The following is a 72,089-nucleotide window of genomic DNA, read 5'->3' as shown; positions in this document are numbered from 1 at the left end:
GATGCCTTGTGTGGGGAAAGACTTTTCCGATGACTAGGGCTACGGTGAACAAGAGAAGCACTGAAACAAAGAAGGTATCGTTACACAGCTGAAGCAAAAAAGATTTTGAAAATAGAGGAAATTAGTTTCTAAAATGTGAGCGAAATACAAATATAAACCTCATTGTTCTACTTCCACTGTCGATCATCATCATCTCGCCCTATTGTTCGACCTTTAGAATAGTCATGACTTGCGCTGCGGCTCCTGCTTCTACGCTGATAGTCTCTATTTCTCTCATGATATCGATCACGTTCAAACCGGTCATAACTTCTACTATGACTTCTTCACTTATAATCCATGTCTCTGAAATAATCATACTGGTGCCTGAAGATAATGAATATCAGATGATTAGAGTTAGACCATAAAGAAATATATAATTAATCCCTATGTAAGTTGGTTATTAAAACAAGCTTAAAAGCATCACATGTACAAACCAAGTGGGCTTCCCCTCTTTAACTCAAATAGGATAAAAGTTAATTTAGAAATGTCAAGATGTAAACTAGGAAAAAAACAGTTTTTATTTTTCCAGACATCCAATTCAGGAACAAGCAAATAAACATTGATTTTTTAATTTAGTAATTTAGAGCAATCAACACCCAGCACCATCATGTTCATACTATCGTAATCAAGACTCCACTAGTTGATAAGGAAAATGAATAACATTAAAAACCCTCATGATTATCCTTTCATCAATGTCTCCCATGATTTACAAAAAGGTGGGGACAAGATAGAAGAGAAAATGCAATTACGATACAAAAATATCAAAAGTTCTTTGATCTCAGTATCAAAAAGGTGGGGACAAGATAAAGTGTTTTTATCTTGTAACATAGACATTTACCAAAGGTTCACCTCAAAATCTAACTGATGATCTCAGTATCAAGTTCCTTATTATCTTTTACCACAATTTGAAATACATTTTTGACATAATCTTAGGAGCAGATAAGTAGATATTGTCAATAATGAAATCTGACCCCCCAAAATTTATAACTTTAGAATCTAATGATGCCATTAAGAAATAATAACACAACCATAGCTCTCTAAGATAGTACATTACCTTCAAACAATATATCAGGTCCTCATGTCATCTGATGACAATGCAAGGTTTTCTAGAAAAAGAGTGATGAAATACATGATTTTCTGCATGATGCACAAAAAGCCTAATCAGGAACTAATATACATCAATAGATAGAACAAATTAGTGATAATTAACTATGTTAGGATTCCCCGCCCATTTTAATGGTGGTTCCATTATAATTTCCTTCTCATCAGTGACATAGACTTTCATTCCTGGCATATGATAAAATCAACAATGAGTATAACTCTATCAAATTTGTGTTGGAATTACGCATGGGGTGGTGGTAGTTGAAACAAACGAATAAAACACAATGCGTGCAAATAAGCTAAAAACTCATAACCACCACATGCTTGCGAGTATCTTAAATTAAATTTTCTCAAATGGGCTACTTTCCAATACTTTTCTTGAATAATTTCACAACATAATTATATGCCTCAAGGCTATTTTTTCTAATTGGTTTGCTAGTCTAAAGCATAACCAAGACACCTAGCATGCACTCTTTTCAGTACAATCTAGTTTCACAATAATAAAAATAGATTTTTTTAGAATTACAATGCCTTGTATCATGAATGCGGTGGTACTCGGATTCTTCTTGGAATACAAAAAAGAATATAGATCAATCAATGATGCAATGTGAACACATTTCATATCATGAGCAGCTGTGATATGTGTAAAATGTATTTCAGAAAGAGAAGTCAACCTTGGAATGTCAGTGGTAGGGTTCCTAAAGCGTTTCAATTCAACTGACTGAATTTTATATTTGGAATTTGCTCGGCAATGATAGGCTTTGCTATATTCTTGACAGTTGCACAAATTGCCTTGAAAAACGAGTATTAAGTGTTCAATAAAACATGGCCAAACAAATATATAAGAGTTCATAATAGGTCAAAGATCACTGCAATTACACATACATTGTCTAAATAAGGCCACATTTCTCGATAATTTGTTAAAGCCAATCAACCTTGAGAGAAACATGCAATTATTACCTTGGTACTAACTTAGGACCAGACATACAGAAATGACATAGCATAGAAGAACATACACGGTCGAAATCCGAATTCTTGACCCACAAGGGGATCTCTGGAAGCATCCACTGCAAAGTTTTCAAGTCTTCCTAAACCAAAGGACGGATTTTAGGATCTTAAACACATGGAATGTTAATAAGGAAAAGAAACAACATGACCAACTTATCAATGGTTCAAAGGATGAATTAAGACAATGGAGACAATTTGTGTTGTTCAGCCATTTACAGACATCAAAACAATCCAAATTGTTTGGTAAATGCCTCTACTACAATAAGCAAAATCCCAGAAAAATAGGGGTGGGACAGGAGCAACAAGAACATAAATAACTCTAGTGAATGTTATAAAAATTTCTCAATCCTAAAGCTTAAAACTTTCTTTGAAAAACATAATCTATCAATTTGATCACTTCAAAACCATGGATATACGTATTTCAAAACAAGAACACTACAAAATACAAATCTTAGCACACTAAAATTCGAACTGTATTTAGAAGACAAATTGAGTTAACCATAAATACGAGTAAAAATGAAATATTTGATCAACTTAGAGTAAAGTTATCATTTTTATAATACATATTCATTCTTTAAACTAATAAATCTGCTTGCGAAAGTTAAAAAAGAAAAAAAAACAAAACATAAGGAAAATTCAACAGAGAGAGAAACAAACCTTAACATCAGTGGGAAGGAAGTAGATGAACAAGTAATAACCAATGACGATCCCAACAGAAGTTTCAATTCCGAAGCAAAAAACATCCAATATAGAGCTCAATACACCTATCCTTCTACTTGGAAGATATTTCAGGAAGTTAAATCGAAGATGCATAAAAAATATTTTTTCTGTTCAATTCAAGGAGAAGAAAAAAAGCCCAGAAATTGAATCTGAATAAAGATTATTGTCTGAAGCAAAATTGAAAAAAATAAAGAAAGAAATACAAAGAGATATTAGAGTTCCAAAAATAACGAACCAAAACGAGATAAAGAATCAAAAATCATTATCAGTCAAAGCCACAGAAACATTCGTCTACGATCTGCTCCTCCATTTTTTATTGGACTCCTCGACAACTAGCATTATTAATTATAATTAACTAAAAGTACCATTTGTTTCGCGTTGCTTAAAGTGATATCGGCGAAGAAATATCAAATTCAGCTAAGAGAAAGTGAGATCGGGGAAGAAGCTGCATATGGGTTTGGGTAAACGGGGGAATGAAAAAATAGGTGAAGGGAAAAAATGAGAAAAGGTTAAAGGGGCAGGACTTAGAAAATGTAAACTTGCAGCATTTGTAAATAAAAAACGCCACTAATGTACGAGTATTTAGCAGTGTTTTTGCTTAAAACGCCACTAAAGTACAAGTATTTAGCGCCGTTTGTCAAAAAATGCCACTAAAGAACTAGGTTTTAGCGGTGTTTGTCTAAAAACGCCTCTAAAGTATAAGTATTTAGCGGCATTCATCAAAAAAGCAATTAAAGTACTAGGTTTAAGCGGCGTTTGTCTAAAAATGCCACTAAAGTACGAGTATTTAGCGGCATTTTTGCTTAAAACGCCACTAAACTACTAGGTTTTAGCGGCGTTTATCTAAAAATACCACTATATATGTACCCTATTACGGCGTTTATTTAAAAAAATCACTAAAGAACGATTCTATGGCGGCATTCCTTTACAAACGCCACTAAAGTATTTATCTTTAGTGGTGTTTGTCAAATAAACGCCACTAAAGTACTTATCTTTAGTGGTGTTTGTTGAAAAACATCGTTAATGCTACCATTTACTGGCGTTTTGGATATAAACGTCGCAATATGTACAAATTTAGTGGTGTTTGCTTTGAAAATGCCGCGATAAACACCTCTGAGCCAAAAGAGTAAGGGTCAACTCAATGACATGCCAATGTTTACATTCTACTACACCATTCTATTCAGAGGTGTGATGACAAGTAAGGCGATGCTCAATGCCCACCTGATGCAACGCCGAGAAAAAACTCTTGTACTCGCCTCTGCAATCAATTTGGACTACCTTAATGGATGCTCCAAATTGAGTCAAGACCAGCTGTTAGAACAACTGAAACACATACACAGTGTAGAAACTCATTTTCGCCCAAATATTTTATTAATATTAATTATTATTACTATTATTATTATTTAACTATATTATTTTTATTTTTACAAGCCATTACAACAAGCCCAAATTGGGCCTAGTTACAAAGAGGCCACCCGGAGCCCAACTGCAAACCCAACAAAACCCTAGCCCCATTACAAGCCCAAGATGCTTTCAGGTTATTGGAAACCTTAGACAACAACCCATCCGCTGCCATCGTTGCCATCAATAGAGGGCCCACACTACTACAACTATTCCAATCACCCATTCCCGTCATCCGACAGTTGCAGCTTCAACTACTCACCATCATCATCTCTGCAAATACTGAAAAAATGGAAATCATCAACAGTAAAAAAATCCAACAACCCATTTAAAAATTTATCAAAATCCTGAAAAGTCGGGAAGGTTTAATGATCGGATATAGGGGAAATCATTCCCTACCATCTGCCAGTAGCTTCACCAAACGCGCAAAGGAGGGAGATTTAAGAAGGGGTTTTAGTTCGAAAAAAGGGGAGGAGAGGAGTTTTAGTTCAAAAAAAAAAGAGGAGAGGGCGGTTCAAAAGAAAAAAAAAGAAAAAAAGAAAGGAAAAGATAGAGACCCGAAAAAAAAAGAAACAAGAAAAGGAATGAGAAATGAATCACTTGAGTTTTCTTGGTGGCCTCATCGTTGGCGGTTCGTCGGAAAGCTTCCATCGCCTGAGACCAAGTTACTGAAGGTAACATTGTAGATCTACGCGTTTTGGTGGGTTTTGAGAGTTGATGGGTCTTAGTTTTGGTTTAAGGGAGAAGAGAAGAATGTTTTGCGAAGGTTAAAAAAATTTTGGCCACAGCAGAAGGTGGCGGCCGGAGGCTTGGTCCTCCACCTCTACGGCCGAGAGATGGCAATGGAAGAGAAAGTAGAGAGAGAGAAAATTCTCTCTCTAAAGAAATTTGAAGAAGTGAAAAATGAGGGAAGGGCTATTTTTTGGCATGATTTTAGGGTTACATACCTTGTGTTAAATGATGTCGTTTAAGGGGAAAGTTGTGTGTTTTAGAACCTTGGGTAAACCCTCTCCACACCCATCCGTATCTTGTACACTTTCATTTTAGTCACTAAATGCAAGTTTCGATTATCTATGTTTTGAGTTCTAAGTTTTTCGTTGTTTATATGTTAGCCCCTGTTCGAGAGTTTAGATCTTTTATTTTGCATTTATTTATTTTAGTCTCATTCATGCTTATGGTATTATTGTGATTTTGGTTCCTGGAATATATGATGTTTGTGCTTTATGTTCTATGTTTGGTTGACTTGTTGTTGTGACACTAAAATTTTCATTTTTATTATTTAGCCCTATATTTGCATAATACGAATAGTACGTGTTTTGAATATTATCCATGTATAAAATATATATTGGTATCATTAAATATAAATATTTGGGTAATTTGTTTCATATAGGTTTAGGATTTAATTTGAATTAATTTGCATGGTATCCTCATAAGCATCACACGATTCATTCAAATAATTGGATTAAGAGTAATACATTTTCATTTTATGATTATTGTGAAGTGATTGTCTTAACGTATAAGAAGATTACTTCCGATGATTTTAAAATGAAAGTGTAACTCATTAAGTGAAACTTTAAAAATTGACTACACGTAAAATGTGAGAACGAGAGAAAAAGAAATTTTCTTCTATTTAAATATATCGAGAAAATGTCGTTAGAACTTATAAAAGTCTGATTTAGGTGTCTTTAAATAATCAAACATCCTTATTCTTTCTAAAAGGATTGATAATTCGTATTTAATTAATTTTTATTTTTATCATCATTTATGCATTCGAATTAATAATGAATTTTAGAAGGAAATAGTAATATTTTTTTTAATTTCGATTGAAGTAAGAAATGATTGTTGTAAGGCATGAGAAGTTTTTTCTTCTTGATAGAAAATAATTAAATATTACCATTTTCTGTACTAAAATTCAAGGAATGTGTAAAAAGAAGCCTTAAATTTAATTTAATTTAATTTAATTTATTTTATTGTTATTTATGTATTTTAAGTTGGGAATTAATAATAAACTTTAGAATGAAATTGTAATATTTTTATCGAATTGAATAGGAATTGACTGCTTTAAGGCCTGAGAGGTTGATTCTTCTCGATAGGAAATAATTAAATATTATTGTGTTTTGTTCTAAAATTCAAAGAACATTATTGGTAGGGATCTTAAATTAAATTAAACTTGAATTCGTAAATTTTATTAGAAAGACAACTAATAAATCAAATATTAGTGGTGACTCTTCGAACCATATTTAATTTAAAAGAAAACACCAAATTATTCAAAACGATATTTTTTAAATCACTAAAAACTACTTTTTTTAAATCGTTTCTCGTTTCGACACAGAGCTTGGGACTTATCTTTCAGAAAGTAATTCCAAGTATGCCTAGTATGAGCATCAATGAAAGAAACATAACATTTAAATCCATTTTAAACTGTATGTGAAGATCCCCACAAGTCTGAAAAAACCAATTGAAAAGGAACAGAATGCACAAACTGAGATTCACTAAAAGGTAGTTTATGGCTCTTGCCCATGCAACAAGCCTCACAAATTCCATTCCATTTCTTCAAACCAGTTACATTGAGAGTTTTACACACATCCACAATAGTGTTATATGTAGCATGGCCTAATCACTTATGCCATAAGCTATACGCATTTGAACCATTAGCATTTACAGAATTCATTTGAGCATTATTACAAACAGTTGGTGACCTAGCACCCGATAACAGATAAAGATATCTTCAACTTCTCCTTGAAGAAGAACCTCACCCGTTTCTCCATCACGAACATAGCAGTCTTGAGCATGAAACTAAAAAAAAAAAACCTTTTCCCCTAGCAAACTTTGATACAGACAACAAATTCTTTGGTATGCTTGGTACATACAATAAGTCATTAAGTAACGACATGTGAGAAGAAGAAGGAAACACACAACGACCAATCATGTCAACATGTATGCAAAGATACTCTATTACTAACTGTAAGTTTCACTGGAGTAAAACAGGTTTTTAGCGGCAATTTTGCAGTCATATAACGGCGATTTTCAGTCATTTACTTGGTCCACTGTGATCTACAGATCGATCAACATTGCCTTCATCAGGTGTCACATGATGTGTGCTATCTGAATCTACAACCCATTGAGCTCTACTGGAACCAGAAGCCATATTCACCTGAGAGACATTACCATTCTGTGAGTATCCATGAGAGTTGTTAACACAAGCACAAGATGTACCATCATATGAGTTGCAATGAACATTGACCGACTCTTCTTTTGAACGCAATTGTCTATCATCATCAGTAAACCCAACAAAAGATTGATCAAACCTGTGGTAGCACCTCCCCACCATATGGCCAGGTTTTCCACATAATTAACACTAAACGCGAGACTTACCTCGACTACGACCACCATTTCTTCCAGCTTGATATGAACCTTGACGATGGTTCTTATTATTGTACTCAAAAATAGAAGAACCACAACTCACAGTGCCTTGAGCAACATGAGCACTAGCACCTAGGGTTTTTTCATGAGCGGCAAACCTAGCCAATTGTGTTTCAGCATCCACCAGCATTGTATAGAACTTATCCAAAGAAAAAGAGTCACTACTGGTAGTTATAACAACCATAAAAGATTGGTATTCCCTCTACAAACCCTTCAAGATAATAACGATACGTTCAACAGTCGGAACCAAACTTCCACATGAAGCCAATACATCACAGGTTTCCTTTACTCTAGTAAGGTAAGTACGAATGCTTTCTTCACCTTTATTCAGTGACTGTAACTTGTAATGTAGGTTTATGATAATCATCGTCGATCTATTAGCAAAGAAACAAAGCACCGTACTCCTCACCGAAGCTATTGTCTCGGCACCCACAAACTGGGGTAACAAATGCACATTAATTGTTGATAACAACCATGACGCCAAGGTGCTATCTTGAGCAACAAAATCTTCATATGCTCGTTGACCACCACCGAGCCATTCAAATCTGTATCTTCCTCAGGCGGAGGCTGCATCGCACCAGTCAACAAACGCTCCAACTGATGATTGCGAACGATAAGCAACACTTGTTTCTTCCATAGCAAGAAGTTCGTTTCATCAAGGATGGCATTCACCTTTTTGTTTGTGAACATCCTATCGTTTCTTGAAGACAACCCATTGGAAAACTATCAACGGAAACCTCAGTAGGACTAAAAGAAGAAGAAGAAATCCCAATAGAGTTACGCAGGACACACAGTCACAAAACCACCAGGACCTTCAAGATACTAACGATATGTTCAACAGTCGAAACCGAACTTCTATATGAAGCCAATACATCACAGGTTTCCTTTACTCTAGTAAGGTAAGTACGAATGCTTTCTTCACCTTTCTTCAGCAACTGTATCTTGTATGTAGGTTTATGACAATCATCGTCGATATATTAGCAACGAAACAAAGCACCGTATTCCACACCGTAACTGCTGTCTCAGCAGCCACAAACTAGGGTAACAAATGCACACTAATTGTTGATAACAATCATGATGCCAAGGCACTCTTGACCAACAAAATCTTCGTATGCCTCGTTAACCACCACTGAGCCATTCGAATCTGTAACTTCCTCAAGCAAAGGCTGCATCGCAGCAGTCAACAAACGCTCCTGTCAATGACTGCGAACGGTAAGCAACACTTGTTGCTTATATAGCAAGAAGTTTGTTTCATCAAGGACGACATTCACCTTTTTGTTTGTGAACATCCTATTGTTTCTTGAAAACGAACCCACTGGAAAACTGTCAAAAACAACCTCAGTCGGACTTGAAGAAGACGGAGAAATCCCAACAGAGTTACTCAGCACACGCAGTCACAAAACCAACAGGACCTTTTGCGAATGATACCATGTTGAGAGTTCAAAGAAAACACTTATTGAAGAAATATGAGCAAAAGGAATTTACTTTATTAAAGCTTTTCAAGCAGTATATAGATGACATTGGATTCTTTAAACTGAACCATAACCACCTGTAACTACTTAAAACCAGTTATAACAAAGTTAACTACTTTAACTTCCTACAACAGCTCATCCTTCAATATCTTCAACAGGTTGGAGGTTATGTTTCAGACTTGAACTGTTAGGAATCTATCTTATGTAGGAAGGTTCTTGTTCTGGTTGTTATATTTAGTACTTAAAATTATTGGAGCAGAAAACGGGCCATCCCTAAAGTTGTTCTGAAGAATGGACTATATTTAGACTGTGTGAGCTGCAGAGAAATGCGTTTAATTGATGGACAAGTCTTTGATCATTGTTATTTGGTTTAAAATTCCTTAATCTATTCCATTTGGAGGGAGAGAAATCTTACAGTGTTTCAAGGGAAGCATACTCAGAGGCAGGCAGGATCTGTTCGCATAGTATCAAGGATGTTGTCAAATGTAGATTGTTGAGTAAACCTATGAATAGATAAATAGATACATTGCAATTTCTATGTTTGAACATGAGACTTTAAGAATAATAATGATTACTTTAATCATTGAGGTTGTTTATTTCATGCATACACTTACATTTATTTATTTTTGAAATACATTCATTTACAACACTTGTGCTTTAAGCCTAATAAAATTCATACAAGAAATTATAGGTTTGAGTGAAGTCCAAGTCAAAGAAGTTTTGGCATATATATCGCTTTTCAGTACACTACAACAAAATTGTAATTAAATTAATTTTATTTTAGGATCTCTATCACAAAGCTCATAATTAATGGCCAATGAACTGCTAATGAATTAAAGAAGATAAATTGTATTGGTACTCTTGTCCTACTAATTATCCTACAATACTGGGAAGCTTTATGTCCCTTCCTGCTCTTGCATATATGCTGAAAATGGGTCCAACGGTTAGGATCATGAAAGCCAACTGTCACGTCGCACAACACAACATTACAGGACAGAAGTTAAATTTTAAATTAGAAGTGAAATGCACAAACTTATAAAATTTTAAAAATTAATAAAAAAATATTTAATAAAAAATATTTAAATTATTTAAAATATATAATCATTTTAAATTTTAAATTAATCCTGAAAAATTCCCAATAAAAAAAAGATTATAACTCCCAAGATGCAAACTCAAAACTCAACATTTTCTCATGTATAAATTCCCTTGTGCAAATTAGTTTAACCATCTAAACTCAACCTCAAAATCCCACACCCTGCTAAAACTATGTCCATTGCCACAGCCGCTTAACTTGTTCAAGATCTTTTAGGAGAATTCCACTACTCTAGAAGGTTGCTGATGTATACCCCAGATGTTCAAATGCAACCAAACCCTGAAACTCACCGCAATTCTTCAGACATTTACACCACTGCCTACAACAACGGCTTCAATGTAATCGGAAACATCGTTTTCACGGTTCTATCGATCCTCTTCTTTTCCGTAATTTGCTCACTCGGACTTATTTCCATCACCAGGTTCGTATCGAGGTTTCCGAGTTTATTGGTGTCGGAACACAGGTTATCAAACACAGGGGTCAAGCGAAAAGCATTGAAGACCTTTCCAAAAGTGAACTACTCGACCGAGTTGAAGCTGCCGGGGTTTGACTCTGAGTGTGTAAAATGTCTTTCGGATTTCAGACCAATGACTGCCTGCGGCTGCTGCCCAAGTGTAACCACGGGTTTCATGTTCGATGCATCGACAAGTGGCTGAGCTCACATTCATCTTGTCCTAAATGCAGGCACTGCCTCATCGAGACATGCGAAAAGGTTGTTGGGTGTAGCCGGGCAAGGGCAAGCTTGTCGGAACCGACTCCACTTCCACAAACCATTTTGAACTTACAGATATTAGCTCCTGAAGGTTTAATAAACAGCTATAGGTAAATTAGGTCGTCCAAAATATTTTAGTAGACGAGTTTATCATAAATTAACTTTTTTTTTCAATAATAATAATTGAATTTCATTAATATAATAAAGAATGGATCAAAAAGTACCATCCATCCAAGTATAGAGAAAAAAAATTAGAATAATAATAACCAAAAAACTCATAAAAAATAAAAAACAAATATTAAATTTAAAGATAAAAAAAACTCCCTTGAATGAAGAGTAATATTAAAACAGCCTAGTAACTTTTACGAAAACTTATTATCTCTTTCGAATGAGACTTTACGAAATGATAAAGAAGTGGTGAGTGAACCAAACTATCAGACTACTTCGTTACACAATTCTGATTATATCGGCAAATAACCTTTTACCGCAAAGGAGATCTAACAAAATTTTATCACCGACAAATCAATCAAAAAAATTAAATGTCATGAGTCTTTGGAACCAAACTATAAAAAAAGTATCGTTAACAATTTATTATATGCATATTTTTGTTAAATATCAGAACAATTATCGTAACAAAAAAAATTAAATGTCATGAGTCTTTGTGCAAGTACCAAAACGACCACAAAAATATAAAAAAATGTATCAAAAGATATAATTAACAATTTGTAATTATTAGTTATTTGCATTATTTTTGTTATAATATCAGAACAATTATCGGTAAACAAAATAAATCTGATCGAAAAAAATCAAAGAACACCAAGATTTTACGTGAAAAATTCAAAAGGGAAAAATCACGAGCAAATGAGAAGAATTTCTAATATGAAGAAAGGAAATACAAGATGATTTTGGTGAAATAAAAACTTAATATTTATCTATTTACTCGTAGTATCTATTTATAGGAATAGATACCTTATTACAAAAGAAAACTAAATAAAGTAGAAATTTACTTTAATAAAGTTATCTACTTTTAATCAAACTAGGATTATTACTATTTTTCAAATTTAAATATTAATTTTGTGTCACTTTGAATTTGAGTTAAACTTTAACAAATATCCACCTTTACGCGAATTATGAAAGTGCAAATGTTTCGAGATAAAACATTAATTCAATGAGACACCCAAACTCAACAAATAACAATTCTTCATTTCAACGAACATGTTTTCCACCTCTTCCACAACACCTCTCAAATTGGTAATCTTCAGTAATGGATACAAACCAAATCCAAGCATTTTCCATCACATGGTTATTATAAGTGTCAACTCACCAATGTATCATAGCGATCAATAATATGCACAACACAATCTTGATCATCAATGATAATTATATCTTTAAATTCATTATGTCTACAAAATTGAACTCTTTTCTGCTTCACATAACCATTATATTCAAGATTATCATGTTCACGAATTTGTTAAATGGAATTTTAAATGAACAATTATTGAGTTTTAGAAAAATATCATTCTCATTTCTCAAATTAAGAAAAACGACAACAAAATTTTGTTTTCATCATTTATCTAGTATGAGTAATATGAAAAACTAATTAGGGTGAGTGCCGACTGTTCACATGGAATAAATGCTCATGACTTTGTTATTTATTTTCTTCACATTATCTGTCATGTGTAGGCGTATTGCGACAGTCAAACACTAATTAGAATATAATAATATAACCAACATGATATATGTAATTTCAATAATTTTATTTAATTAATTTTAGTGTTTACAAGATGATATATTTTTAAAGTATTTTAGGTTAATTGATAATGAATATATAAATATATATTCTATTATTGTAACTATTTAAATTTGAAATTTCTAAAAAAACAATATTTTTTATTATTATTAAATTTATTTCACAAAAAAAAAATTGTGATTGTCGAGGGAATTTTTAATGAAATTTTTTACGGGTATTCCGAGGAAAAAGATGAGTCAATAAAATACTAGTCGAAACCAACATTTTCGAAGAGATAAAGTAATTCATCAAAAATTTACTGACGGAAATTTGTCAATAAATTCATCATAAAATTATATACATAAAATAATATATTTTATTTTCCGACAAAATATATCTTTTTTTGGATATTAAAAAACATAAAAAGAAATCTGAATTTTTTAATTCTCGATGGATTACATTTATTCCGTTGAAAAAGTTAAATCTTATTTTTTTTAAAGGGAAAAATTCTGGGGATTCTACCCAAAAAATTGCATTCCCTCTAAAATATTATAAATCTGATGGAGAGTTGGTCGAAATGGGCACTAAATATTTTGCGAGAGATCTCCAAATCACTGGTATGGCTATCGAAATCGTGAGCATCGGCATGTAGGTTCCAGATCCATGTGGTAGTATCAGCTCCCTTAGCTATTGTTCTTGAGAAATGACCCGGCCTAGCCCATTCCTCGAAAGAAGTTTTTACGGGATCCCTATCTACCAAAATTTTGACTTCTGGTTCCGGCAAACGAATAATCATTGAGTCATCCTCTTTCCGGACAACACATACAAAGAGACCCGACAACAGTCAAGTAATTAGTGAACCTATGAGAGACGCTTATAATTAGTTTCTTTCTCTTCTATCTCTCATCTATCTATCTATCTGTGGCTCCAAAGGAGTTCAATCTCTTTGCTTCATCCCGGAAGAAGAAAAGTCGTATGTAATTGCCAGTACTACTGCTACCTATAGGTCCATAACATCACATGCGGGCGGAGTGAAATGCATCGGAATATGTCTTTCGTCACCAACTAATTCAAATTTAGGGTGGACATAGATGAGGAATAATGGTCAATCTTAGGTGTGTATCCGCCATATAGAAGAAAAGTCAGTTGCGCGGTAGTAGCGAGACCAAAGACTGAATTAAGTCAGAAGGTAGTTGATCGACGAGTTTCATGATCACCAGCATAGTCCGCATCGCAATAACCAACTATCAACCACTATTCTTACCTCAACATTCGTGGCGTGGAACTGCTTCCAAGTGAGGTTTCTTTGGATTCTGCATGAATCGACTAACCAATATGCGATGTCGGGCCTTGTCAGCATTAGGTAGATCAAACTCCCAACTAATTGTCTATATATAGTCGTATCTTCCAAATCTTTTCCTTCTGCTGCACATAATTTGGCATGTTCCTCCATTGGGGTTGAGATAGGCTTGCACTCCAACATCCCATACTTCTGTATGGAGTCTTTCGCATACTTTTGCTGGAACAAGAACAAGCCTAACTTTTTATTTAATTAATTAATGTTCCAAACACTTAATAAGAAAACAATAACATATTGTTAAAAAGATTCACCATATTAGCCAAGACTAAATATGAATTTACTACAATATGAATATTTGGTTGTACACTATATGTAAAAAAATAATATAATATTCAACAATAAAAGGAAAAATATAAAGTTTGCATACTGAAAAATTATTATCATTTAAAAAATTTTAAGTAACCTACAAAATATAATTACAGATGTTAGTGATTAATTAAAAATAGTTTAATAAATAAAGTAAATATTAAAAAGTACATTAAACAGAAATTAAAACTTACATCAACATTGATAAATGATAATAAAAAGAAGATGAAATTAAGAGATGAACTTTTGGGGAAAAAATAAGTTAATAAAAAAAGATGAAATGAGAAAAAAGAAATGAGATAAAATTGAGTTTAGAAAGATTTAAATAGGAAAAACTTTTGGTTAAAAATGGGTAGGTTTGAAATTTTATGTTTCAATAGTGGAAAATTAGAGGAAATGATAGAAAAATTAAGAAAAACTCTAAAATTAGTGGTGAAGCATGTGAACCCGTCATAAATTTGTGACGGAATACATGGATATGTCATAAATTTATGACGGGTTATATCCATCATAAATTTAAAATACTTTTAAAAATATTTAAAAAAAAATTATCACATAAAATAAAATATAATAATAATCAATCTATATTTGATAGTTAAATTGTGCATAATTTTAAAGAAAACTAAAATTATAAATTTTATTTTATTTTTTTTAAATAAATAAGGCAGTCTCTAAAAATCTCCCTCTAAATCCTAAAGGAGGAAAAGCGCACAAATCTTGTTGTCTTTTCATTGATAGGCAAATAAAAGTATTGAAGCGTTAAAATACAATAAAACATAAGATAATATTCAAAAACTTAAAGTAAAATTGAAAATATTTCTCTATTGCATTGTTCTGATGATGGAAAAATCAGATAATAAGATTCTTCTTTATTGTTGTGTGGTTGGACAAAAGGTACCAAAGGTGTGCTACCTCTCGATGGATATGTCGATTGTAGGTGAAAAGGCATGTTACCTAAGCATGTGAAAGTTAGACGCATAAGAGGTTGCATGTCATTAAATCTTGGATAAAGTGCAGGATGATGCATCGAAGGATAGAAACCTAAAAAGAAATCATTAGTTGAAAATGAACTCGGAGGAAATAATTATAATGATACATAATATTTAATTGAAAGAGCATTTTATGACCTTATTACCTATTATAGTTTGCTTCGAAAAGCATATGAAAAGATCCTTGTTGCGATTGTTGTTGTGGTTGTTATTAGCATTGATATTATTGTTGTTGTTGTGACATTACTAAAACCATTAGCACATCTTAGCATTCTTGGACTTGCCTCAGCTGCTCCTTTAATGTATCGATCTCTTCTTATTGCTTTGGATTTTGTGGTATGAACTTTTTGAAGAACTACAAGTCTGAGACATGTTAGAGTATATAGGAGTTGTGGATCCAACATCAAACACTCGACCCTTTAAGCTTACTTCACCAACAAGCTCCAAAAATATCTTATATGAGTCAACTGCAAGTTAATGGAAAGCTTTTGATTAGAATTTTAAGAATAATATATTGCGAATTCTTTATGATTTTCATTGACCAACCATCATCTTTATCGTCTTTATTTGTATGAGTAAGTCTGAAAAGAGGAAATGCACCTACTGTCTCCCTAGTATGATATTTCTTAAACAAATTTATTTACATAAGTGAATTAAATATATTGATAGTGTATTAATATTATGAAGAGTGTATATAACAAGAAACATACGAGTCGTTCCTTTTATTCTATTGTAGAAATGAAACCTCTTGTATGAGAGCCTAATGATTTTGTTTCTGTTTCACCACGACCATTTTCATTATTATTATTATTTTTTGCTTACTCACTTCTTTTAAACTCTAAAGAATTTCAATGATCTATATATGATTGTTAAGTCTCTTTTGACATACACTGAGGCCTTGTAATGGTATTACAACACCAATAATGTAATGTCTCAGTGTGTGAAACTCCAACTGCCTTATTCCAACATTTGATCACATATGGCTGTTTATCAGGCTCCCACCAAAATAAATGTTTTACAAAATTCAATCAAAATAAATTGTTAGTATATATTAATAGTAGTAGTAATAATAATTCGTACAATTAAATTGACTAGTTTTACACTTACCTTGAACTCTTCAAAGTAAATATGTTTCGTCTATTTCAGAACAGCTCGTCAATTAAAGTCATTTGGATGAAAATTTTGTTTTATAGCCACTTCAGTTGGTTTTCTGTAATAACTACGTCTTGGAATTAATATTTTTCATTGTATAAGGCCAACATTCATTTTTCAATTTAAAATATATATACTTATATGATCATGAATTATTAAATAAAGTTAGTAAGAGAAAAATACTTACTTAGCCAAAGGACATGCAACAAAACGGCAAAAAGTGCCCAGATAACGTTATAGGGAGTGTTTAATTCCCAAACTAATGTGTTCATCCGATTAATTCCCTAAATGGATATTTTCTACAGTAGATTTTGGATCTCTCAACGTCTTCAAGGTTGAACCAGATTTTTTTGGGTCTTGCTTGGGATCTCCCGACGTCTTATTTGGGATTTCCGGTGTCTTGAGGATGTTGGGTTGTTTATGGGGAACTCTATGCGTCTTTGAGTAAAATCAAGAAAAAAATTTGGCTTTTTTACACAAATATCACCTTAACATAAAGTAATTACTTGTTAGGCACTGTTTAAGAATATTTTACGGATCTAACAAAATTTTAAGAATATCATTTTAAATAATATGAAAAGTTTTGATATTTTATAAATTTATTTAATTATAAAATATTTTAAAAATATTATTTTAAAATATAACACAATACATACACATATTTTAGGATAGACTTATAAACTTCGATCTTACAACGTACGAGATTCATGATAAAAGATACTTTCATTTTCATTAAATTTGTGTAAAATACACTTCTCGATATATTATATGTAAATATATATTAACTATTTTTTATTTAATTTTAATTTAAGTTGTATAAAATTTTGAGATATTTTTTCTTTTTTCTTAGACACCCCTAAAATAATAGCACAACAATAACGATTTAATGATTTATAAATATTAAATTAAATTGAAATTTAATATTAAGTTGTACAAAACTAAAAACTTATATATTTTATCATACATTATACTAAAGTTCCGGTATATTTTTGACCGATACTTTTTGGAGTTAAAATATTATTGTAAAAAGAAGAGATAATGGGCTACAATAGAAACATCATTAAGTGGTGTGTCACTAATATTTTAGGTAAATTATATACCGAGTAAACTTATATAAAATTTATAAAAATTTTATAGAAAGTATTTAAAAATTTGCTAGATCCGTAAAAAAATATTCTTAAACAGTGTCTAACAAGTAATTAATTTATGTTAAGGTGATATTTGTGTAAGAAGGCCAAATTTTTTCCTTGATAACTTAAAGACGCCTAGAGATCACCATAAACAATCCAACACCCTCAAGACGTCAGGAGATTCCAAACAAGACGCCAAAAAAATCTGGTTCAACCCTGAAGACAGCGAGAGATCCCAAATTTACTTTAGAAAACACCCCATTTGAAGAATTAATCGGATGAATACGTTAGTTTGGAAATTAAACACTCCCTATAACGTTATCTGGGCACTTTTGCCGCAACAAAACTTACTCTTCCATGAGAATCCAATGTCGCATTGGGCGATAGTACACTAGAGTTAGCTATTGGCGCAGTAGAACCAACATGAGAAGTGATATGAATTATCCACAAAGTAGAGCCATCATATGTTTTATTATACATCCAAGATTGATCTATGCTGGATACCAAAGTATGTTTTATTATATTATTAAATTAAAATAGGCTTAAATGTGCTATTGCCTTCTAAATTATACAATTTCTATCGAGTTGTCCAAAATATTTTTCGAAACGCTTTGTCCCTAAATTTCAAATAATTTCCCTATTTCCATTACCCCGCTCAACATCCTCCATGAAAAGTAACGCAGTTTTATCAATTAAAACCAATATACAAGTAAAAAAAAAAAAAGCCTTTCCTCTTCATGTTCTTCACCAAAACCCAACTTTCCTCTCTTTTCTACTCACCAAAACCCCAAAAACTCCTTCAAAGCACTGCCTCCCTCAAAACCCGATTTTTCCTCTCCTTCCCTCTATGTAGTGCTACTAACTCCCCTCTATCACTAAACAAGAAAATGAATCAAAATTTGTTGCAGTTTGTTATTTGAGTATGGAAATAGAACTCAAATTTGTTCTGAAATCTGTTTGCTGATCAGGGTATTATGATATAAAGTATAATGGGTATTGGTTAAACCTTTTAAATTGAATCAAAATTTTGCAGTGAGGTAAGGAAAACTTTATTAAAGGTAACACCATTTCCAGTGAATAAACAAGTGGAACAGCAATGGAATTGAAGGGTTTTTTTTTAATGAATATTTGCATATTTACTTATTAATGTTGATTCTTTATGTTAGCAGATTGTGATTCTTGATGGAAGTGATTCCTAACTAGGCACTAGCAGTAGAAAACTGTTTCTTACCATTTCATTCATTGGAGAGTTTGAGAAAGAAATCAAAGAGAATCATCAGTTTGGATCCCTTTTCTCTAACATAGTTTCAAGAACAATAGACTTTGGGTTCTATCAGCTACCTTCAAACTTTCCTCCAGGAAGGTGATGTGCGAAGTCTGAAGATACGAAGAAATAGTGACGAAAACGGAAGAAATCAATGATTCATCGATTTGGGTATCGATGATTCGATTGTGCGAAGCTCTATTAATGGAGGAAGATGAATTGGGTGGCGGGTCGGACTTGATGACGAGGACTTTCTGGTCGATAAAGAAGTCTTCAATGAAGTTAAAGAGGGAGAAGCCATCGGCGTTGTTGCTGTATGGTCGCCTTCTTCATTGGAGAAGAACTCGAAAGTCTTGGTCTTGAAAGACAATGCGAATCTTTGAGGAAAGAGGCCGAACCACTCAGTGTTTTGATTTGGCTGCTTTTAACTTAAATTTAGTGACTATATGTATAATTTACCCATGTATTTTTTAACTTTGAGAATAATTGGATGACCAAAATGAAATAATAAGAATAATTGAGTAATTAATTATGTAATTTGTCCACGTGTGTTTTAACAAAGTCAACGTTTTGAAATAAGTGGGGTCCTAAAAAATATTTTAGGGTGTAACTCCGTACAAATATTATAGTTAAGGAGACAATGAGACATTTAAGTCATTAAAATATTTAAATTAGTAAATTTTTAAATAATAAATTTTAACTACTATTTATCAAATTTTCTAAAAATATAAGAATGATAACTTATGATATTATTATTGAAAAATACATATAAAAATATTTTATTTATTCTTAAGAAAATACTATATTTAATTTTTATTTATCTCTAAATAATTCAAGAAGTATAACTTAGGCATTATTAAACTACGTTACATACAAAAACAAATATTCATTATTCTTGATATACTTTCACTTTTTAGTGAGAAGGTTAATACTAATAAATTGATAGCATTATATTTTAAAAAGAAAATTAAAATTTACCTCAACTAATAAATCCGTTAAAAATTTAGAATTATGTAAAAAAAATAAAAAATGAATAAACTACAAGAAAAGGAAGCAGTTTGCACTATATTATCATTGAGCATACAAAGCAATAACCTTTGTAGAGGAAAAATCTTATTTTTTATAAGTAATAAATTTTAATTAATATAGTAAAAAACCACAACTAATTAATAATACGAAGATAGTAAAATTATAGCATACTTAAATTGATAATTAATAGATAAATAAATAATAGTAAAGCTCCTCATAGTATAACAGTCTAAAATATAAAATTAACGTTGGATAAACTTTACAGAATAACGTGGGCACAAACACTCCTAAAATAAAATAAAAAACATATTGATAAAACGAATAGTTGATTGGGTATGCTATATATAAGCCATGAAAGTAAATAATTAAATCATTTAGACAAACGATAGTTTTTAGTCTAAAATTATAATATAACAATCAACAAAAAATGCATATAAATCAGTAAAAAATAAACACATATAAATCAGTACATTTTAATTTCATGTAGGCATAAAACAAAAATTAAATGTAAAAAAATATTTTATAAAAATGTATAATAAAAATGTAAAAATGTAGGCTTAATATATAATAAAAATTAAAAATACTTACATGAATCAATTTACACCCGAAAAATGCATTCACCGTAAAATATTAAAATTCTGAAAAAATGTAAAAAAATATTTTATAAAAATATATAATAAAAAAAAGATGTGAAAGAAATACTAACATATAATCTCAAGGGGTCTCAAAAGATGCACATCTTCAAACAAAACTTATGTTCCAGTGAATGTCCTAGCTCCGAACCGAGCAACAATATGGGATGTGGGGTATAGATGGCAAAGTGAAAGTAGTATTGGGGTGGGAAATGACAAACAAGAATAGAAATGGATGGATTGAAAAAAAATTTGTTAAATTGATTATTGTTATTGTTGGTTTTAGGGGTTGAGATAATTAATGAGAATTTAATTATATATATTTAATATTTGTATGTGGGGTTGAAAAAAGATGGGTATTTATAGATTAGATGTGTTGTGAAGTTGTTAGTTTTTTTTCTTACGGAATGATTGTTCTATCATAAATTATATTAGTATATTTTTTTATTAAAATTAACAAAAATTTTGATAGAATTATTGTTATGTCGTAAATTAAATTGGTATTTTTGTTGAAATGAATGAAATTTTCGACATAATTATTATTATGACATAAATTAAATTGGTATTTTTAATTGAAATGAACAAAATTCCTCACGGACAAAATAATTTATTTGAAAACTATAATCATATTACAATTTTATGACAGAATATTTTATTTTCATTAATAAATTATGATAGATTTTAAATTATCATATATTTTAGATAGTTTCTTTTGCATTTAGCGTTAATAATCTATTTATGCCTATAGAATTTTAAAAGTAAGTTCATCTTATCCTAAATTATAGAAATCCATCCCCAGCCTAAGATCATATGTCCATCCCTAAGTATAGGTAAAAGATGTTGGAAAAGCATATAAATTGTTATATATTATAATATTGATAAAAAATTATAGCATCATTATATAATATTTTGATTTTTATTTATTTTAAAGGCTTCAAATAACTATTTAATTATAAATAAAAGTCACACTATTCTCTCTGTTGGTAAATAAAAATGGCTCGTTATTCGTCACTCATCGGACAATGAACTTGACTTCCTGTAATGCATGAATTGTGTCATGTAATCCTTTAAAATTGGCATATCAAGAATAATAAAGAAAATTAGAGATCAAATATACGACTATATCATGGATCCCCCAAAGCTAATCACTTGATGTTCATCCTTCAATCAACTTTGCGTATGGCATATGCAATCTCACATCTTCATAAATTAGAAGTTGTTGTCATTTAAAAAAAATGCATGAATTCATGGTGAACCAAAGATTTTTTTTATCTTGAAGATAAAATGGATTCGTTTAAATACCAATAACATCAAGAAGAACATCATTTTTAATATAATCATCCAGATTCGTCATAAAAAAACCTAATTAGTATTGGACCAAAGATAAATTCTAACGGGAGCGGAGGAAGTTGAAGGTCATGGTTGGTAACTGTCAACACACCTTTTCGTCCTACTAGGATTTAAACTCCTAAAGATATGATCGACAAATACTATTAATAGCCATTGTAACTCACTATTGTGACACACGATTTACATACAAAATACAGAGGAAAGCACGGAAAATACAAAGGCAAACCTATTGTAAACGATTCGAAAAGAAAATAAAAGGTAACATCTTTTTTACTTTTGATTCAGTCTCTTATATTTACGTTTTAATTATTATTATTTTATTTATTTAACTTTATTTATACGCATATTTCCCTTGTTACTCATTTTATTTAATTTTTTTTGTTTTTTTTCATGTATATTTTTTACATTTTATGCATTTTCTTTTTACTTTAGTATATATTTTATTTTTTAGATTATATATATATTATTTTTATTATCAGTTTTATTAATTTATATATATATATATATATATATTTACTATTATTTATTTATTATATATATATATATTATTTTTACTTTTTTATTATTATTTTATTTACTTGTTTTATTTTTTATATGTTTTCCTTCTTTTTCATTATTTTTCTTTATATTTATTTTACTTACTATTTTATCTTTGCTTTCTTTATCTTATCTTTTATTTAATTTGTTTTTTCTTCGTTTTAATTCAATTAATTAATTTATTTCTAACCTTTTTATCTAACATAGTTTTTTAACCTTCTTAAGGTCACACCTTGAAAACTATCTAAGGTAAGTAATTGTGATCGTATTTTTACCTTTAAATTTTAAATTACAATTTTCTTAATTTAAGACAACCGGCAAATTAATTGGTACCAAAAGGGCGGTTCAAGGGTGCTAATCCTTCCTTGACCGTAACCGACTCCCAAGCCCGACATATTTCTGGTAATACGCAGATCATGTAAGAAATAGGGTATCCGATCAACCCATTTGTTTTAAATAAATGATCGGTGGCGACTCCAATCCACAATTTTCAAGTCGAAACCCAATTCCGGGGCCCAACCGAAAGACGGTTACGACAGCTTGGCGACTCCACTGGGAACACAGGTAAGTGAGTCATGCTAAGGTAATTTCCAGTTGTCTTTTTAACGAAAAGGGTAAGTTTAAATTTTAAGGTAACATTTCGATCCTTATTTCTTACTTTTGATTATATTTTTTCGAGTAAATAGTTGAACTGATCGTTTTCTCAATGATTTCAGCCTTCCAAACTTTTTCATCTAAAGGCTCTTTACCCGAGCTCCTAACCCGTTTTAAGTGGGGGTGAAAGCGACGCCTTCGTGTGAATTTATTCTCCGTATGGGCATAAGGGAATGTATCCTCCCGAGTTTAACTTAGTCCACACAAGCTTGTAATGGGCTTATGACTAAGGGTCTGGTAAGCCCAAGGGGGCACCAACAAGGAGAACTCGGGTACCGTTTTTTTAGAACCTAAACCGGGAGACTATGGAGAAATAGATCCTACCCCAAAACCTCATTTCAAACCCTAGGATGCCAGAATTATTTCATGCTTTACTTTCTGTTCAAAGCATGCGAACTAGACAAATATGCGGTTAGGATTTGTTTGAAATTAGCATACGAGATAGAGATCATGTCCCGAGTAGGAATACTAAGCATGTTTGGGTAGATATCATGTGGGGTAGGATTTTTCATTTTATTATTTTGATTTACCTTACTAACTCTTTTCATTTTTTTTTCTTTTATTTTATTTACATCATATGCATCATTTAAAAGAGGTGTTGATCCACCAAAAACGTGTTTGTTAAACATGAATAATCTGCATTAATGGACAAAGGGGTAGTAATACAAGAGATGAAAATACAGAGGACAGTCTACAGGGCGACTATGTGTCACATTCAATCCAGAAGACGTGGTACCTGCAATCGAAGAATATGTCACTTTGCTACATTGTAAAGGACTCCGAATGGACCAGAATTTACACCGAGCACACTAAAGTCAAATTTTTGAGAGGCAAAGGTTGCAGGGGCAAGACGAGGAAAAGGTTACTGACCCGAAGATTCCTTTCAAAAACTACGAGAACAAGATGAATTCCAGAAACAAGTCGATAAGCTTCGGATTGAGGACTTCAATGACACTTTCGTTAGAAACAAGCTCGACAGAGAGTGAAAGTCGGAGATGCAGTCATTCGAGACCTTTTTTTGGGGCAAACAGCTTGTCACTTGCACATTTTGGCCAAAGGAGCCTGAACGGTTCGACAGGGTATTCAACCGATGACAAACGAAGGCAGAAGACTAGTCAACATGTCAGAAGCTGTCACAATATTTTTTGTCTCATAAAAGATAAAACACTTTTGTCCCCAATAAGGATTATTCATAATAACAGACATGTTTTTGGATCAATGCCTCGAACATTTCGTGCATTTTGCATTTTGCATCTGCATTTCATTTTTAAGCATTTTCATGAAATTAAGTAATGAAGGATTCGATGAAGTGGATTTAACCACATGGAAACAAGATTGTAACCTTAAATAAAAAAATGAAAACAATACAGTGAGAGCCTGATCAGCTGATTGTAGGACAAAGCCTGCGAGGATGATCTAAGAAAAGAATCCCCATATCCTAAGGGCTACGATGTTAAAGCTGTTAGATGTTACCACATAAGAAGCCCCAAAATTCATCTGAAAACTGTAAGGCGCTTGTCGAAGAAGGGGGCATGGCATATACCATTTGCACTTAGAGGATTGTTTTGTTTGAACACGTCTTCGATATTTCATGTTTGCTTAGTCTTTTAAAAGGATTGAATTTATGCTACTTTCTATGGTGGAGCAATTGAACAAATCTTAATCTTTAGTTCTTCGAATATTAAATGAATTAAGGATCCTTTTAATTCTTCAAGAATTATAGATTTTTGACATATGGCAAGATTAGACCTTTCTTATCCTGTCTCAAACCCCAAGATAAAATACCTCAATTCTTTACCCAAAATAACTCATAGTCATTACTAAAAAAACCAAATTTTGACATTACCTCTCTTTGAAATTCTTGAACATTGCCTTTATCTTTTTGATACACCCATACATCTCTTTGAGTCAAATAAAGTCACACCATTGTCTTTTTAGACTCAAAATTGACATTTTAATACCATTAAAACCCAAGGCATTGAGTTGTTCATTTGAACATGAGCATTCTTCTAACTTGGAGCATTTCGCAGATAGCCTGAACATTGAGACATCTGGGGAGCAAAAAAAATCATTCGAAATAATTCTATCATGTATTAACTAGATTATTTTCATGCGAATAGAATTAATCCTGAAAATCTATCCCCTAGGGATACCTCTTCTGTGAAGACTTACATGTATGAAATGATGAACGGCTTTTTTTCTTTATCCCTTCACAACAGGAGAAAATATATATTCCTTGTGTCCCCTTTTGAGCCTATAGTATTTTTCTTCTGATTCAACCCTAACCAAGGATCACCCTCCACACTGGGGGGCAAGGTGGAAGAAATCTGCTCACATGAGTGAAGGCATCAATCCAAAGGAGATACCAAAAGGTGGACCAAGTGGCAAGTGCGAAGATCCAATCAAGAACAAAAAAGCAAAGAAGCAAAAGGCAAATAAAAAAGAGAATCAAGAACAAAAGAAAAGAAGCAAAAATCAAAAGAAAAAAGGACAAAAAGCACATGCAAAGATTCCCTAAAGACAAATGGCACACCAAGCTTCAAACTATGAGATTGATCAAGCACAAACATTCCCGAATCACTGAATCACTTCACTCGAAGATCATAGAGCATAAAGAGAGAGACATTTTGAGCAAGACATGATTGAAGGCATCAGAATGAATTTATCCTTGGTTCAACACCCTGAAACACTTGTTTGGGCCTATTTATCCTTTTCTTTCATAACCATGAACCCTGGCCTACATTACGTGCCTTAAAAGTCACTTCTAATCATACATGGATTTCTAAACAGAAGAGATTATCTTCAGATTTCATCCCGCCCATCAGGATTAATCTTTGTTTGCAAAAAACAATGTAATTAATGCATGGTAGAGAAAAATAACAAAGGGGGGGTTCAAGACATAAATCCTAAATAACGTCTTGAAACCAAAGGAGGGTTCGAGTTGAAAACCTGAAAAGGCGGCTCGAATATAAAAATTGTGCAACTGAGGCGATCACACAAATTCCTTGATACGGCATCACACAACCCGAGTGTGACCACGAAGGTTGGGAGTCAGAGAACACTTCTAGTAGAGGAGCATGCAAGCTACCCCATCAAACCGTTGAGCATCAAATGCCAAACCTATGAGCATCAAATGCCAAACCTTTGAGCATCAAATGCCAAACCTTTGACCAAACATAATAACCTGAGATTTTTTTTATCATTTCCTTACTTAACCACTTCCCAAAAATAGCTTTGATCTTGGCACTTGTCAAATAGCTATAATTCATTGAAGGATTAACATTATAATTAATTCTTTGATATCCGATGAACTCTAGTTTATGATTCGTCTCAATTGTAAAACCGTGAAAGTGACAATATTTTCAAAACTTTGGATCAAACATTTTTCAAAACTCTTTTAATTGATATTTTCATAACTTTGAAAATAAAAGAGAAAAAAACATTTTTTTCAAACAAGACAGTCTCTCTAGAGTGGATCTTGGTAAATGACATGTGACTTTTAGACACAAAACTCATGCTCAGAATCAATGCTGAAGCAAGAAATGAGGAACATTTGGGGCATCTTTGAAGATTCAACATCAAATATTAGGGCATTTTTGGATATTGGGGCATTATTTGGGGATTTAACATCCTAATGTAAATTATCAGACATTTTTCAGGAGATAAAATATAACCAATTCATGTTACATGCATCTTATGCATACTTTTTAGAGCATCATATTTATCATTTTCCACATACATAATTTTTTGCAGCTTTTAGAGTCAAGTTTCGACTTCAAGACGAAGGATACTCGATTCAAAAGCACCTTTAAAGATTTATGTTGGTTGCTTAACTCAGCAGCAAGAAGCTACACTTCGACCAACTCGACAAATTGAAAGTTTCTCTCGAACTCACAATTTGCTCGAGAGTAGAGTTCAACTTCACGACGAAGGGACCGCTGGTTGTTAATAAACAACTTCCCAATTTCAGAGCCAATTTCAACTTCACAGCGAAGGATATTGGACTCCAGACAAGCAAGTTCAACTTCACAACGAAGGGACCAGTGGTTGTCAACAAACAACTTCTCAATTTCAGAGCCAATTTCAACTTCATAACGAAGGATATTGGACTCCAGACAACGCAAGTTCAACTTCACGACGAAGGGACTGCTGGTTGTCAATAAACAATTTCCCAATTTCAGAGCCAATTTCAACTTCACAGCGAAGGATATTGGACTAAAGACAACGCAAGTTCAACTTCACGACGAAGGGACCGCTGGTTGTCAATAAACAACTTCCCAATTTCAGAGCCAATTTCAACTTCACAGCGAAGGATATTGGACTCCAGACAACGCAAGTTCAACTTCACGACGAAGGGACCGCTGGTTGTCAACAAACAACTTCTCAATTTCAGAGCCAATTTCAACTTTACAACGAAAGATATTGGACTCCAGACAACGCAAGTTCAACTTCACGACGAAGGGACCGCTGGTTGTCAATAAACAATTTCCCAATTTCAGAGCCAATTTCAACTTCACAGCGTAGGATATTGGACTCAAGACAACGCAAGTTCAAATTCACGACGAAGGGACCGTTGGTTGTCAATAAACAACTTCCCAATTTCAGAGCCAATTTCAACTTCACAGCGAAGGATATTGGACTCCAGACAATGCAAGTTCAACTTCACGACGAAGGGACCGCTGGTTGTCAATAAACAACTTCTCAATTTCAGAGTCAATTTCAACTTCACAACGAAGGATATTGGACTCCAGACCACGCAAGTTCAACTTCACGACGAAGGGACCGCTGGTTGTCAACAAACAATTTCCCAATTTCAAAGCCAATTTCAACTTCACAGCGAAGGATATTGGACTCAAGACAACGCAACTTCAACTTCACGACGAAGGGACCACTAGTTGTCAATAAACAACTTCCCAATTTCAGAGCCAATTTCAACTTCACAGTGAAGGATATTGGACTCCAGACAACGCAAGTTCAACTTCACGACGAAGGGACCGCTGGTTGTCAACAAATAACTTCTCAATTTTAGAGCCAATTTCAACTTCACAACGAATGATATTGGACTCCAGACAACGCAAGTTCAACTTCACGTCGAAGGGACCGCTGGTTGTCAATAAACAACTTCCCAATTTCAGAGCCAATTTCAACTTCTCAGCGAAGGATCTTGGACCCAAGACAACACAAGCTCAACTTCACGATGAAGGGGCGGCTGATTGTCAACAAAATTTCATTCAGAGTCAATTTCAACTTCACAACAAAGGATATTGTACTCGAGACAACACAAGTTCAACTTCACAACGAAGGGACGACTGGTTGTCAACAAACAATTTCCCGGTTCCAGAGTCAATTTCAACTTCACGACGGAGGATATTGGACTCGGAACAATGCTACTTATTTGGATTTCAACTTCACGACGAAGGATATCCAATTTCAGGCTCAACTTCACGATGAAGGGGCCACTCGCGGTTTCAACTTCACGACGAAGGGAATCGTGCACACAAGCATCATCCATCTTTACATTGGATTTCAACTTCACGACGAATGATATCCAACTCAAAGAAGGAGTATCTGTCAACAAAGACCTTCGAGTTCGACTACCCTAAGCTCCAAGGCACATCATTTACAGCATAACTCAAGGCTAGAAGAGTTATCTGCCATCAAAATTGTCGAGTTTGATTCCATTCAGCTCGATGACACATTAATCGCACTACTTCCCGGTTACAGTCGACGTTTTCAAGTCGAGAAGAGGACCTGGGTTAACCGTGCTTTAGTGAAAAGCAACCATTTTCAAGCAAAAGCTATCTGTCAATGAAGATTTTTTAGTTCGATTCCGATCCAAGGTCTTTAAATCGAGAAGAAGACCGAAGGGCAACGAGAAGCCACGTGCTGATTCAAATTCCGAACTACGGCTTCAATTTCATATCATTTCAAGATGAACTCGGCTTCACGACGGAGGAGTCATCCGTAACTCAATTTGACAGGGAGTTATTGAAACATCAGAGTCAATTTTCAACTCTACCGAGCGAAAAATGTGTCTTTTAATCTTTGCCCTATCCCCGTTACACGACTATAGGCAAAGAGGGGCAGCTGTCAACACACCTTTTCGTCCTACTAGGATTTAAACTCCTAAAGATAGGATCCACAAGCACTATAAATAGCCATTGTAACTCACTATTGTGACACACAATTTATATACAAAATACAGAGGAAAGCACGGAAAATACAAAGGCAAACCTATTGTAAACGATTCGAAAAGGAAATAAAAGGTAACATCTTTTTTACTTTTGATTCGGTCTCTTATATTTACGTTTTAATTATTATTATTTTATTTATTTAACTTTATTTATACGCCCATTTCCCTTGTTACTCATTTTATTTAATTTTTTTGTTATTATTTTTTTTCATGTAATATTTCTTTTACATTTTATGCATTTTCTTTTTTACTTTAGTATATATTTATATTTTTTTAGATTATAGATATATATATTATTTTTATTATCAGTTTTATTAATTTATATATATATATATATTTACTATTATTTATTATATATATATATATATATATATATTATTTTTACTTTTTTATTTTTATTTTATTTACTTGTTTTATTTTTTTATGTTTTCCTTCTTTTTCTTTATTTTTTTATATTTATTTTACTTACTATTTTATCTTTGCTTTCTTTATCTTATCTTTTATTTAATTTGTTTTTTCTTCGTTTTAATTTAATTAATTAATTTATTTCTTACCTTTAAATTTTAAATTACAATTTTCTTAATTTTAGACAACCGACAAATTAATTGGTACCGAAAGGGCGGTTCAAGGGTGCTAATCCTTTCTTGACCGTAACCGACTCCCGAGCCCGACATATTTCTGGTAAGACACAGATCATGTAAGAAATAGGGTATCCGATCAACCCATTTGTTTTAAATAAATGATCAGTGGCGACTCCAATCCACATTTTTCAAGTCGAAACCTAATTCCGGGGCCCAACCGAAAGACGGTTACGACAGTAACAAACATTACTTATTATACCATCAGTCCCTTGGCACATTATTTCCAAATTTGCGTTAAAGCCAACACAACTTTAACTTCAAGCAGTCTCCTTTCTTTGCAAAAATTATTTTCCCAAAATACACCCATTTGCATTAAAATGGAAGTGAGCAGGTAATGTCTAATGGTTTCTTCTCTCCACGAAAAGGGTTTTTCTCAGATTATCATAACTTGAAAAAATAAAAAGAAATGAAATGAAAAAAAATCTTTGGTCAATGATTTATTTCCTAATGTAACATTTTGCATGAAAAAGGAAAGGATCTGAAGGGGCTCCTTTTACCTTCTCTCTGACAATTTTGCCACATTACCACAAATAGAAAACAAAATTAGGGTTTTTTAGGGAACATTAATTTTAATTAGGGATCTACAACATTTATTACAGTACGCGAGGAACTAATCACCTCGAGACGACGAGTTTCATGGGATATTATTTTCTAATACGTGCATATTATTTTAATTTTTTTAAGAAACTCGACACCTCAAAGTGTCAAGTTCCTTTAAAATATTATTATAATTTTTTTACAGTAATATACTTAAAATTAGAATTGAAAAAAATCATTGAAACTCGTATTAGTTTTTTCAAGTTTTTTTTCTTGGTTCTTTTTTTTTGTTTATTATTATATTTAAATAAGAAAGTTGTAATGCTAAGGTTATATGATTTGAGTGGTCATATTAAGTTGCTTTTATTTTATCTTCTTAATGCAAGGAATTCGAACGGTCATACTGATATATGGAGAAAGAAACAACAAACCATGAGAAATGCACATTTAAAAGTAATATTACAACACAATTAATAATGACCTTAAGGACGTAAATAAGACAAACCTTACACACACTAAACAGTAAATGAAATCATAAATTCATAAACGTCTGTTGCATTATTCATTATGATATTATACTCTTCGTAATCAGTAGACTCGTCAATAGTAATCTTAAGTTCTTCAATTCTCCATGTTTTTCTTGTTGTCGTTCACGTATGTAGACACTTATTTTCGTCCAGGGTTTTTTTAGCATAGTATACATAATAATTTAATTTTTAAAAAAATATATAATATATAGTTTTTGAAAAATCAGTTTCGAAAACATATAATATATAGTTTTAAAAAAAAACAAATTTTGAAAACATATATTAGATAGTTTTGAAAAGAAATTTTGAAAACATATATATTATATAGTTTTGAAAACACATTTTTTTAAACGCATAATATATAGTTTCAATAAACAATTTTTGAAATATATTATATAGTTTTGAAAAACGATTTTAGAAAACATATTTTTGAAAATATAGTATTATATAGTTTTTATTATTATATTTATTTATTATATATTAGTATTATTATTTAAATATTAGATTTATTTATTATTTATTATTATTTCTTTTCAGGTCCAAAAAAGGAGTCCAAAGGTCCAAGAATAGAGCCCAACCGGGTAGCCTGACCTAGCAAGCCCAATAAAGCAAACCCGGTTAGAGGGGCCTGACCCAATCCAAATCGAATTAGGGTTACACACAATTAGAAAAGGCACCGCATGGGAAGAGAAAATGACGCATGAGGCCAAGAATCACGGGCCGGTTTCTGAGGCCAGTCGGCTGGAATCCTCGGAACGAAACAGAGGTAAAATATGGGAAAACTTCCCCTGATTTTCTCGACATATATGGTAGCAAAGTCCAACCAAAACACAGCATGCAAAATTCCCCAAATATCGGGACTGCACCATCTCGTTGGGAGAGAAAACAACCATCGGTGGTGGGGGTATAAATACCCCTACCAAAGCTGTCGAACAAAGGAAGAAAAATCTCAGAAAAAACCGAAGAGAACAACAACCACAACAAAAAGAAGAAGCATTATCATCATAACAACCAGAAACCACCAAACACAAGCAACAATCGGCCAAAACTGAAAGTAACCAAGCCAAAAACATAAAAAAGGCGACAAACGTTCGAAACTAAAACAAAAAGGCAAAGCTTTGCCTCATCAAAGGTCGGCAGGAACACGTGAGAGCCTCTTCGAAGAAGAAGAAGCCGTCAAAGTTAGAAAGTTTGCCAGGAAAGGTAAAAACCGAAAGACTTTTTTTTATAGATCTATGCTATTTAGGGCTTATTTTGGGGATTTGGGGCTCGGGTTTAGTTTTAGGGTGTCAAGGAGAGTATTTTGGGGTATAATTTTAGTCTTCCTCCACTGGAGATGACGGCCGGTGGGGCGGAGCAGCAGCGGTTGGCGGTGGTGTTCTAGGCCGGCAGGTGGCCGGCTAGGGGAGAGTTGAGATAGTTTTGTAAAGGGGGAGAGTTTTTTTTAAGGAATGGGTGAAATATGAGATAATTTTGGGTTTTAGGGATTATATATAAGGAAGACTAAAGTGCAAATATCAAAATTTTAAATTATTTTCGCAGTCCCTGGAAGTTTGAAGTGTAATTCATTTTGGTCACCTATGGTGAATTTACCATTGAATTTTGAATTGTTTCAATTTAATCGTTGTTCATATTTTTATGTTTATACAATTAAGCCTTCTAACTTCTCATTTTTTTCTTGCAGCCCATAATTAATGCCAATTTAGTCTTTGATGTTTAGTTCCTTTCAATTTAATCCTTTAATTTGAATTTTATTTTAATTTTTTATTCACTTATTTATTTATTTTATTTTATTTCATTTTACATTATTAATTCACACTAATTTGATTTATCTTTTCAATTTATCCTATTTTAACCCTAGTATTAATTCTTTTCGATTTCATTTTATTTTATTATCTTTTTTTTAAAAAAAATTCTTATTTTTATTTATTTTATTATTTAACATTAATTTATCTTTTTAGGGACAATTTCAATCGGTCAAAGGTAATTAATTCGGATCGAACCTTTAAATTTTAATTTTAATTTTTGTAATTAAGATAACGGAAAAATTAAAATTGGTACCGAAAGAGCAGTGCAAGGATGCTAATCCTTCATTGACTGTAACCGACTCTCGAATCCAACACATTTCTGGTAAAATGTAAATTAGGTAAGATGATAAAGTGAGGTGTTTGATCAACCTAATTTTAAAAAATAAATGATCGGTGGCGGCTCTAGCATGTTTTATTTAAGTCGAAGCCTAATTTCGGGCACACCTGAAGGTCAATTACGATAGCTTGGCGACTCCGCTGGGAACCGGTAAGTGAGTCAAGCTAAAATTAATTTCCGGTTATCTTCTTAAGCAAAAATTGTAAGCTTAAAATTTAATTTAACTTTTTGATCCTTATTATTTAACTTTGATTATTATTTTTTTGAAATAAATAGTCGTACTGATGTTTTCTAATGATTTCAACTTTTAAAAATTTATCTCAGGCTCAATACCCAAGCTTCAAACCCTTTCGTAAGTGGAGGTGAAAGTGACGCCTTCGTGGGAATTTATTCACCGTATAGGCCTAGCAAGTAACATTCGAGATTCATATACCTTATGTTTTCGTTTGAATTTATTCTCCGTACAGACATAAGAGAATGTGTCCTCTCGAGTTTAACTCAGTTCACACAAGCTTGTAATGGGCTTAGGATTGAGGGTCTGACAAGTCCAAGGGCACCAGTAAGGAGAACTCGGGTACCCTTTTTGGAACCTAAACCAATAGACTACAAGACATTAGAGCCCACCCCAAAACTCCATTTCAAACCTAGGATGCTTGAGTTATTTCCCGTTTTACTTTCTGTTCAAAGCATGCGAACTAGAAAAATATACGGTTGGGATTTGCTCAAAAATTAACATGCGGGATAAAAATCATATCCGGGTAAGAATAAAAACATGTGGGATAGATATCATGTGGGGTAGGAATTTTTACTTTCATTAATATTTTGATTATCATTTTTTATCTTAGTAACTTGTTTCCCTTTTATTTTTTTGTTTTCCATTATTTTATCATTTGCATCATTTGATCCACAAAAAGTGTTCTTTATACATAAATAATTTGCATTAATGGACAAAGGGGTTGTAATGCAAGAGGTGAAAATGAAGAGGTCCGACTATAGTCAGAAAAGACTCAGAAGGAAAAGGGAGACAGTCTGCAAGGCAACTATGTGTCAGATCTGGTTAGTTATGCTTCTGTCAGCCTTAAGCAGAACGATTTTCAAGAATTGCGGAGCATTTGGGACAGCTAGAAAAATGACCAGAAACAGAAATTCTGCTAGCGGTATGGTGATATCGCGCTTCTACTACATGTCAAGATAGATGAACCACTAATTTGATCTTTAGTACAATTCTAGAATCTGGGGTACAACTATTTTACATTTAATCAAGAAGACATGATTCCTACAATCGAAGAATATACTACTTTATTACATTGTGAAAGAATCAAAATGGATCAAGTCTACACCAATTACATCAAAAGTCAACCTTTCAGGAATGGGTTGACAAAGGTTGCCAGGGTAGATGAGAAATGGGTAACTGACTGGATTCAACACAAGGGTAAAGGAGAGTGAATTGCTCCCATATCAAGCAACTAATAAAGAATCATCCAGATGAATGGAAGGTGATAAACCTTTTCGCACTAGGTCTCTACGGCTTGGTTATCTTCCCAAAAACTTTGGGATACATCGAGGAGGCTATGGTGGAACTGTTCTAAGAACTACCGAGTGAACCCTGCACCAATAATATTAGTTGAAACTTTTCGTTCACTCAACCATTACAGAAAGATTGGGGGAGGAAGATTTATAGGGTGCACACAGATTCTTCAGGTCTGGATCCATAGTCACTTCTGGAAGACTGACGGGATTTCTTATCGCCGATTAAGTACCACTTACTCTCCTTTAGGGGAATTCCTTACACTAAAGTGGCAAGAAGGCATCCCAAAAGAAAAATGGGTAAACGTATTCAGGCACTTTCAAGATAAGGACATTGTCTAGAGAGCCCCTTTGGTTAACCTATTGTGATATCCTTTATCGATGTGGGGACTCAGAAATCATAATGTTACTTGGATTATGGGGAGGGTCGGATATTATCCACTTATGGCATTTCGACGGTATAGGGCATGCCAATTTGTCCCAATTACACATAGAATATTTGGATCAGAATTTACATACCATGAGGAAAACTACAAGAAAAAGGTCAAAGATGTAGCTGAGTCATGGAAAAAGATATTCCGTATGGATGTCGTGGTTGCTAAAGACATGCTTACTCTAGATTATTTGGAATTGCAGAAGTTAAGAAAAAATGACACCATTCCCGTGCCAGATCATGAAGATACTTGGACCATGAAAGAGCATCTACAACCAGTTCCCTCCGAATTTAAGATAATTAAGAAAGAATTTGAAGCTAAAAAGGATGAGATGAAAAAAATGCTAAGGGAGCTCGAGGATGAAAGATTCCAGTGGAAGTTAGATATCGATACATAGAAGGATTGGGCATACAAGTTAGAAAAAGAATATAATAAAGTCTGCTTTGAGATGGAAGATTTGAGAAAGGGGTATCAGGAGCAAGTCCATAATAATACCAGTCTGAAAAGATCTTCCGAATACTAGAAAAGTTAAGCTAGCAACCTGAAAAGGAAGTTTGAAGGTCAAGATGAAAAAGAGATGCTGAAAGAACAACTAAAGACTTCCCAAATACGTTTGTTACAAAGCCAACACCAGAACAAACGGTTGAAGAATAAGGTATTGATCTGGAGAGGTATTTTCAAATACAACAAGAACAAGATGGTAAAAACATAGCTGAGTTGGAGGCCATTGTAGAAAAGTTTAAGAGACAAGCAAGTGAGCTTTATATAGTTCCCTTTGATAGAGGATTTCAATGGCGTTTTTGTTGGGAGCAAGCTCAACAAAGGGCGAAAGCTAGAGATATGGTTATTTGAGACTTCTTAGAACAAGTAAAAAAAGTGGCACATCACTTGAATGGTTTGGCAAAAGAAGCTGGAGTGGTCCAACAAGGTATTCAGCGGGTGACAGATGAAGGAAGAAGACTTGTCAATCTGTTAGAAGCCGTTCGAGGTCTAGAGGACTTAGTTAGAATGTACCTTCGAGATTTTTTTAGCCTCTTAATAAATAACACTTGTCTCAATAAAAATTGTTTATAATAAAAGAAGCATTTTTGGATCAGTGCCTTGAAAATTTCATACATCATGCATTTTTACATACTTTGCACTTGTTATTTTTCCTTCATTTCTTTATATTCATATTAACTAATAGAAAATGTCTCATCAAAAAAAGGAACAAACACTGCATGTACCACCCCAAGCATTGGACACTCCTAATCTTCATAATACTCGTTCAAAGAATAAGAAAATGGAAGCAAAGATTGCTCAACTCGAATAGAACATTCTGAGGTTACAAAGAGAGCTGAAACAAAAAAAGTCAGAATAATCAAAGCACTCTGGAATTGATCATTATAAGTCAAGAGTCTTTGGTTGATTAAATCGTCGCAAGGCTATCTGGTTTGAATCAGACAAGTACTCCTAGGGAAAGGGGATCTAAAGGAGTAACAGTGCCACCTACCCCACAGGTGATTATCTCACCGAACCGTAACTTCAAGGATACTCATCCGCTGCAAAAGCACAAGCCTCGTCTGCTTTGAAAGTACAAACTGTTGTATCTAATCCTCAAAATAATCCGGATAACTACCATATACCAGATTTTGATGAAGATGACAAGGCAAAGAAAACAGAGGAAAAAATCAAGCTCTTGGAAGATCAGATGAAAATAGTTAAAGGGAACATCGACTATTATAGAGTTGATGCCTTGGAGTTAAGCCTAGTCCCAGATTTGATTCTTCCTTAAAAATTTAAAGTATTAGATTTTGAAAAGTTCGATGGGAACAGTTTCCCGTCAGCTCACACTATCATGTTCTGTCGAAAGATGACATGATACGTAGGAAATGACAAACTCCTGATTCATTGCTTCTAGGAGAGTCTATCAGGTTCAGCCATCCGGTGGTACAACCAGCTGAACTGATCTCATATCAGGACTTGGAAAGATCTGGCCAAGTTATTCCTAGAACAATACATATATGTAAATGATATGAGACCAGATCGAGTTAGGCTGCAAAGTATGGAGAAGAAGCTTAACGAAAATTTCAGACAAATGCATAGAGATGAAGGGATTTACCTGTGCAAGTTCATCCACCTTTGGATGAGAATGAAACTAGAAAACTTTTTGTGCAAACACAGAAGGCTCCTTACTTTGGGCACCTAGTTGCAATCACATCTAGAAATTTCTCTGACTTAGTTATGGCTAGGGAGATGATAGAAATAGCCATAAAACAAGGCAAGATTGAAGGAGATGAGATAAGCAAGAAACCTTCCATGAAGAAGATGGATGGAGAAATCAACAACATCAACACCTACAACACCAATAAAGGTGTTATAATCTCTAACTTGAAATCAACTACAACTGTACTGTCAGGTACTTCTAGACCATATTTAAGGGAACCCAGGAAAGAAAGAGAAAATGAACATTTCGATCCTATTCCCATGACTTACAAAGAACTTTATCAACAGCTCTTTGACACTCATGTAGTGTCACAATATCCGATGGAACCTATGAAGCCCCCATACCCTATGTGGTATGATGATAATGTACATTATGAATATCATGGTGGTGTTCCATGTCACACTATTGAGAATTGCCTCGCATTCAAGAGGATCGTGCAGAGAATGCTCAACAAGAATTGTATCCACTTCAACAACTCAGGAGAACCAAATATTGCCCAAAATCCTTTGTCTAATCACCAAGAGGTTGGGATTAATGCAGTCACTGATGAGAAAAACAGGAAAGTTAAAACCAATATTTCTGAAGTAAAGCCTCATTTGGCTTTGGTGTAGAGAAAAATGGTGAAGGCATGATTTCTTGCACCACATCCTAGAGCAACAGAGGATACATGTAGCAGTTATTACTGCTATCACAATGAAGAGGGACATGATGTGCAGAGTTGTCCAGAGTTTAGAACCTTGATCCAACTGATGATGGACAGAAAGAGTTGTAATGTTATGAAGAGAACAAGCACACTCTGAAAGAAGACATCTGTACAACTAGAGAAGTATCCCATCAAGGATATGGTGTGAAGTGCCCTTTGATAATCACCCTAAGGTGCAGCCGATAGAAAAGACACTAGTAAAGGTAGTGATTATAGCACCTAGGCTTTTTCCCTATAAAGATGATCGACAAGTGCCATGGAAATATGATTGCCAAGTAAGCATTATGAAAGAAGGTGCTCATGAAGTAGGGCATGTTGTTGGAAGTAGGAAGTGTTATTCCCAGAAAGTTCATCCACCCCACAGACTACTTAAGCTATTCAGGGGAGACAAACCAGTGGTAAATAAACATATTAAAGAGGAAGTAGTAGAGTTTCTGAAATTCCTAAAACATAGTGAATACAATGTTGTGGAGAAACTACACAATTTACCAGCACGTATTTTGAAGTTGGCACTACTACTGAATTCAGAGGAACATAGAGATGCATTACTGAAGGTCTTGAATCATACCTTTGTACCACAAGACATACCAGCCAATAAGCTAGACAGACTAGTCAACAACATTCAGTCTGACAATCTTATCTCATTTTTTGATGATGCGATCTCATTCGGAGGAAGAGGTCGGGCTAAAGCATTGCACATTATAACTCACTACAAGGGACATGCCTTGCCAAGTGTGTTAATGGACAACGGGTATACTCTGAATATGATGCCTTTGGTCACTTTAAAAAGACTACCAATGAATACCTCACATATGCGAGTGTGCCAGAGTGTGGTTCGAACATTTAACGAGATAAAGAGGTAAGTAATTGGCAAGATTGAAGTATCCCTAATCATTGGACCTGCCACTTACAACATCGAATTCCTAGTGATGGACATTATGCCCTCCTACAACTTCTTTTTAGGGAGGCCATGGATACACCAAGCTGGGGCGGTGCCATCAACACTTCACCAGAAAGTGAAGTTTGTCATTGATGGAACCCTTATCATCATCAACGCTGAGGAAGATATAATGGTGAGTGTGACCACTGATGCCCGATACATTGAGGTAGATGAAGATGCTTTATAATGTTCAATATGTTCCTTAGAATTTGTAAATGCCACATTTGTGGCTAAAGGTGGAAAGATTTCCAGACCTCATTTCTTATAATGCACCAAAATGGAGCTAAAAGAAACCTTGGGAAAAGGTGCTAAGACAGGAAAAGGATTTGGAAGTCTTTTGCAAGGAAGAATTGATCCCGCTTTTCCTGTCACAAATCTAGAATAATTAGGGCTAGATTTTCAGCCCAATCACCAACAAAAAAGTAAGGAAATTAGGAAGTACCGAGAAAGAAGATTTGCAATATTGACTAGGGATGAAATTCAGTGGGAACCAATGACATTTCCTCCTATTCAAGATATATTTATATCTGGTGGCTTTGTGTTTGAAATGACCTTACCAGACTTGGAGGCTGGTTTGAAAGACTTGAGCATCAATGCCATAACAACAAACAACACTGCAAATTTTGTTCAGAGTAATACTCAAACTTTCCTTATTTGCCTATACCCGGGGAAATAGGTAATCTTTTGTAAGGGTTAATAAATTGTTTTTTATTCATATTCAATAAAAGATACAGTTTCTTTTCCGGCAAACATTTTTCCTTCTTCATTTCCTTTTCTTTCGTATTTAATTTTTCTTCATTCTTTGTGGGATACCCTCCTATTACATATACATATTTCTTTTCTCATTTTTCCCTTTCAGGTCCCAGATATTAATGATACATATAATGATGATTCTGACCCGGAGGTGGATTTTCAATAGCTCAATTATCTTGGCGAAATTGATGAATCTGATAATAAAGAAGAGTGAAACTTACCTTCTGAATTATTAAGGATGGTGGAAAAAGAAGACAAGCAAATATTGCCACATGAAGAGAAATACAAAGGTTTGAACTTGGGCATAGAAGAGAAAAAGAAGGAAGTTAAGATTGGCATAACACTTTCGTCTAAAGCAAGACTAAGCCTGATAGAATTAATTCAGGAGTACAAGGACGTGTTTGTATTGTCTTATCAAGACATGCCTGGGCTAGATACGGATATGGTAGTCCAGAAACTACTCATCAAGCCAAAATGCAAACCTGTCCAACAAAAACTAAGGCGGATGAGACCTGAAATGCTCCTTAAAATAAAAGAAGAAGTCAAGAAGCAGTTCGATGGTGGCTTTCTTCAAGTGGCCAAGTATCCGGAATGGGTGGCTAACATAGTGTCGGTGCCAAAGAATGATGGAAAGGTGCGCATGTGCGTCGACTACCGAGATCTAACCAAAGTAAGTCCTAAAGATAATTTTCTCTTACCGCACATAGATACTCTAGTGGACAACACAATAGGAAATGCTTTATTTTCAATAATGGACGGATCCCATACTACAGCCCCAGGTGGCGAAGAGCCGACTACAACTAGATTAAAATGCATCCAGTTGACATGGAAAAAACCCTTATTCATTATAATGTGGGGAGCTTTCTGCTACAAGGTGATGCTTTTCGGATTAAAGAATGTTGGGGCAACATACCAAAGAGCTACGGTGACTTTTTTCATGACATGATGCACAAGGAAATTGAATTTTATGTTGACGACATGATTGTTAAGGCACAAACTGAAAATGAATATGTCGAGAATCTGAGAAAACTCTTCCAAAGATTAAGAAAGTTCCAGTTGGGACTAAATCCTAACAAGTGTACATTCGGAGTAACATCGGAAAAATTGTTACGCTTCATGGTTAGCAGGAAAGGCATCGAGATTAATCCAGATAAAGTCAAAGAAATCAAGAATTTACCTCCCCCACAAACACAAAAACAAGTTCAAGGTTTTATGGGTAGATTGAATTATATTGCACGGTTCATATCTCAGTTGATCGACAAATGCGACCCAATTTTTCATTTTCTTCAAAAAAACAACTCAGGAACATGGGATGAGAACTGCTAGACTGCATTTGAGAAAATAAAAGAGTATTTATCTCGCACTTCTGTCTTAATGTCTCCCATCTAGGGCAAACCTTTATTCCTATATATGTCCATCTTTGAGAATTCAATGGGATGTGTCATGGGCCAACATGATGAGTCTGGAAGAAAAGAGAGAGCCAATTATTACTTGAGTAAGAAATTCACTCATTGTGAAGTTAGATATTCACCCATTGAAAAAGTTTGTTGAGCTTTAGTTTGGGCTACATGAAGACTCAGACAATGCATGTTATACCACACCACTTGGTTGATTTCTAAGTTAGATCTTCTAAAGTACATGATGGGTGTGCCTGCTCTCTTTGGAAGGTTAGCCCGATGGCAGATGTTATTATTTGAATTTGAAATTGAATATGTGAACCAAAAGGTTATAAAGGGAAGTGTCATATCTGACTTCTTGGCAAGCAAAACCTCTGAAAACTATGAACCACTAGACTTCGAGTTCCCAAATGAAGATTGGATGGCCATATCTTTAGAAGAAGCATGAACTTCCATATTTGACACCTGGAAAATGAATTTTGATGGTGTATCAAATGTATTAGGGCATGGCATTAGAACTATCCTGGTCTCACCCATAGGAAATCATTATTCGATCACTAGCATATTAAACTTTAATTGCACTAACAATATGGCGGAGTATGAAACTTGTGTTTTAGGGATTCAATCTACTATTGGAAAGAATATAAAGACCTTACAAGTATATGGAGATTCTGTCTTAGTAATATATCAACTCCGAGGGGAGTGGGAGACTAAAGATGTCAAGTTAGTGGAATATAGAAAGCTCATATTGGATCTACTTGAAGAGTTTGACGAAGTTATTTTCCATTATGTGCCCAGAGAAGAAAACCAAATGGATGATGCCTTAGCTACCTTGGCAGCAACATTCAAGGCTGGCGGGGAGTCTGACATGATGTCAATTGGCATGCAGTCATATGAGTACCCGACTCATTGTTTCCAAATCAAAGAGATAAAAGACACCAAGCCTTGGTACCTTAACATTCTGTCATACATTAAAAACCAAAGATATCCATAAGAAGCCACCGAAACTGATGAAAGAATAATCAGAAGAATGAAAGACAGATATGTTCTTGATGGGGAAGTCTTATATAAGAATAGTCATGATCAAGTCTTGTTAAGATGAAGAAGAGGCAAAGATGATCTTGGAATAGGTACATGACGGAGTTTGTGGAACTTATACAAAGGGATATATGATGTCAAGACAAATTATGAGATGCAGATACTTATGGTCCACATTGGAGGGAGACTGCATCAATTATGCTAGAAGATGTCATAAGTGCCAAATCTATGGGGATAAAATAAATGTTCCTCCTCACCCTCTTCACGTGATGACAACACCATGGCCCTTTTCTATGTGGGATATGGTTGTCATTGGACAAATCCATCCAAAAGCTTCAAACGGTTATCGGTTCATTCTTGTAGCAATTGACTATTTTACTAAATTAGTGGAAGTTACATCATATACCAGTGTCACTCAGTCTACTATTTGTAAGTTCTTGAAAAAGGATATCATATGTCGGTATGATTTACCTGAAATAATCATTATCGATAATGCAAAAAACCTGAACTACAAGATGATGAATGTTGCTTGTGAATAATTTAACATAAAACATCATAACTCTACTGCTTATAGTCCAAAGATGAATGGAGTGGTAGAAGAAACAAATACAAATATCAAGAAAATAGTGGACAAAAGGGTGTGATATAAAAGAATTGACACGAGAAATTACATTTTGCTTTGTTTGCTTACCGAACTTCGGTATGAACTTCGATTTGGGCAACCCCATTTTTCTTAGCATATGGGATAGAGGCAGTATTGCCCATTGAGGTGGAGATCACATCACTCTGGGTTTTCTCGAAAGTTAAACTGGACGATGCAAACTCGATATGATAAGTTAAACCTAATAGAAGAAAAGAGGTTGAAAGCCATTCATCATGGTCAACTCTACAAAAAATGAATGATTCGATCACATATAAGAAAGTGTACCCAAGATTATTCTACGAAGGAGATCTTGTGCTAAAGAGGATTTGGCCAATTCAAAGAGACTTTATAGGAAAATGGATGCCAAATTGGGAATGGCCTTATGTCGTGAAAAAGACCTTCTCCGGAGGAACACTGACCCTGGCTGAAACTACCTAATCCCGTTAATTCACATGCAGTCAAGAAATACTTTGCTTAGCATGAAAACCCGAAAGGGCGCCCCAAGTTGAAGAAAAAAAACTTTTAGGGTGAAAACTCGAAAGGGCACTCTAAATTGAAAAAAAAAATAAGAACAAAAATAAGGTGGGTCCAAGGTAAAAACCTACAAAGGGCATCTTGAAACCAAGGATGGATTCAAGTTAAAAACTCGAAAGGGCAACCTGGATATGATCCAGGATTCGCACATGGGAAGGGTCCCGGATCAAGGCAGTAAAGCATCATGGCATCCAAGTCTTCTGTAGACCTAATAATTCATGGGAACTTTGCACTCTCCCGAACATTTTCATATCCTTGAAGTCCCCTTGACAAAAGTTGTACTCAAAAGTCATCTAACGGTGTGTCAGTTCAAAGTCATCCCCATTATCGAGATCTAGGGCATCTCCTTATATTTCTTTCATGTATTGACTTTTCAGAATGTTTGCCATGTATTCTTTTTTCTTTTTCCTCGTAAATAAATATGGTCATTTCTCTAAAAAGATCAATTCCTTTTAAGCATCTTAGATTGAATTTAAATAAGAATGATTTATTCACTTTTGAAAATGTTAGAGTATGCCCAAAGACTAATCATATGATGATTATAATAATACATTTATTTACCGTTTTATTGAATAAAGGCATTGCCAATATTATTTTCGGTTATATGTCTGTGTTTAACATAAACTGAAAGATAATAAAGTCCATAAAATAACATTATTAAAAGATCCATAGTCAAGTATTATTATGGGCATGGACAATAATAATACGCTTAAGACTAATATGTTATTGATTGATGACAAGGAGTTGTCATTGACATAGAGATGTCAGAATTGATACATGATTATATTGTTAGAGAACAATGTATTGGATTGACTTATCATGAGCATATGTCTTGGATTATTATGTAACGGTCATAACATTGCTCATGGTGATAACTATATGTATTATCCTCATATTTGAGATCAATGTCGTCCCAACATATATTGTTGTATATTTTGATAAAGTTAAACATGCTCCGTAATTGGTTGTACTATAAAGACTATTATTGAATATATCTCAATATATATAGTGGGGTGGTTAAGATAGGATTTGTTCTTCATACATATTAGGAAATATACCATAGACCACTTGATTGAGTGAGACTAGAAGTGCATGGCCATGCTCGAATAAGTTGATAGGTGATATCACAAATTATTTGTTAATTATAGTCTACTCTAGATATCAAAAAACAATAGATGGGCTATAGAAGTGTGACTATTCTAAGACTTGTGCCTATTCTAGATATAAAGGACAAAATGATGTAGTACATAAAAGAGATAATCACGAAGATGATATGTCGAATCATAATTTCTTGTAACTTAGGTGACAATGATATATAACTAGATGTCACTCATTGTTTGTAATATTAGAATTGTTCTAATAATTACTACTAACGTTATAAGAACCTACAGGGTCACACACTAGGATTGAAATGAGCAAAGATGTATGATTTGTTGTATGTTACTAAAACATATATAGAGTTAAGATATGTATATTTGATATACATATGATTTTAATTATCCCGAATATTGTAAGTAAGCATTAAAAGAATGTAGTTTAGATTCCAACTCTTTTAATTAAAATTTAATTTGGAATAATTAAATAAGTTTTGATATAATCATTAAAGATTGTAATTCATATTATAAGTATTTAATGTATATTTAATTTGAATTAATTAAATAATATTTTATTTAATAATTTGAAATAACTTTAAAAACCCTAAGATGTTAAGGTAATTGATATATTTAAATAAGGTAAGGTCTAGCAGCCGTTTTACTTTAATCATTTTCTCAAAACTAATTTTGGTAAAAGAAAATTTTGCTCTCAATTGGGTGAACTAAGTAGAGGCCGAGACGTGTTTTAGTGAAGGCTTACGATTCGAACCGTTCGTGATCATTACTTCTCGCTGTTGTCTTTGCTGTTTTCCAAGGAACCCATTGTAAGTATTCATATCTTTTCCTCCCGAATTCGGTTTTACTACTTGGATCACTGGTGAGATCGTCGAGTTTTGTTTCTATTATGTCGTGGAGTGCGCCGACGGTCCCAATAATGGTATCAGAGACACTTGTACGATCCAAATTTGGGTTAAATTCTTGATTGATGTGATATGTATGAGATGCATGTTCTAGTTTTATTGTTTTCGGCAAATATCATGATATCATTGTTCAAATCGATAACCGCAACGATTAATATGTTAATTTGTTAATCTGTTTTTCAATCTATTTGTTGCTGCAATGTTTTTACGAAATCCATATGTCAATTGTTGAATGATTATCCGTGGGAGGGTGATAGCATATCACGTTTAGTAGTGGAACAATGGTTGTTCCAATGCAGAAAACCTTCGGGTTTGAAAATTCCAACAGCACGATTCTGTTGATAAGTGTTAATCACCCCTTGACCCTTCATCAGCAGTACAAATTGAAGGCCTATGTTAATCTTTTTAACAAAGGTGTAACAACATGTATATATATATATATGATATGTTTGTTTTGAACGGTGTTTGACATGCATAGTTATAGCCCTTGTTCAATTTACAATGGTTTAATTTAAAATACGGTCTGCGAGTCGTGCCTTTTTATATCTTAGTTGTATTTATCTTCTCATCTTACTCCCTCGCATGTAAAACGAGTTTCTTTTAAAATTACAATCCTATGAAGAATCACAAGGAGTATAAGAATGGTGAAAAGATACTTAGAGAGCAGTCTCAGGCTTTAGGGTTTTTTGGTTCTCCCATTGGCTTGGGATGAACCACCTTAGTCATTATTTTTGGGCTATAACATTTGCATCTTATTCATTGCTATATATGTTATGTATGCAATACATCAAATGATAAAATAAGAATGAATATTGATGAGATAAATAAGGTCCTAATATTAAAAGAATAAGGATGAGATAATTACGTAAATCCCTCGTTAAGGCTTCGATCGATATTGTGTGGGCTTTGCCAAAGCATTGGCACATAAATCTATCTTGGTTAAACATGAAGAATAAGCAAGTGATATTCACCGGTTGAGATATTGGTAATAACTTAGCTAGGTTATTCTAATAGGATTAGAAACCTAGAGGTTAAATATTTGGATAAGTCATGAGATGACTTGAACAAGAGTTGTTCACCAAAAGGAGGAGTTACATGAGATGTATCTAGTAAAGTGTTACTTACCTAAATAATCACAATCCTAAAAGAAAAGCCAAAGCAGATTTAGGAAATTGATGTATTATGGATCCTCACCCACTAGAAAAAATTTTGTTGAATTTGTACGAAATTAAAACAGAGAGGGTTTTTAATTTTGAAGAAAATAGTGGGAGTAATTTGTAAATAAAGACCTATTTATAAATTTTAATTCTGTAAATTTACTTACTTTAATATTTCCATTGTTGTAGATTTAATGGAAAACAACATTTTATCACTGCGATCGCTCCTTGAAAATGATAAACTTAATGGCATAAACTTTCTTGACTAGTTTCGTAATTTGAGAATTATTCTCAAATAGGAAATGAAGGAATATGTCATTGAAGAACTTGTTCCTAATTAACTGGCAGCTAATGCTTCAAGAGCTGACAAAGACAAATTCAAGAAACATATGGATGATATGTTAGATGTTGGATGTCTAATGCTTGCCACCATGACTTCTGAGCTTCAGAAGTAACATGAGGACATGGTTTCATATGAGATGATTCAAAATCTCAAAGAAATATATGAAGGGCAAGCACGTCAAGAGAGATATGAGACCTCTAAAGCTCTATTTCAATGAAAAATGGCATAGGGAACTCCTGTAGGAGCTCATGTCATCAAGATGATGGGCTACATCCAAACGTAGGAAAAGTTGGGATATCCTCTCAAAGATGAATTGACTACCGATGTTATCCTAAAATCGTTTCCAGATAGCTTTAGCCAATTTGTCCTTAATTTCAACATGAATGAAATTAAAAAGACTTTGCCACAGTTACTTGGCATGTTACAATCTGCTGAAAGTAACATGAAAAAGGTTGGACCTAAGCCCATCCTGATGGTCCACAAGGACAAAGGAAAGGGAAAGAAAAAGGTAGTGGCAAAGTCTAAGGGCAATGGTAAGGCCAAACCAAAAAGGAAAAAATGCATTGAAACCCAAAGGGGAGTTAGCAAGGTAGGAAAATGTTTTCATTGTGATAAGACCAGACACTGGAAGAGAAACTGCCCTGTTTACCTTGAAGAGGTCAAGAAGTCAAAAGCAAAAGAAACGTTTGTTTCAGGTATTTATGTTTTTTATGTTAATTTGTTAATATCTACTTCTTGAGTATTAGATATCGGTTGTGGTTCTTATATTTGTACTTCTGTACAGGGACTGTAAAAGAAAAGGAATATGGCTAAAGGAGACGTAAAACTACGAGTGGAAAATGGAGCAAGAGTTGCTGCATTAGCTATAGGGACATATGTTTTATCTTTGCCTAGTGGACTTGATTTAAATTTAGAGGATTGTTATTTTGTGCCTAGTTTGACTAAGAACATTATTTCTATTTCTTGTTTGGACAAGATTGGTTTTGAGATTATTATTAAGAATAATTATTTTTCTTTTTATCTCGATGATGTTTTTTATGGTTCGACACAATTGATTAATGGTCTCTATATTTTGGATTAAGAAGACACCATTTATAACATAAATACTAAGAGATCAAAAACAAATGACTCGAATTAAACTTATCTTTGGCATTGTCTCTTAGGCCATATAAGTGAGAAATGCATATCAAAACTCCATAAAGATGGATTACTTATTCATTTGTTTTCAAACAATATGATGTATACGAATCTTGATTATTGGGAAAAATGACTAAAGCTCATTTTAATAGTAAAGGTGAGTGACAAAGTGATTTACTAGGGTTAATACATAGTGATGTATAAGTATATTTATCTTATGCGCCATAAATGTGAAGCCCTTGAAAAGTTTAAGGAATTTAAAAATAAATTACAAAATTAACTAGGCAAGAGTATTAAGGCACTTCGATCAGATCGAGGTGGAGAATAATTAAGCATAGAGTTTGATGAACTCCTGAAAGATTGTTGAATTGTCTCACAGCTTACATCACTTGGTACACCACAATGGAAGGAGTTTATAAAAGAAGGAATCGAACACTGTTAGACATGGTTCGATCAATGATGAGTCATAGTGATATTTCAACTTCTTTTTGGGGACATGCACTTGAAACAGTCGCTTTCACACTAAATCGTGTTCCATCTAAATCGGTTCAAAAGACACCATACGAGATATGGAATGGGAAGCATCCTAATATGTCTTTTATAAAGATTTAGGGTTGTGAAACTCATGTAAAACATCAGATGTCTACAAAACTCGAATCTAAATCTCATAAGTGTATATTTGTTGGATATCCTAAAGAAACTAAGGGATATAATTTCTTCAACCCTAACGAGAACAAAGTGTTTGTTGCTCGAACATGAATTTTTCTCGAAAGAGAATTTCTCTCAAAGAAAGAGAATGATAGAAATATTGAACTTGGAAAAGTTCAAGAACAACAGATCAATAAACCTAAAGTTGAGCATGTTTCACAAGTTATTGAGGAGAATTAAACAGATTTAGAAACACAACCACTCTACAGATCCACAAGAGAACGCCATGCACCTGAGAGATTTGGATTTTTCGTTACTGCACATGGATATGTTATTCTTATGGATTAAGATGAGCCCAAGACTTTTCAAGAGGCAGTGTCTAGCCCAGACTCTGAGAAATGGCTTGAAGCCATAAGATCTGAGATAGATTCCATGTCAGTAAACCAAGTATGGACTTTGGTTGAATCACCTGAAGGGGTCAAACCTATAGGGTGTAAATGGGTTTTTAAGAAGAAAAATGACATGGATGGTAATGTACAAACATACACAGGGTGATTAGTTGCTAAAGGTTTTCGACAAGTTCATGGTGTAGACTATGACGAAACATTTTACCCTGTAGCTATGTTTAAGTCCATCCGGATCTTGCTCGCAATAGTTACATTCCATGATTATGAAATCTGGAAAATAGACATCAAAACCGCTTTTCGTAATGGAAAACTTGAAGATGATGTGTATATGACACAACCTGAAGGATTTGTCATTCCAGGAAATACTGGAAAGGTTTGTAAGCTATAGAGGTCTATTTATGGACTAAAACAAGCTTCTCGAAGCTGGAATCTTTATTTCAATGATGCAATCAAAGAGTTTGGTTTTATCATAAATGAAAATGAGCCTTGTGTTTATAAGAAGGCTATTGGGAGCATTGTTTCTTTCCTAATCTTGTATGTAGACGATATACTCGTCATAGGAAATAATATACCTACTTTACAGTCTATTAAGACTTGGTTAAGTAGTTATTTTTCTATGAAAGATTTGGGTAAGGCAGCGTATATCTTAGGAGTAGATCAAGACGACTTCTAGGTCTGAGTCAAAGTACATATATAGAAAAAGTGCTGAAAAGTTTCATTATGTAAAAATCCAAGAAAGGATTTTTGCTTATGAGATATGATATTTCTCTTTCGAATGAAATGTGTCCTTCAACTCCACAAGAAAGAGAACAAATGAATAAGATTCCATATGCTTAAGCTATTGGTTTTGTCTTATATGCCATGATATGTACTCGACCAGATGTATCGTATGCTTTAAGCATGACGAGTCAGTATCAAGAAAACCCTAGTGAAAATCACTGGGTTTCAGTTAAAAATATCCTTAAGTACTTAAGAAGAACTAAGGATAAATTTCTTGTCTATAGAGGGGAGAAAGAGCTTAGTGTAAAAAGTTATACTGATGCCAGCTTCTAAACTAACAAGGATGACTCATGATCACAATCGGGTTTTGTGTTTTGTCTTAATGGAGGTGTTGTGAACTGGAAAAGTTCGAAGCAAGACACAATAACTGATTTTACAACAGAGACTGAATACATCGCAGCCAGTAAAGCAACAAAAGATGATGTTTGGATCAAGAAGTTCATATTGGAATTAGGGGTTGTTCCCAGTATATCAGATGTTGTAGAACTCTGTTGTGACAATAATGGAGCCATTGCACAAGTAAAGGAACCCAGATCTCATCAACGATCAAAACATATTCTTAGGCGCTTTCATCTCATTCGAGAGATCATAAATCGAGGAGATGTGGAAATTTGTAGAGTACACACAGATGACAATATTGTTAATCCCTTGACAAAGCCTCTTACACAGCAGAGGCATGATCGTCACATTGAGTCACTTGGTATTACATATGTGAGTGATTGGTCTTAGTGCTAGTGGGAGATTGTTAGAGTATGCCCAAAGACCAAACATATGATGATTATAATAATACATTTATTTACCAATTTTATTGAATAAAGGCATTGCCAATATTATTTTCAGTTATATGTTTGTGTTTAACATAAACTGAAAGATAATAAAGTCCATATAATAACATTATTAAAATATTCATAGTCAAGTATTATTATGGGCATGGACAATAATAATACGCTTAAGACTATCATGTTATTGATTGATGATAAGGAGTTGTCATTGACATAGAAATGTCATAATTGATACATGATTATATTGTTAGAGAACAATGTATTGGATTGACCCATCATGAGCATATGTCTTGGATTATTATGTAACGATCATAACATTGTTCATGGTGATGACTATATATATAATCCTCAGACTTGAGATCAAAGTCGTCCCAACATATATTATTGTATGTTTTGATACAGTTAAACATACTCTGTAATTGGTTGCCCTATAAAGACTGTTATTGAATATATCTCGATATATGTAGTGGGTGTGTATAGTTAAGATTGGATTTGTCCTTCCTACATAATAGGAAATATATCACATGCCACTTAATTGAGTGAGACTAGAAATGCATGGCCATGCTTGAATAAGTTGATATGTGATATCACAAATTATTCGTTAATTATAGTCTACTCTAGATATCAAGAAACAATAGATGGGCTATACAAGTGTGACTATTCTAAGACTTTTGCCTATTCTAGATATAAAGGACAAAAGGATGTAATACATAAAAGAGTTTATCACGAAGATGATATGTCGAATCATAATTTCTTGTAACTTAGGTGACAATGATATATTGCTACATATCACTCATTGTATGTAATATTAGAATTGTTCTAATGATTACTACTAACGTTACAAGAACCTACAGGGTCACACCCTAGGATTGAAATGAGCAAAGATGTACAATTTGTTATATTGTACTAAAATATATCTAGAGTTAAGATATGTATATTTGACATAAATATGATTTTAATTGTCCCGAATATAGTAAGTAAGTATTAAAATAATGTAATTTAGATTACAACTCTTTTAATTGATATTTAATTTGGAATAATTAAATAAGATTTTAAATAAACATTAAAGATTGTAATTCAAATTATAAGTCTTTAATGTATATTTAATTTGAATTAATTAAATAATATTTTATTTAATAATTCAAAATAACTTTAAAAACCCTAAGATGTTAGGGTAATTGATATGTTTAAATAAGGTAAGATCTAGCAGTCATTTTATTTAGTCATTTTTCTCAAAACCGATTTTGGGAAAAGAAAATTTTGCTCTCAATCGGGTGAACTAAGTAGAGGCCGAGACGTGTTTTCATGGAGGAGTACGATTTGAACCGTTCGTAATCACCACTTCTCGCTGCTGTCTTTGCTGTTTTTCAAGGAACCCATTGTAAGTATTCGCGTCCTTTCCTCCCGAATTCGATTTTACGTACTTGAATCACTAGTGAGACCGTCGAGTTTTGTTTTTACTGCGCCGTGGGGTGCACCGCCTGTCCCAATAGAAAAGACAAATGTGTATTACTGTACAAAGGTTTTCCGAAAGGTACAGGTGTTCAAAAGCCGATAAAGATTTTTGCACCATACTCGAGCTAATGGGTTCTAGTTAATTGAAAGGCATTGTTTAAATCAAGACTAAAAGTAAACATTCTTTTTGTAAGTTCATAGAATGTATATCAGATCAAAGCCTGTTGAAGAATCTAAGATCAAGAATCAGAAATTCAAGATTCCAAAATCACGAGTCATCCGAAATGACCGCAAGAGATTGAGACTTCTCTCTAATCCCTAAAGTAACATAATGCATATGCATTTTAGGCTTACATAAAAATATTGCATCCATAGCATCACATATATTCGTGATTTTGCATATTTTTTTGTCAGAGCTAATTTAAAGAATATTAAATTCCAAGGAAGCTCAAAATTAAAAACTATACAGCCTATCCAAGTTAGATTTCAACTTCACAATGAAGGATATCTGGCTCAAGGCAAGTTTATTCAATCTAGACTCAACTTCATGATGAAGGAGTTACCCACGATTTCAACTTCACAATGAAAGATATCATGCCTAATAGATCGACTTAACTTCATAGCAAATGAGTCATCTGCAATAATAAGAAACTATCTCCCATCCCAATTTACAACATAGCTCAAGGCGAGAAAGGCTATCTGTCAACGAAAACCTTCAAGTTCAATTTCATTCAGCACGAGGGTATATCAACTGCATGGTAGTAGCAAAGAACTATTTTCTGGTCGAATTTTCAAACTGAGGTCTTTAAGCCAAGAAGAAGACCAAGGTTAACTATGATTTGGCAACAAGAAGCCATTTTCCAGCTTAGATTTCGAACTAGATTTCAACTTCACATCGAAGGATATCATGCTCGAAGCATCCAAGATCGACTCAACTTTATGACGAATGAGTCACCGTAGTTCAGCTCAACAACAGGAAGCCATGATCAATTAGAATTTTCAAGTTGAATTTCAACTCTGCGACAGAAGATATTCGATAAGAGAGTTAACAAATATTGAGTCGGATTTCAATCACAGAAAAAAATATCAGACTCACAGGAGCAAATTCGCTTTTGAACCCTTTTCTTACTGAACGAAAATCTATGTCCATTTAACTTTGCCCTATTTTTGTTACACGATAAATGGGCAAAGAGGGGCAGTTGTAGGCACTTATTTTTGTCAGGGTTTTTTAGCATAGTATACATAATAATATAATTTTTAAAAAAATATATAATATATAGTTTTTTAAAAAACAATTTCGAAAATGTATAATATATAGATTTTTAAAAACAAAATTTTGAAAAAATATATTATATAGTTTTGAATTTTTTTTAAAAAAACACATGATATAGTTTTGAAAACACATTTTTTTAAACGTATAATATATAGTTTCAAAAACAATTTTTAAAATATATTATGTAGTTTTGAAAAACGATTTTAGAAAACATATTTTTGAAAATATAGTATTATATAGTTTTTATTATTATATTTATTTATTATATATTATTATTATTCATTATATATTATATTTATTTATTATTTATTATTATTATTATTATATATTTTGCAGGTCCAAAAAAAGAGTCCAAAGGTCCAAAAACAGAGCCCAACCGGGTAGCCTGACCCAACAAGCCTAATGGAAACTCAATAAAGCAAACCCGGTTAGAGGGCCCTGACCCAACCCAAATCAAATTAGGGTTACACATACTTAACAAAGGCACCACATGAGAAGAGAAAAGAATGTATGAGGCCAAGAATCCAAGGCCGATTTTTGGTGGCTAGTCGACCGGAATCCTCGGAACGAAACAGAGGCAAAATAGGGAAAACTTCCCCCCGATTTTCTCGGCAAATATGGAAGAAAAGTCCAACCGAAACACAACGTGCAAAATCCCCTAAATATCGGGACTACACCATCCCGTTGGGACCAGAAACAATCACCAGCGGTGGGGGTATAAATACCCCCACCAAAGCTGTCGAACAAAGGAACAAAAATCCCATAAAAAACTGAAGAGAACAACAACCACAACAATAAAAATAAGCATTATCATCATAACAACAAGAAACCACCAAACACAAGCAACATTGGTAAAAATCGAAAGCAATCAAGCCAAAAAAAAAACAAGGCCAAAAACGTTTGAAGCCAAAACCAAAAGGCAAAGCTTTGCCTCGTCAAAATTTGGCGGGAATACATGAGAGCCTCGTAAGAGAAGAAGAAGCCGTCGGAAGTTAGAAAATTCACTGGGAAAGGTAAAAAGTGAATAATTTCTTATAGATCTACATTATTTAGGGCTTGTTTTAGGGATTTAAGGTTTGAGTTTAGTTTTAGGGTGTCGAGGAGAGTATTTTGGGGTAGAAATTTAGTCTTTCGACCACCAGAGACGGCGAACTGAGAGGCGGAGCAGCATCGGTTAACGGTGGCACTCTAGGCCGGCAGGTTTTAGGAATGGATGAAATATGAGATAATTTTGGGTTTTAGGGATTATATATACAGAGGACTAAAGTGAAAATATCAAAATTCTAAATTATTTTCATAGTCCCTGGAAGTTTGAAGTGCAATTCATTTTGGTCACTTGTGGTGAATTTACCCTTGAATTTTGAATTGTTTCAATTTAATCCATGTTCATATTTTTTATGTTTATGCAATTAAGTCCTCTAACTTCTCAGTTTTTCTTGCAACCCGTAATTAATTCCAATTTAGTCTTTGATGTTTAGTTACTTTCAATTAAATCCTTTAATTTGAATTTTCTTTTAATTTTTTATTCACTTTTTTTATTTTATTTTATTTTACATTATTATTTCACACTAATTCGATTTATCTTTTCAATTTTATCTTATTTTAACCCTAGAAGTAATTCTTTTCAATTTCATTTTATTTTATAATCTTTTTTTAAAAAACTTCTTTTTATTTATTTTTTAATATCCTTTTTGTTTGTTTTATTTTATTTTATTATTTAACATTATTTTAGATTTTTAAGGACAATTTGAATCGGTTAAAGGTAAATAATTCAAATCGAACCTTTAAATTTCAATTTAACTTTTAATTTTCGCAATTAAGATAACCGAAAAATTAAAATTGGTACCGAAAGAGCAGTGTAAGGGTGTTAATCCTTTATTTACTGTAACCGACTCCCGAATCTGACACATTTCTGATAAAATGCAGATCAGGTAAGATGATAAAGTAAGGTGTCCGGTTAACCTAATTTAAAAAAATAAATGATCGATGGCGGCTCTAGTATGTTTTATTTAAGTCGAAACCCAATTCCAAGCCCACCCGAAGGACGGTTACGACAATATACAAATTGGAACCATGCTTCTGGGTCTCCATCATCTATGTTTTTTGCTTCATCATTTGTCTTAGTTGTTGTGATGTTCGAGCTGGAAGCAACATCCTCAACCGTACGAGCAAGGTCGAGATCATCGAACTCTACAAACAAATCGACATTAGATAAAGAATAGTTGAAATATATCTCAATCATACCAGCAAAGTCGATATCATCACTTAGATGAAACCTTGTGTATGATAGTGGAATTCTATAATATAACAAAGATATTCTTCTATCGCTTCCTAGTTGAACCTGTAGACACCCGTTTTTGATCGGGATTAAAAAATATTATAAATATTAATTATATATTATTATTATTATTATATCATTAATATTATTATTATATTTTTGTTACAGGCCCAATATAACCCAAGCCTAAACATCCATGATTGCAAGCAAGGAGGAAATGCTATGGTGAGGGACTTCCCGAAGCATTATGCTTGGTGAACCATATTGGATGGCAACGATGTATCCATCTTCGGCAATATCCATGTTTGGGTGGATCATGACTCCTTTTCAAAATGTAATGATGGTCTGGTTGATTCCATTCATGGGTCCACTTCAATCACCATATCAAACAACTATATGACTCACCATGATAAAGTCATGCTCGTGGGGCATAGTTATTCCTACATTCAAGACAAGAACATGCAAGTCACAATAGCAAAGGGGAGGGGACAAAATATCATTAATAATAAGCCAACCACTACATTAAAAAAACGTTTAAAAAATAAAATAAATCCCGGATAATCCGGGATTCAACCTGCTACAACCAGATTTCATCGATCAAAGTCATCACCAAATTATTGACTTACAACCATAAAAGGACAGAGAACAACGAGCAATAAAGAGGGGAGCAGGTAAAAAACACGAAGGGGGTTCACCAACAGTAGAAAAACACAAAAAAAGGAAAATAATTGTAACAGGGGGTTGGCTTATACTCTCCAGCTATTTTTTTATTTGAAAGCAATACCAAACAAGATATACATTTTAAGGTTTTCAATTTACTTTTCTATTTTATTTTATTTCCTGTTCTTGTTTTTTGATTTGAAATGATTCCAGGGTGAATACTATATTGATCCATTCCAGTATTTCTGTTTTTAAAAAATAACGGTGATAGATAAGCATAAACATCGAATCAAAATACTAACCATATCAATATTTGCTAATCATGATTTTAGAGAATAAATTCCAACCATAAACTATTCGAAGCAACCAAACAGGTATTAACAACGATATAGTTTTTTAAAGAAATTTCATATTTTTTATTTTCAAAATTTTTTTGTAAAGAATACAGATAATAAAAAAAGGGATGTGAGGTTGATTTACCTGAGTTGTGCGAGTTCCAGTGGAGTCTCGGTGACTCCACATTATCGCCGTTCGGATCCTGTCGCCAGAGAAAAAAAACCTGATGTTAGTCTTAATAAATGAAATTCTTTGAATTAAAATTAGTAAGAGAGAGAGAGAGAGCTTACCTTGGCCGAGCGTCGGGGCTGTTGTCGGGGTAGTTCTCTGTATTTAGGTGTCATAGGTTGCAAAGGGTAAATATTCTTCTCCTCTGGAGTTTCGAACGCATATTTTTGGGTATCTTTTAGGGGAATCAGTCGAAGAAGCTTAGGTTCATATGTGGTGGTCGTTTGGTTTTCCTCGACTGAAAGCTCGGATAGTGTGTGGCCATTTGAATGAAGTTGTGGTGGCCATTTGAAAGAAGTTGTGGTGTCCATTTGAGAAATAGAGGGAAGATGCGAAGAAGAAGTAGGGAAGGAGAGTGGAGTTAAACGGCTGAAAAGGAAAAAGTGAGGCTAGGGTTTAATTTCACTCAATATATTACATATATTAGTTTACTAAAACAATACCATTTTAGGAGGTGAGTAGCACGTGTCTAGTGAGTGGGAAATAGTGTGCGATGCCATTCTTATTTTGTTTGTAATTCATTTTAGTCCTAAATTTTAGTCGTTTATGTCATAATTTGGTTTCCATGTTTTACGTGTATTTAATTTCAGTCCCTATAATTTAGTTATAGTATTTATTCATATTTATATTTTGGACTTTTAATCGCATATTTACTAATGTGTAAAATCATGTATTTTATATTTTAAGTCACATGTTTGGCATCAAATTCATTCTAGTCATCATCTTTAATCTATAGGGTTGGGTTAATTTCATTCGGGTCCCTTTGTATTTTACACATCCTATTTTAGTCCCTGGTCAAGTTTCTTTTATCTTTTAATTTGGTCTTTATATGTTTTTGTGCATTTAATTTCAGTCCTAAGAATTATTGTATTTAATCTTTACTGTTTTATACATTTAACTGTTAAAGTTGTGCATGTTGTTTTTTGGTGCATGTTGTATTTTGGTCCTCAGTCTTTTTACTCATATTTTCTAATTATTTTGAATGAGGTACTAATTTTTGATTATTTTCATTTTGGTCATGTATATTCTGTATAATTTATTTTCTTATCAGTACCTATATTATGTTATTTTTTTATTTCTGTCATGATGTTTTCCATGTTTGTTATTATGTCTTTTAATTTACTGTCACTATTATGTTATTAAACATGCTTATTTTTTATTTTAGATTGTCATGTTTGTAAATGTGCATGTTAGTCCAAATTTATAATTTTATTTTATTTATCGTTATCATTTTATGTATATATAAATATATTATGCACGTAATTACATCTATTATAGCATATTTCATATTTTATATATATTGGTTTGATATGTTTTGGTTCTAAGTATTATTTATACATATCATTATTTTTAAATATAAAATTCCATATTCTTTATTCATTAATATATATATATATATATATATATATATATATATATATATTATTAATTAAATATTTTTATATGAATGATTTAATGCAATTCTATTAATTTATTTTTATTTTTATGCAAAGTGTCAATTTTTAATTTATATTCGATTCATGTTTTATCATTTAAGAGGAATATTTTTACCAATGAGAAATAGTTGAAATAGATTTCCCAATAAAAGATAGCAAATTTCAAGATTTTTTATCAAGTTAAAGGATTTTCTTTAAATTACTAATTCAAGACAAATTAATTAAATTTCAGTAAATGGATCATAGTTTAATTTTTTATTCGATTTGTAATTTCTACCATTACGATAACGTGTAAGCCACACAGTACCAATTTTGGGCGCTGTGGGGGTGCTAATCCTTCCCCACGCGTAATCGACTCCCGAACCCGTTTTAATTGAATATTTGGTAAACGCAGACCAGCTTTTGTCTTAAAAATGATTTTTCTTAAAATTGTTTTTAAAAGACATTTTTAGGTATTCGACCTACCTAACCCAAAGGTCGATGGCGACTCTTTCTAATTTAATCCAAATTAATTCAAAATCAACCATTTTTCCAGAATTAAAGTCGTAACTATGTTTTCTAAACAATTAAACGATTGTCCCGCCGAAAAACGGTTACGATAGAACCCTTCTTTGTATATTGAACTTCAACTCACCTAATTGAATATTTTTTTGGAACACATGGTTAAAGATTTGCACTCATAAAAAATAGTTACACGAATAGTTTTCATGTTTGCAAAAAACTCAAGATTTGGAAGTGAAAAATTGAGGTTGTTCTAGACCGATAAAATAGGTTTCACCAGACACGTATTTATAGGCAAAAAAAGTTTGTGAACTAAAAATTTTATGGCATGGTGCAGTATTTTAGACTGCCGATGAAATCTAGGTTGTACATTATATAAAGTGATATATAAGTACTGAAAATTTTTCAGAAATGAGTTGACATTTTACTGAAAAGTTGCTGAAGATGATTGATGGGGTACTGAAAAGTTGTTGGCATTTTCTGGCATCCTACATTATTAATGGTCTGTTCTGAAGAGTATTAATGGCATGTTTTGACATTTTTGGGCATGGTGCATTATTAGATATAACATTTAATTGAAAAGTTGCTGAAGATGATTGATCGAGCACTGAAAATTTGTTGGCATTCTCTGGCATCTTGTATTATTAATTGCCCGTTCTGAAGATTATTAATGGCCCATTTTAACATTTTCAGGTGTGATACATTATTAGAGATGACTTTCACTGAAAAGTTGCTGAAGATGATTGATGGGACACTAAAACGTTGCTGGCATTTTCTAGCATCTTGCATTATTAATGGCTCGTTCTGAAGATTATTAGTTACATGTTTTGACATTTTTTAGCTAAAACTTATTAAATCGGTTACTTCATGTAAAACTTCAGCAAAAACCTTTCTCCAAAAATCTTTATGAAGCTATGGCTAACAAAATTTTCACTGTCGTTCACTTAAATGGCCAAGTCACCGAAAATGATGATGGTTTTGTGTTTATGTCACAGAAACCTGTAAACATGATGTTCTTTGTAGATGAATCACATCGGCAAATAAAAAAATTGAGAGCAAACTTGGAGCTTCTATCTCATGTTTGAGTTATCGACACATAATTTCATAGAATCCGGTCAAATATAGAGTAATCCAGCTTGACACAGATGATGATGCAGGTGTTATGGTTAGCCTGCATCAGTCTTCAAATAATCAATTAGTTGAGTTATATGAGAAAACTTCATATTTTCCTACATTCTCAACTACTGCACCTGAAGAAAAAGGACCATCAGAAGATCTAGATGACCTTTTCAGGCGATTTGGTGAAACTCTTAGTATTTTTAGTGAGGATGATGAAACTTTTGTTCCACTGATACTAGACGATGGAAGACCAATAATTGATGATTCTAATATCGTCGAGGCTACTTCAGAGGGCCAAGGTTTTGATATAGAGGGTGATGTCTAGGAGGTTGCAGTTTCTTGTGGTCATGCACACCTCAGCGAGTAGGGGTGCTCATTCGGTTAAAACGACGGCCGACCGAACCGAATTACCATTAACCGAATTAACCAAACTTTTTTTTCTTTAACCATTAACTAAACTGAACTTTTTTTGAAAATATTAACCGAACCGAATAAATTTTGGTTAATTCAGATTTTTTAAAATTTTCTAATTTATATAAAAATTGAATATTTTTTAATTCAAAAAAATAATTTACAATTAATTTAAATAATATATAATTATAAAATAAAAATTTTATATGGATTTTATAATTAATTAATATTGATTTAGGTTTAAAAGTTATTGGATCTTAAATTATTAATTGAATTTTAAATGGTTTAGGCAGAGTCCATATGTTATATATAATATATTTAATATTTTAATTTCGATTAATTTGGTTAATTAACCAATTTCGAACCAAATTAACCATTAACCAAATTCCAAAAAATCATTAACTGTTCCCCGACTGAACTAATTCGGTGGCCGACCGAATTATCCGAACTAATTCGGTTCGGTCGGTTAATTCGGTTAAAATCGAATTTTGAACACCCCTATCAACGAGGTTGGGCACATTCAGCAAGACCTAGTCAACCTGAGATGTCGCAACCCTAAATGTATGACTATCATCATCCAGTTGCAATGCATGATATTGGCTATGATGCCATGAAGAATCTCAAGATTCCTGACATGTCAGGGATATGCATAGACCACTAAGGTACATCGAAAGCAGTTGGGTCGTAGTTTGAAACTCAGAAGGATGCCCAACTAGTAATTAAGGAGTTTTGTCTAAAAGTTCATTTGGAATTCAATGTTGTTGAGTCTGATCAGAAAACATACCTTATTAGGTGTATAAACAACAATGTCAAATGTAAGTGGAGGATAAGTGTGTCATATCTATAGTAGAAGAAGTTGTGGGAAGTCACCAGATTACACAACTAACATAGTTGTACATTGACGTCCTTAACACAAGACCACAAACACTTAGATTCTAATGTAATATGTGCATACATTAAACTTTTAGTGGAGAAAAATGCAAGGATCATAGTTTTAATGATAGTGACATCAATTCGGAATACATTTGGTTATATTTCGTCTTACTACAAGGCATGGATAGCGAAAAAGAAAGCTATGACACTATTGTACGATGATTTACGGAGATTGGAGTCAGTCGTACGATGAGCTTCCACATCTGTTGCACGCAATGGAATTCTTCATCCCATGAACCATTGTCCACTCTTATACTTATCCTGTTACCACGTTTTGATGGACATGTTATCCCAGGGAAGGGTTGTTATGGGCTTTCAAGTCATCCATTTTTCGTTAATGTAAACAAATGGTTCAAGTGGGTGGTACTTTTCTATATGGTGTATACAAACACATCCTTATGATAGTTGTTGCATAAGATGGTGATAAAAACATTATCCCCGTTTCCTTTTACATTATTAAAAATGAGTCAGAAAAAAATGGAATTTATTCCTATCAAACTTGCTCTCCTATGTTATCACTCAAGATGAGGTTTGTATGATCTCTGACTGTTCACCTGGATTGTTGGCCACGATTGAAAGACCAGAAAGTAGGTGTCACCTCCCTATGCATTCCCAACATATTTGCATGTGTCATATTACGCCAAATACTATGACGAGGTTTAAGAATAAGAAGATCAACAAAGGGATTATCAACATGGGTAACTTATTTTTTTTCCTTTATTTATGTTCTTCATTTATTATTATACTTAAATCTAACTTTCTTCAGGATATGCTTTACTTCAACCGAACTTTTGAGCAAGGCTTGAAAATTTAAGGCATTATGGACATGAGGTTTATAATTTTTTAGCTGAAATACCTCGAGAAAGATGGTCACAAGGATACGACGATCAGGTTCGATGTTACGATTATATGAAAATCAATCTTGTGGAATGTATCAATTCAATACTTAAAGGGACTAGACATCTTCCAGTGGCAAGTATATTTGGGAGACTTACTTCATATTGGGTAAACTATGTGTAGACAAATGTGCCCAAGTGGAGGCAATGATCAACAAAGGCAGAAATTGGGCTCTAGATCTGGAGAAAGAAATAAACTTTTCAAACATACGAAACATCAATATATCTTCATAATTTTGCCAAACTCGATTCTGATTACATTATCCAAGAACTTGTTCGACCATAAGAGGGTGAGAATTCTACCACCTGTACTGGTAATTTGAATAGAAGATGGTGTGACTGTGGTCGATTTCAAGCCTTCAGATACCCATGCACTCACGCGGTTGTTCATGTATGCATGTCAATGTAGACCCATACTCATACGCTAATGATTGTTATATCTTGAATACTATGTGTTACATATATAGTTGTGAATTAAGTATCTCCCAAACGCTGCATACTGGCCACCAACTATTTCTGAGTAATAGTTGCCCAATCTACAATTACGAAGGAAGTTAAAGGGTTGTCCTGAATCTAGTCGAATTCATACTAATATGGAAGATCCACAATGAGAGAAAGGTCTACCAAAGCTTTTTGGCCACTACAGAGGTAAAGGCCACACTAGGAAGAAATGTCCACATCTTTCAAAATATCGGCCGGGCCGATAAACCTTCGTATTTTTATTGCTTCAAATGTTTTCTGTTATACCTGTTTTGGATAATTTATCAATATAAATAACCATATATTTAACTAAACTCGAATTCATACATATATTTAACTAAACTCAAATTCATACATATATTTAAAACATTTTTTTCAACAAAATAAACAATTTTTCCTCTTCTTCTTCCTCTCCATAAGTCGTTTGTTGTGTCGTTTTCTAAGTTTTCATTCTTCTTCTTCTTCTTCTTCTCATACTACTACTACTACTACTACTACTATTTCTTCTTCTCCTCCTCCTCCCCATCCTCCTCTTTCATTTTCATCTCTTTATGTTGATCAAGAATCGACTTTATTGACTATTTCACTCTCTCCTCATCTGGAGATGAGCTTCAATCTGAATCATCAAAATCAGAGTAATCAGACGCAAAATGATTTTTCAAAAATTGCTTGAAATATTCTTCCCACAACTGCATGGTTCGGTTCCCATATAACTCTATCAACTAACCCAACTCCTATTTATAGATGAATTTTTCTCAAAATGACTGTTGGAACTCGTCAAGCCCACAAGACGAGTTCCAACTGCTATAAAATGGCCATCTATTCAAATCCAACGGAACTCGTCACCTCGAGGTGACGAGTTCAAACAATTTTTTTTTCAATTCTAATTTTAAGTATATTATTGCACAAAAAATATAATAATATTTTAAAGGAACTCATTGTCTCGATGTGACGAGTTTCTAAAAAAAAGTAAAATAATATGCATGTATAAAAAATAATATCCCATGGGTGACGAGTTCCTCTTGTACTATAGCAAATGTCGTAGATCCCTAATTAAAATTCAATGTTCCTAAAACCCTAATTTTGTTTTCCATTTGCTATATAATAGGCCAAATACGCCCCTTATCTTCAATATATCGGGACAAACTAAGCAACCTCACAAAATTTGTCTTTTTATTTACTTGTCTATAGTGACATAGAGTCATATCTCCACTTTAATAAAAGGTTTTTTGTTGATATAATCAGAATTATATAGCAAAATAATTTGCTAAATAGTTTCGTTCGTTCACCACTCTTTCATCATTTCGTAAAATATGGTGAGACAAAAACAAAGAGATTTTATAAAGGTTACTGAGTTCTTTTGATGTTGGACATTCTCAAAAGAAAATTTTGTTTTTCTTCATATCTTTGGGTTTAATATCTTTGATGGTAAAACATTTTACAAAAAATACAAAGTAACTAGGAAAATGAATTATATTGGGAAAATCAATTACAACTATCAAACGCTAAAAAACATTTTCCATAAAACCAATTACAACTATCAAACACTAGAAAATATTTTTTGAAAAATATATCCCATCTATCAAACACAAGGAGATGAAGAAAACATTTTCCGGCAAATATTTTTCCAACTATCAAACACGTACCCTAAGTTATTGTTAAACCCTTTTGGTAATGAAAAAAAAATCAATAAAAGGTGAAAAAGGGCAAAGAAAAGAGGAACATGATATGTTGATCACACATGGATATTTGCGACAACATATATACACCCTATGAACATAACTGCTCGTACTCGAATCTTCTAAAGAAAATAATATTCTATTTTACAACTAAGATCACTCAATTTATTCATATTATTTGAACTTAAATTGTCCTATTATGGCCAGGGATTCAAATAGCAGCTGTCGCGAAATAGTGACCACTATATCGCGGCGGCTGCCATTACCGTTATTTTCCAAAATAGCGGTGTAACGCGGGATCACACCACCAATAGTGATCGATAGCGGCCATAACTTAAAGGATAACGGCCGATCGCAACCATAACGATTATTTTTCGTTAAACCAACTTAGCAACAAAGTAAGTTTTTTCGGACATTTTTTGTAGGAATCAATATAGCAAGAAAAAAAATTAAGAACATAAAAAATAAAGAAGAAAAGGGACGAATTTTAACCAAAAAAAAAACCTTTATTTTTAAGAAGGATTTAGGAATTTAATAATTTTTATTATATTTATGTCTTAGGTTTTAATTAAACAACTATTTTTTACTTTTAATGTTTTGGGTATGGGCCAAAACAACACAATAAATTAATTAGATATGTGTTACAAACTTATCTTAAAAATGGACTTGGGTTACAAAGTTATAATAGTTATGGGTTTTTTAAAATAAATGATGGGTTATTTTTAAGTTTATGAGTTTTAAGTTATAATATGTTGATTTTGGTGAGTGAATAATAATGGTAATTTAATAGATTAATTTTTTAAACGGTAAAGAATCTCTTATCTCATAGTTATAGCAAAATTTATCTTTATCCATTTTAGAATTTTTTTCTATGTTTATAGTCTTATTTCTTTTAAATAATAATGTATTCACAATATCATCATTAATTTTATATATATATATATATATATATAATTTTCAATTAGAAAACATTTTAAAAATCATTAAAAATAACTCTTTATAATTATATTTATAATTATTATGTTTTAGGATAAGTGTGCGAAAATTTAAAAAATTAACGATCGCGATGCCCGCAGTGATCATGATGGCATCCATTATGTACACAACCACGATAAATACGACACGACCAAAAATACAGCCACAAACACTATTTAAATCCCTGATTATGAGTACATGTGCAATTGGAACAACATACATTTTGGTGATAAAACTTTATACTTACTGTACTTAATTTTTATGGTAATCAGGAACTGAGTAATGTGAACATGAAATTGAAAACAGTGAAAATATCAACGAAAACATTCTTCCTAAAGCAGCAGCTATTTATTGTGATGGCCGTAAACATGTAGAGCAAGAATATTTAATCAAGATGTTATCCCAACAGGTTACCTTTTATCAGATGATGTGCATTTTGATCCTAATCACAATAGCATCGAAGTTTATCAGGTGTTCTAGCAAATTTTTGAAATTTCTTATGAAACATAAGAGGCTATCTGAATCTTTTAACCCTGGAAATGTCTTTCATGATGTCTAAAGAAAGATAAAAATAATTCCAAAAGCCAACCTCAAATCGACATTTCATGGTCTATGATGACACCTTTAGCTGGGAGAAACTGAAGTCTACTCAGCAAATCTGGTTCATCAAGATGGTTATTGTAGCATAGTCTCTTCCAAAAATTGTTGTCTCACGTTGAAGAGGCCAGGAGATGTGATACCAAGGAAGCATGAACCCCGTCAATAATATTCATCAATCCAGTTCACCCTTCTCAACGATAACTCCGTTTTTCACAACCACAACAAAAAAGTCTCCTGCATCAAATTGTCTCCTGCACCACACACTCTGATTCCACATCAAGAACACTCGTTGCCTCATCAAGCAGAAGGATCTTGGGGTCCTTCAATATATGGCTCTCGCAACGGTAATCTGATGCTTTTGCGCGCCAAATAACAGAACTCCTCATTCCCCGACAGATGTCTTGTAACCCTGCGGCAATGAGATGATAAAAGTGTGCATTTGCTGCCATCCTCTATGCTCGGTAATCGGTGTTTCGCAAACCAATGCCTTGGCTCCTTCTATGTTTTTGAACTGACAGTCTCGGCCATCGGGGTGAAATATAAAAGGAAACCTTGAATACTTCTTCAAACGTTTCTTATAATGCTTCACAAATATAGTTCCAAAGATAGAAACAGAAAGCCTTTGTGCAATATTAGGCATAGAAAGGGAACTTGAACCTGATACCGCTTACAAGTCCGAGACGGGCTCCCTTTTCCATAGGGGCTTCTCATTTCTATTGGTACAAATCTATCACCTACTGATCCGAACAAAAAGATGCAACAATTCGATACCTCAAACAATTTTTGCCAATTTTTATGCATTCTTCAATCTGTATTTTTTTCTTTAAAATTAGGTTTGGGAAATTAAGGATTCTTTTTACACTTCCAAATTTTTGTTTTTTACTCAAAAGGGTCAGTCAACCGTAGTCCGACATGATCAAACGGTGCCACTTCAATTGCCCAAACGTGCTAAATCAACTTTTGTAACAAGAATAACCGAGGTTAATGACTAAGTGACCATTTTATTAAAAAGAGAAACTTGAACGGTGAATAAAGTCAGTAACCGAAGTTAATGACTAGGGGACAATTTTATTGCAAATCAAAAGCGTCAGTAAAAGCCTGAACGGTGAAAAGAGAAACTTCCTATCGTTGATGTAGTTTAACCTAATTTTAATAATCATTTGATTATAGTTCAATTATCTACGATGTACCTTACCCAACTGTATGTGTTATAAATTGAATCCCACTTAAAAAAGATGACATCCTAGCTTTAACCAAGAAGCCACTTGAGTTCTTTATAACAATAACTTTACCCAATTGTATGAGTTTCAAATTTTATATCAACAAATAAATTTGCAATACAGCCACTACAGTTGGAAAAGTAACATTAATGAGTAAGTCGAATTGATAAACACCCGTAATTTAATCTTAGACAATATTTTGTTATTTAGTATAGTTCTTGAGCATGTAAAGAGCTGAGCACTGCCACAATAATTACGAAAGCAGTTTAAAGATTAATTAAACTAAGATTATCCCGATTTATGATTGGTTAAAAATTGAAGCAAATACCTATGAAAAGTAAAAAAGCTTTAAACCAAAATGAAAAGAAATTGGAAAAACAGGAGTATGTAGAAAAATGAACCTTCAGAGCAATAACAAACATCACAAGGTCCGGGGAGGAGGCACTGAGGGAAGGCGGAACTGATGTAGGAAAAGCCAAGAATAATAAGAAGAAGAGAAACACGAGCAGCCATGGAAATTCAGATTGAAAACTATATTGGGAAAATAGGGCATCATGGTCCCCCTCAGATCTTATTCGTTTCATCTACATGTTTCCGGCCGCTACCAGTGTTGTTATTCATTCGTCTTTCTTACTCTTAGCATCGCCGCAGCACCAGAAGCCAAAACCCTCGCCCATAACCTCCCTAAGGAACTACAGAGGGTCGTTGCTCATTTTTATATAGGCACAGCAGAAAAGGATTTTGGGCTTTTAGTTGCAAAAATGTAGGGCTTTTTCGGCTTTTTTGTCCCAATAGGATTTTTGGAATAATAATCAAGGGTTTTACCCATCCTCAAATTTTAATTATGGATCTACGGCTTTTGTTATAGTATCGGTAGAACTCGTCACCTCAAGATGATAAATTTTATAGAATATTAGTTTTTAATAGACCCAGCTGAGTGGGTTCTATGTAGGTCATTAATTTATTATTTTTAAGTGAACTCGTAACGTTGAGCTGACGAATCTAATAAAAATTATTTTTTGATTATTAAAAAATTAAAATTAGAAATTTAAAAAAAATGGTAACTCATCACGTCGAGGTGACAAGTTACTTCAAATTCAAAAAACTAATTGTTTTGTATACATTGGTCAACGGGCAATTGTGCAATGGTCAGAATAAAACTCATCACGTCAAGGTGACGTGTTTTCCCGGATTAATTTTTTCAAAACATAAATAAATAAAATAATAATAATAATAATTTTTATTAAAATAATAGTTTTTAAAAAGTAAAAAAATTATTTATATTTTCTAAGTTCTTGACGATGCCAATGAGTGGCCGAATGATAATGGCGAAGGGTTCGTCGAGTACGCCAGAGTCGTCGACCTTGATTGTCGTCGTCGTCTTCATTTTCATCTTTTCGATGAGCTGTACTTAACATACTCTGAGATCCACCTTTGAAATAAGATGATGGGCTTATGGTATTTAATGCAGTTATTGCCATTATTGAATCGATTTGGCGGCTATGTTGTTCACCGTTAAGATATGATCCCATTTACCCTCAACCTCATGTTTTGTTGAAGATGTTTGATTATTTTGCATTGTATCCCATGAACCCTCAAACCAAGTCGGCTGAGTTCAGTTGAAGTATGATATGCAGGATAGAAACTAAAACTAGCTTGAGTTGCATTATAGTAATCTTCAGGTGTAGATGCTGAAGTAGAAGAAGAAGATGCCGATGATTTCTTCTTGGACTTGGGAATCTGGCCTAATTTTGTTCTCATTCTCCCTTATCTTGTGGTGTCGTGAGATATGGTTTCTCATTTTCTTCGTAATTTCAGAGATAGGGAGAACGGTCGAAATCTAGGTCCATCTGTGTAATATCGTACCGCGGGGCGAGCGATAGATGTCACTGATTCCATAGCTCGTTGTAGTAAGCGTGCTTCGTCTGCCAATTTTCGGTATGTTTTCCACGCATATCAATTCTATGGAGCGCGTCCATTTCAATGATTTGCGTAGGAATCGTCTAATGCGATGCATATGCCGTAGTACTCTATCAACAGCGTGCCACTCAACAATCACAAAATGTAATAATGGCATCACGACACACCATAAATTAGGCCCCTTAAAAAATTATGATGGCAATAACCAGTAGATCTCTTCATCAACATACAGAAGCAAAGAAAACTGTAAATATTAAATATCAAAGTTAATATATATATAAAGCTTAAAAAGTTTTAACAAAATAATAAAAGAACAAATGTATCGCATATCAATCGGTGATGTCGATCCTCATCCGTATATCTTTTGCAGTGGCACCTGACAACTTCGTCTCTGTTATTTTATGACGCCATCTAAAATATTTAAAAATAGAAGAAATATTAAAAACAGATAAAAAAATTAATTCAAATTTTAAAACAAAGTTAAAAAATTACCTTTCACCAAGAAGAAACTCGACCGAGGCTATTGTAATCGGCACCAAAAATGTGAACTAATACCAAGCCCACGATTGTAGCAATATTAGGCAACCTGCTACATCGGCTTTTTGACCCCGCTCAACAATTGCAACCTTGCAAAGCTCTCAGTACAAAAAGGATAAAATCGTTGAACCCAACTAGTATTACGACACTTAACGAAGTCATTTAATATTCGTAGATATTGAGTGTACACCAAATTATCAGATTTATCTGGTAATAATATCCCTTTGATAGGTTGGAGAAGATATGCTCGAGACGCAAAAATAACACTCTTCCTCGGTTGAGTCGTTGGTCACTTGGAATTCAGACTCCAACCATGTCATTTGTACCTGATAGCCATCAATTCACTTGGATGGTGGCACCTTTCCCAAAACTTCGTAAACCAACGTCTTGGGGTATTAACTATTCTACCTTACCACGGGGGCTCCATTCACGGGAACACCTAGTTGGTAAGCGACGTCTTCCAAAGTAATTGTCGCTTCACCACTCGGGAAATGGAAAGTGTGCGTCTAGGGCCGCCAATGTTCGATCAGAGCCTAAATCAAAATCGGGTACACCTAGAAGCCACGTATAAATATGGCTGGGAAAAGATCGGATTACTGAAGATATATCAACATCCGCTGATGATGATCTCTCGCAGTCATCCCGCGCTGACGAATACTACTTTCTTCTTTCGGTCGAAGTTCGATTGACGAAATATGGACGTTGTCGAGGCGCAACATTTCTTCTTGGGAAGCCATTTTTTGGGATTTTCATAGAAAGACTGATTTTTACAAGTTTTTTGGATTTAGGGTTTGATGAAAAATCAAAATCCTAAACCCCTATTTATAGCTCAAATTCCATCAACTATAATACAAAAATTCGGTGGAACTCGCCACCTCGAGTTCCAAGTTATCGTTGCCAACTAATCGTTGTACAACTACCTGTTGGCCAACGGCTAATTTTTTGAATTCGAAGGAAATCATCACCTCGAGGTGACAGGTTACCCTTTTTTTTAATTTCTAATTTTAAAATTTTTCAATAATCAAAAAATAATTTTTTTATTAAACTTGTCAGCTTGACGTGACAGGTTCGCTTAAAAATAATAAATTAGTAGCCCACATGGGATCCACTTATCTATGTCTATTAAAAAAAATAATATTCTATGGAACTCTTCACCTCGAGGTGACGAGTACACTATAACAAATGTCGTAGATTCCTAATTAAAATTGGAGGATGGGTAAACTCCTATTATTCCAAAAGCCTTATTGGGTCAAAAAAAGTTGACATCATTTTTAGTAGAATCTTCAGCCCAAGAATGACGAATCATATTTTAAAGTCATTAAGCTATTCTGCATGGATAGATATTGATTTGACATTAGGACTGTAAACAAACTGAACGTTCAGCGAACTGTTAGTGAACCGTTCGGCAGGAAGTTCGTTTATTTTATTAAACGAACGAACATGAACAAGATTTTATGTTCGTTTAATTAAAAAACGAACATGAATAAAGGTCTCGTTCATTCATTTACGTTCGTGAACACTCGATAATTCGTTTGTTTATGTTCGTTCATTTATATCCGTTTATGTTCGTTCATTTAAGTCTATGTATGTTTGTTTATGTTTATTCGTTTATATCTAGCCCAATCTCCATACCCATTTAAAATATTAAAATTGAATCATTAATATTTTAAAACTCAAATAATTTTAAGCTCAAATCAATTAAAGAAAATATAAATCATACTCATTTAAAACCCAAATAATTTTACTCTGGAGTTCTAAGTTATATTAATGAATAATGAATTTTATGTGGATATTGTTGTTGTTTATGTTCGTTTACGTTCATTTATTGTGTTTGATTATGTTCATTTTTTATGTTTGTGCAGGTTCATTTATGTTCGTTTATTGTGTTCATTTATGTTTGTTTACGTTCGTTTAATGTGTTCGTTTATGTTCGTTTACATCCATTCATTTATGCTCATTCATTTGTGTTTGTTTATCATTTAAATGAACAAACATGAACGAGCACAAACAATCTACTTTATTAACGAACAAACATGAACAAGAATCTTTTTTTTTGTTCGTTTATGTTTGTGTTCATTTGTTTGTTTGATTAAAGCTAAATGAACGAACATGAACATACACCGTTTGCGTTTGTTCGATTCGTTTATAGGTTATTTGACATTATTTTAAAAAATGATTTTAGAAAGTGTTGTTAAAAAGTAATTTAGAGATTGATTTAAAAAAGTTGGGTTTAATGTTTTTAGCATTTGATATTGTTGTTAAAAAGTATTTTTGATAAGATAAAATATATTAGTTTTAAACATGATATTATAAATAATAAATAAGTTAATATATGTGATGTTTAAATTCACAAACAATTATAATATATGAAATAAATTGACTTAATTTTATTTATAGGAAAATTCTCCAACGTTCGACGAGTTCTGTTGAGTAACACTATTAATTTAATTTTTAAAAATTTAAAATTCTAAGAACTCAACGTATAATTATAAATTAGTTAAAAATTTAAAAGTAAATTAGTTAAAATAAAAAATTATTATATTATTTTTCATTATCTATTTTAGG

General features: G+C 33.3%; 1 long non-coding RNA gene and 1 pseudogene across 1 annotated transcript; both read left to right on the top strand.

The window, feature by feature from the left end:
- Nucleotides 1-10,430: 10,430 nt before the first annotated feature.
- On the top strand, nt 10,431-11,083 carry LOC120195561 (annotated as a pseudogene).
- Nucleotides 11,084-47,326: 36,243 nt separating this feature from the next.
- On the top strand, nt 47,327-67,591 carry LOC120195481. The gene is made up of 3 exons (XR_005523060.1): nt 47,327-47,341; nt 53,814-53,823; nt 67,449-67,591. It is a non-coding gene; the product is annotated as an uncharacterized LOC120195481 (long non-coding RNA).
- Nucleotides 67,592-72,089: the final 4,498 nt, after the last annotated feature.

The sequence above is a fragment of the Hibiscus syriacus genome, unplaced genomic scaffold (genome assembly GCF_006381635.1).
Source record: "Hibiscus syriacus cultivar Baekdansim isolate YM2019G1 unplaced genomic scaffold, ASM638163v2 tig00117016_pilon, whole genome shotgun sequence".
Taxonomy (NCBI): Eukaryota; Viridiplantae; Streptophyta; class Magnoliopsida; order Malvales; family Malvaceae; genus Hibiscus; species Hibiscus syriacus.
This window is presented reverse-complemented; position numbering and strand designations above follow the sequence as displayed.